Source organism: Diadema antillarum, unplaced genomic scaffold (genome assembly GCF_040938485.1).
Source record: "Diadema antillarum isolate AM-2024a unplaced genomic scaffold, OU_Dant_1.0 seq00001124_RagTag, whole genome shotgun sequence".
Lineage (NCBI taxonomy): Eukaryota > Metazoa > Echinodermata > Echinoidea > Diadematoida > Diadematidae > Diadema > Diadema antillarum.
This window is the reverse complement of record NW_027271938.1, coordinates 568208-640296: the sequence shown is the minus strand read 5'-3', so window position 1 is coordinate 640296 and position 72089 is coordinate 568208. Positions and strand designations below refer to the sequence as shown.

Genomic DNA, 72089 nt, shown 5'->3' with positions numbered 1-72089 from the left:
TCTGTCATGAAATGGTTTTTGAACTGGGATGATTGTCCGTCTGACCACAGTGAGACTTTGCTCACTTCAGCTTGGAGGTCTTCCAAGTACTTTGTGTATGTTATGAATTGCTGTCTCTTTGGTATGGTTCAGATTGTCTGAAACTATGACTCCAGAATACAGGTATCCTGAATGCCATGCTGCTGACGTGAATAGGCTGACTTGGCTTTGGTGCCAATTGCGCACTCTGAATCTCATCTTGATGTTGGCACGTGAAGTTATTCGGCAAAGCTAACTTGTATTAGTGCATGATTGGGGTCATACATGGATGGTGTTCCCAGATTCTTCATCTCTTTCCAAGCTAGTGACTGGCATCTGTGATGATTTCATTGTTATGCTCTATAAACTGAGGAATGAGGTCGATCATAATGTACCCGTCAACTTACAGGAAGTGCCTTCTTCTGTGCACTTGTTGAGCCTTCCATTCTCTTCTGCTTTCCATACGCTCCACTGGGTCATAACAGTATCGCACTGGGTAGTATAGCGATTTTTAAGCCAGTGTCACCTCTGCAGTGATCACATTCATTGAGCTTAACCTTCTTTGATTCAGATGAGAATATTATTATCTACAAACTCTTAGTAGTATTCTGGAACCAAAGCATCAACCGTGTCTAGTCCACTTACAGCCATGGAGAAATTGGAGTGGTGCAGACACAAGCAAACATAATGAGACAACTTTCTACTCAGCAGGACATGTGGCCGCAGTTATGTAAATATTTGATTTACGCGAGGGTATTCCTCGAACATGGCGTAGGTCTCTTTTACAGACAACATTAGATGCCCGATTTGTTTCTTTTCTTTACAACCATCATTTGTCAATGAGATAACATTCTCCCTGGTGCCTGTCTGCTTATGTGATCTCTCTCAAAATTCCATGGCAAGTTCCGTGTCTCATCTGAAAGTGTAGAACTTTGGGACTTTTTAGTTGATTTGTTTACACCTCTGGTAACTCTTCAGCCTCATCTGCTTACCTGATGTTAAACTGCAACAGCGAGCGAATAAGTACGTATCTTCTTCCGTTGAGGTGTACTTCATAAAGCTCTCGCAACTTTAGTCGTTGCTTTCAAGTTGAGGACTTGAACATGGCATTGGTGTCTTTTTACAGACAACATCAGATGCCTGATTTGCTTTTTTTCCCCTTACAACCATCACCATTCAGATCCTCACGGAGATAACATCCTCCCTGCCTGGTTCCTGTCTACTTATGCTAGCTCTCTCAAGTTCTATTATCTCATCTGAAAGTGTAGATTTTTTTTTGTGTTCTTGTTGATTTGGGGGACATCACATCTGCTGACTGTTTAACTTCGTCCGCTTTCCTGATGTTAAACTGTAACAGCGAGCATGTAAGTGTCTTCTTTCGGAGGGATGTACGTCGTAAAGCTCTCACAACTCTCGTCGTTGATTTTTTCAAGGCTTGAGCATGGTATAGGTCTCTTTCACAGACATCAAGGTGCCTGATTTGCTTCTTTTAATTTTCCTTAGAACCGTCATAGGTTTCTTTCACAGATATTAGATGCCTGGCTTGCTTCTTTCCCTTACAACCATCATTCCCTGCAGAGAAAACATCCTTCCTGCCTGGTTTCTGTCTGCTAATGCCATCTCTCTCATAAAATTTCATAAGTTCTATCAAGTTCTATTATCTCATTTGAAAGTAAAACTTGTTGGCTTTTTAGTTTATTTGGAGCACAAGTTTTACACCTCTGTTAGCTCTTCAACCTTCAACCTCATACATTTTCCTGAAGTTAGGCTGGTAGAGCATCTTCTTTCGGCGAGATGTACTTGGTAAAACTCTCACAACTCTTAAGTCGTTACTTTCTTCAAGGCTTGAACACGGCAAAGGTCTCTTTTACCGACAACATCAGATGCCTGATTTAATTGTTTTCTTTTACAACAGTCATCATTCCTCACTGAGATAACATCTTCCTGTTTGGTGCGTCTCTTCTTATATCATCTCTCGTAAAATTTCATGACAAGTTCTGTTATGCCATCTGAACGCGTATTTTTATTTTTTATAGTTGATTAAGGGGAAAAGTTTGACGCCTCTGGTACCTCTTTAAAAAATAAAAAAAACTCCCACCGCAACTCGAGCCGTTTCTTCAGCAGTCTGCGAAGGAATGGGCGCACACTCTACCCATTTCATAAACTGTTTCACCATCATCAGAATAAAGTACACACATGTAATTCCCCCATACCACCTTAGGCAGCGAGCCCAAGAAATCTAGGTGGACCCGTTCCATGGGTGCCCCATCGTGGCGATTTGTCGTTGGGGCTCGACCGTGACGCGAAGGTTTCTATTATTGTAGTTTAATTCAAAATCTGGACATTAATTGCAGCACAATTTTGCGGATGTCATCTGACATACTGTGCCAAACATAGCGCTGTTTGATCCGGGCAGTGGTCCTTTCCCTGCCCTAGAGCCCTGTTGAAGGTAAATCACGATGTCAGACTAGATGAATAACTTCCGCCTGGAATGCTTTGGAGCTAGACAACCACGTCCTGTAGGGTGTTTCATAAAGCTGTTCTTAAAGTTACGAAGGACTTAAGAACGACTGGTGATCAGTTCTTGTGCTGAATTATTGAATTCTGATAAGTATAGCACATCACAACTGATCACCAGTCGCTCTTAAGTCGTTCGTAACTTTAAGAACAGCTTTATGAAACACCCCCTGGCCTTCCTTCTGCTCGCAGATGGTGCCCTGAACGAGCTTGAAGGCCGTCCGATTCGTCCATAGGAACTTTTGGGCAGGGCTTCAGAGCATGATGATAGCTTCTGAGGGTTCCGCAACGGGATTTGTGTTGCACATTGTATTCCCGAAAAGGGGCCAGGGACTCGTCCCCTCCCTGCTCCTCTTTGAGTCTGTTTTCCTAAGTGGGAGGCAGGGTTTTGGGAGAATCTCATTGACAGTTGGTTCCTTTACTCCTGCGATCATAGGCAGACGCATTCCCAACGTGGTGCCTTCTTTTTCCAACTAGGTGGTATAAAGCAGGCACAGGGAACGTTCCTCCCCACTTGCGTCTATGTGGCTTTGCTATATACCGAACCTGAAGTGGAACCATATCGTCTACTCTCTCAGCGAAGGAAATCCAATCTGGTGCGCCTTTTTTTTTTTTTCTTTTTTTTTTTTGGCAATACCGGCAACCCCTGTAAGGCGAGTCCACGGGAATTATTCCCATGCTGTATTCTTCGCACAGGATGGATTGCTCTGGGATGCAGGAAAGTGTGTCTGCGTTGATGTGATGACGTCCAGCTCTATATTAATTCTACCTTCGTATCATATTGGCAGAGTTCTTCCGGTCGTCTGACTAACTACAGTTCCCCTGTGGATATTCAAACCCCAGGAGCCATCTCGAACTACTTTGATCTATACGCTCAATCAGAGACCAATAGGTTCCGAATAGGTCATGAATCAGAGCAGAATCGCTAAGAATTGACCCGAATCAATTTTGGGCGTCCCGATTACAGCCGAATAGAGCCGAATGACGACCCGAATGTCGACCCGAATAGGGACGAATATGGAGGTGGATGCGGATAAGTGGAAGTCTTCCTCTTGGTGGTCTTGGTTCTAGGCATGGCGAGAGAGATGTTATGACGTCGGGTGCTATACGCGGAATGAAGCAGAGGCCAGCAGTTGCCTCCAGCCCTCCTTGCACGCGTATAACCAATCTGGGTATCGCGAGGCTATTTGGGTCATTCTGGCCGCTCATTCGACTTATTCGGCTGATATTCGGCCGTATTCAGAAGTATATGGTCTGTGAATTGTACATTTAGTGCTGCGTTTACACCATGTTCCCTGCAACCACGGCAGCCACGTTTCAGGCTATCGTGGACAAACGGGATGGACGTGAAACAATGCGGTGAGACGGGATAGGCAAACGTGACAGGCCGTGATTGCCGTGTCAAATTCTTAAACTGTCAAAAAATTTGCCACGGCAACGCCGGTGCATGAGGAATCTTGTATGCCGTGATAAAACGGGTTGAACGCAACCAAACACAGCTGCACGTAATAGGCCGTAACAAAACTTGGAGGCGGTCCGTGGCGGGACGTGACGGAAAATATTGATAGTCTAGCCTGACCAGACGCCGTGATATCAGTGTCTGATAGCTATATAACATGTTCACCGCGCGACGAGGACTGGAACGAACAAGAATAGAATGTGAAAGAGATGGTGATAGGAGAATGTCTCATTCAACTGCGTTTTGGGCAGATGTGGCTACTGTGGCGGCCGGGAAGATGGTGTAAACGCAGTTTAAGGAATAATTGACCTGCTTTATACATTTACTGACCCTGCAGTGCTGAGTCAGTGAGCTAGACCCTGAAATAAACCCGCTTACAAGCAGGTGCTCCTTTTAAAGTGGTGATATCCCGATTTGCCATTTTCGTATTTGCATACATACATTCTCTGTTTTTAGTTCATTTTCATCGCTCAGCTCTTCCCACCTCCCTGTTTACATTGAGGTACTGGTTACAACGCATATTTGCGGTCCTGGCAACCTTGTTATAACGGGGTCTCCATTTATTTGTGTGATTTTCATTGCCTAATGTTTGGTATAATAGAGCAAAAGCAGGGAGAAGGGGCTCGCTGTGGGTTGGTATGAAAATCAGTGAATGGTTATGACCAAGTCATTAGTAATTAATGTTCTGGCTAGGCACTACAGTATGTAGTGTTGAATCATAATTTCTAAAACTAATTAAGATTTTGAGTAATTGGTACATACCTGTTAGCTTTATGTCTGATAATTTTCATGTCTGTTCCGTCGAGTGGGTTCCATACCACGTAATTTCTATGGACTGCTTAATAGGACATGCTTAATATCAAATATCTGAAGCGCAGTTCCACTCAAGTAGGCATTAAATACAGGAAAATCAGAATATGTTATACAGATTTCATCACAAAATCAAACAATGAAAAAGCTGTAGAACATTTAACGGAACACTCTAATTTGTAGTGATATTTTTACAACCTTACGTGCAAAGCAAGAGGAAATTATTATGTCATCACTGGACAACTCATTTTGTTTGCACAGAAAATATCAAAAAATCATACTTTTGGTTGATAAGTTAGCAACTATACCACCCCTTTCCCCATTTAATACGAGAAGTTAACATTATTGTCTCTATTTAAGGCTGCAGTAATTTTGAAGGTAAAGGATACAACTTATTCTTAGTACCGATTTCATGCCCCCCCCCCCCCCCCAAAAAAAAAGAAGAAGATATTTGGGAGCATTTTCACACAGTATATCAAGACTTATCAAGACGAGATCTCCTTTTTGTTTCAGAAAACATGAAACTTCAGAACTGAATTTTGTGTTTATCTAGGCCTAAGTGTAATTTTGATGTGTTGGTAAACCATGACTATTCTATTCATCTGATTATCATGAACTCTTAAGGCCAACTCGAAGGTGATGTGAAATGGAACTGTCACCCCACCCCACCCCACCCCGGCCCCCCCCCAACACACACACACACACACACACACACACACACACACACACACACACACACACACACACACACAAACAAACACACAAAGAAAACCCCCAATCCGTAATCGTGAAATTACTAAACTTGCTGGATGGACAAAGAAAACATTGAATGCTTTCGTAGGACTGATATGTCTTGTATCTTATTATTTTTGCCTATAGTTAACAATGGTATCATTACCAATAGGAAAATGTTCTAAGTGTTTCCTATAATCACAGTATGTGGACCTGCAGTTAAACAATCCGCATTGAGACAATGTGTACAATCTCATAGGGGTTTTCTATGCCAATCGACACTCAGCACACGGCTAAAAGTGAATGTTGTTTGTATTCTTGTGCATCCTATGAACATCTACATCATTATCATTACTTGTTTGAAAATGTGTACCATGTGAGAGACTATACTTGGTAAAAATAAAGATCCCTGAATGTAACTGGTAGCACAAAAGCATCAAATTATGAAGTTGAACAAAATTAATGGTATCATGAGAAAGCTCAGACTTTTGAATAGCATTTCATTCAAGCGTGTGGCACAGCCTGCCTGCATATAGGCCCTATACCGTTTGGTGACTATTGCTAGCCACTTGGGGCGAACCACGACACAAGGGGTCGGCATCAATACATTACAGGAAATTATCACTGGCCTCCTTTCATATGCTTTTTTAGATAATAATTTGTTGTAGGAAGCTGCCGTTCGACTCGGTTCATAAATGCCTCATCTGTACACAGAAAAATTCTGTGCCGGGTTCTGTGTTGTATGTATTGCTTGTATGTATGTACTAGGTGTTTCAAAAAACATTTTCCCACTTTTGATCATTAATAGTTAAAAAAAAAAAAAACTATTCATCCGATAAAACTGTCATTGATATGAGTGATAGCTGAATGGTGTACAATTTTGTTAGAGGTGATTTGAATGTGAAAGCACAAATCAGTTTCATTAAATCTAAGATTGATTTTGAAGTAAGGTTTCAGATTTCTGTCAAATTTTAACCCTCTGTACAAAAATTGAACTTTGCACAGGAACCAATGATGTGTATGTGAGTGTGTGCTACAATGGCCCTGAACAATGGACATGCCTGAACCACCTGTTGACTAGGCGTCAGTCTCGCGCTCCCAGGCACATGAATGCTTAATCAATAATTCATGTAGCCTTTTGACAAGGCCTCGTGGCTGAAGATTGAGACTAACTCGCCACACCGAACACTGCGAGAAACGGGTGAACGCGAGACCGAGTGGCGCAGCCACTACTAGTATACTGCCTCCCGACGAAGGCGAATATGAATCATTTATACAATGCGTATAAAAAAAAAACGCAACAAGATTTGATTTCAAATTTGTGAAGATTGTGTTAACTTTACACTAAAGTGAGTAGCATCATCTTAAAGCCACATATCTCCTCTTTTCAATGATATCTTATTTATTCTTACACGGTCATGGATGGCTGAGTAATCATTCTTTTTGTACAATGGGTCAAATTGGACTTGGGACCAAGTTTAGGCACTGCAAGAATCAATGCACCTTATTAGTAATTAACTAAACAAATAGAATAATGAAACTAATTTAAATGAAATTAATGATCGCTATTAATGAAATTGATGAAATTAATGATTACAACTTACTATTGTCTTCTTTCGGATACTAGTATTTCTTTTTAACATTACATTCCATGCCCCTCAACATGGCCATCATTCCTTTCCACACAGAGATTAGCTCTTTTCTCCATCTCACACACAGTCCTGCGAATCATTGGGGCTTGGTGGCGTAGAGCTTCAAACTCATCAGTGATTCTTTGTCTCAAAGTTGCAATGTCAGGTGGAGGGGTAATGAACACTTTGCTCTTGAGATAACCCCAAAGAAAAAAGTCACAAGATCCGGAGATCCACATCATGATACAAGGCAATCACCCAATTTCCAAATACCTCAGCCAATCTGTTTCTTACTGAAACTAGTCGATGGGCTGGTGCGCCATCCTGTGCCCACCATAGGCATCTGAACACACCGCTTTGTTGCACAGACAAATTTTCCATTAATTCAGGAATCACATTTTCATCTAAAATTTGTAAATAGGCCTATCCATTTCCGTTCATGTTGTTTTCAAAGAAGAAGGGCCCTAGGAGCGAACCGTTTCCACAAAGTCCAGCCCAGACATTCAGCTTTTCTCTACGAAAATCGACGTCATAGTTAAATGCAGAAACTGAAACTTGGCCCCAAGTCCAATTTGACTCATTGTCAAAAAACAATGATTACTCAGCCATCCATGACCGTGTAAGAATAAATAAGATATCATTGGAAAGAGGAGACATGTGGCTTTAAGATGTTGCTACTCACTTTGTGGTAAAGTTAACATAATCTTAACAAATTCGAAATCAAATCTTGTTGGTTTTTTTTTTTTTTTTTGATACGCACTCTATATTCATAAGTCAGATCGCAGTTGGTATGCTAATAGGACGTGTCAACACTGCGCTGGCAATGCAGGCAGCTACGGATGAGTGAGCCGCCGACATGCATACTTATGCGTATTCATTTAAATAGATGCGACGGCGTAGTGAGCAATGCGGTCGCTGATTGGCTGCTACCCTTTTTGGTAGCAGAATCGGCGAGAAACAAGGCTCAAGTTAAGGAATTCATGTCAGGTTTCAAAAGGCCTCGCGGCTACGCACCCCGCGAATATTTTATTTTTTCCGTGCATGGAAACGCTACAGTATATGAATTATTCATAAGTTCAGCTGAGATTTTGAAGTGCGCAAGCGCATGGACTAGGTCAACCTGTACACAATGAATGGACTCGACTAGTGAGCCGCTCGGTCTCGCATTCACCCGTTCTCTCGCAGTTAGTCTCCTTTTCAGCCACGAGGCCTTGCCAAAAGGCTATAATTCATGTGGATTGCCCGGGACACTGCTAGTCTGAATTCAAAATGCATGCACATGGAAAAAGTAAGCACATGTTTCCATGTGCTTGCAAACACCACATTTCTATCCAGCTGGCAATCATTTTCAAATTTCGCTTCACATATTATCACTAAATATGGGATATAAATAAGCATAAATGATCTAAAGTTCTTCATTTTAATACAATTGCCTACTAATAGTCTGACAAATTTGTCGCTCTTTCGATAAAAAGGAGATCATTTTTGGTAAAGAGTTGAGCAGCATTTTTCATTGGGGCGATTTGTTTCACAGTAGATTTTTTTAAGGCTCCATATACACAAGTGTATATTATATACTCTAATTGATTTTCTTTGCTTCCTGTCACCATGTTTACGACAGAACAGAAGGTATTCATTGTAATTTTGTTTTTCAGGAGCAGGGAGAGCACTGTCGCGACTCAACGACAGTATCGGCAGGCGTTTGACTTTACACAGATACTGCCAGAGGGTGAATAAAGACTAGGTGTGATAGTGGAATTTCTCATGAATAAATAATGAAGCATTCAAACCTTGGCCATTGTTCAGGACCATTGTCAGGGTGTTAACCACACACTCCCAGACACACCCATTGACCCCTGTGCAAAGTGAAAGTTTTGTACAGAGGGTTGAAAATAGAGCAAAATCTGGAACCCAACTGTGAAATTAATCAAAGATTTCATGAAACTAATTTATACTTCCATATACCACCTAAAAAAATAAATAAATTGTACACTATTTAGCTATCACTCATATCAATGACAGTGTTATCTGATATAATTATAGTTTTTGAATTATTAAGAATCAAAAGGGGGAAATGTTTTTGAAACACCTAGTACTAGGTGTTACAAAAAAACATTTCCCACTTTTGATGCTTAATAGCTCAAAAACTATATATCAGATAAAACTGTCATTGATATGAGTAATAGCTGAATAGTGTGCAATTTTGTTGGAGGTGATTTGAATATGAAAACTAATACCAGTTTCATGAAATCCATGATCAATTTCAAAGTTAGGTTCCAGATTTTGGTCAAATTTGAACCCTCTGTACAAAACCTGAACTTTACACAGGAACTAATGATGTGTATGTGAGTGTGTACTTACAATGACCCTGAACAATGGACCTGGATACCACCTGTTCAGAGCTCTGCTTCAAGGTACATGCATGCTTATTAATAATTATTATTCATGATGGATTGCCCTGGGCACTGCTAGTATGAATTCCTAGCAAAGGGTGAAATGCATGTACACGAAAAAAAGCAAGCACATGTTTCCATGTGCTTGCATACACCACATTTCAGAATGAATAGACTAGCTGTGCTAGTGGAATTCCTCATGAATAAATAATGGTGCATTCAAATCCTAGTCATTGTTCATGACCATTGTCTGGGTATCAACTACACACTCCCATAAAAACACACCAATTGACCTCTGTGCAAAGTTAAAGTTTTGTTCAGAGAGTTGAAAATAGAGCAAAATCTGAAACCTAACTAAGAAATTAATATTTAATTCATGAAACTGAATTATGCAGTCATTTTAAAATTGCCTTCAATAAAATTGTACACTATTCAGCTATTGCTCATATCAATGTCAGTGTTACCTGATGTATAGTTTGTGAACTATTCAGAATCAAAAGTGGGAAATAATTTTTTAACACCTAGTATGTATGTATGTTTGTGTGTATGGGGGGGGGGGAGTCTAGCTGAATGCATAATGTTTGTGGGTGGGTTGGTAAGTGTATAATGTGGTCTGTGTGTGTGTGTGTGTGTGTGTGTGTGTGTGTGTGTGTGTAGGCTACCCTATGTGTTGTCAAAGGGAGGGGCTGTTTGTCAATGATTATTGCCCACGGGACATTAATTATAGAATGACCAAATGAACTGTTTAGCTGTCAGCTGGAAGATGAACATGATGAAAGCCTTCTGAGATGGTCATTGGTATTTTGGTCATAGTAAATATCTGATTTCTCCTTGACATTTGCTACCGGTAAAGTTGTTTCTTTATCCCTTAATGATCACATCATATCACTTGATAGTAGTGCGGATGTATACCTTTACCCCATGCTCGGGCACGTAATATTTGAGGTGGAGGAAACCCAAATAACGGAAAATTAGGGAATGCAATATTTTTTTTTTCTTCAGTAGAACACATCCGTGAAAGCTTGAGGAAAGTCGGATAATCGGTGAAAAAAATGAAGGATTTTTGAAGTTTTCGTATACTGCCATCGCTTTGACGAGACGTCTACAACACTTGGTGACACCATGCGTTAAAAAAAAACCAATATAAACAAAATATTAAAAAAAAATAAACAAGCATTGTATTTTCACTTTTCTATATAAGACCGTGATGAAAGCGCATTTGACCTGCGAAGTTGTCTCTTTCAGATAAAATGATTTTACCCTTATGTCACCAAGTCGAGGGTATGTGTAGGCCTACTTTTCATTTTTTTCTGTTGAATTCTCTTTATGTTTTCTTTTTATCGTTTCCCGTTTATGACGTCACGCACGGTAAAAGTCTATTACCAATTAGTACATATCCAGCGATGGCTCTACTGAAATGTTAGAAATTCATAACTTTTCAACGGATTGTTCGATTTCCCTCGCTGATGTGCGATGTTCTAATATTGCTACATTCACTTTTATTTTAACATGCTTAAGCTGCATGAGATTGTATACTAGTATTTATAGGTTTCATTTCCCTTTAAAAACGTATGTGCCTATGAACAAAGATATCTATAATATGAACATTGTGTCATTTTTTGTTCTGCACCCAATAATGACCAAGGTATACCAATATGCTCCCTTTCCTTACAAAAATAAATGACACGTTATTGAAGTATAGTCAGCAGATCAAGCTCTGAAAAGATGGTATTCGTGGTATTCATGTCTATTGTTCAGGGTCATTGTAAGCTATTACCTTGTAAGCACACACTCACGTACACATCATTGGTGCTTGTGTAAAGTTAAATTTTGTACACAGGGTTCAAATTGGGGCAAAATCTGGAACTTAACTTTAAAATTAATCATGGATTTAACAAAACTGATTCTTGTTCTCATATTCAAATCGCCTCCAACTTAATTGTACACTATTCAGCTATTACTCATATCAATGACAGTGTCATGTGATGTATAGTTTTCGAATTATTAAGGATCAAAAGTGGGAAATGTGTTTTTTTTTGTAACACCTAGTACAATTATTCAACTTATGAATATATTCCTTGATATCATTTCCTTCATCATTATTATACACCAAACAATATCTTACCTACATATCCCAATTTATAATTACACTTCCAATATATAATTTTCATTAACCTCATAACTTTAACCTTATCCAACATCACCAAATAACAAAACTTATCTTACATCTTTTAATAAAACACCATATCATAATAAAATTTCATAATGATAATTCAACCCAATAAAAATAGTTAGATTATTCAATATACCAAATAACACTATAAATCCAGCATTCATCATCTTTCTCCAACTCCACCCCCCCCCGAAAAAACAACTACTACTAATATTGATATATACCAATGCAAATTCAAATTACAAAAACAAAAGACATAATGTGAATTATAATATAAATACGACAAAACTAATCATAAAAACTTATCTTTTTACTCTGGCATTATATGGAATGGAATCCAGGACAAAAATTAAAAGAACTTCTAAAACGAGCACGCTTTTTGCGAGGAGGGCACAGTCTGATACCTGATCTGTCGGAGATGGTGGAGTGTAGCGGAGTGGGGAAAACCACCGCCGGGAAAAACCCGGGGACAATCACTGCCCGGGGGAAAACCACAGTAAGGAAAATTACGCGTGGGTTTATTCAAGGAGTTTTCAGACTGATAACTCCTTGGTTTAGTTAACCTGCGTCACATACATATAGTTACCGCATGGAGGTAATCACTCCATGTTCCATCACATGCATTGTTTACTATCTAGTTTCCAGCTCAACAAATTTGATTTGATTGAATTGTATTGGGTAGTGTGATATCATTACATCCACCCACAGCACACCTTCTCTTGCTTCAGTAATTCTCCATAAACTCAGTTCTGATGAGAAATCCTACGTCGAAGGGTTTCTCAGAATTTGCGGATTAAAAAACAACAAAGGAATTGAAAGGTCAAATCTGCCCTGAAAACAGTCCGCCAGTGTGATGCCTTTGCGTACGATCGATAATTACTTAACAAGGTTTTATGGACGATAGTCAATATATTGTAATAATTAGTCTCTTAATCAGCATCCTATATGCATATGCCAAAAAGATATCTTTTAATGACGGTATACTAGCTCTCGTACGTGCTTTTCTCGTGCCTTATACATTATGTCCCCCAAAGAATTACAATCAGATTTTCGCATTGATAACACCCGATACGATTACAGTGTACAAATGCTCGTACTTGAAATAATAAAACATTGTAGATCTATTTTTGCAGAAAACCCCATTCAATTTGGTAGAAAAAATTGGATTATTATAAAGCATGTCATGAGTCCGATTCTTCCAAGTTTAGCACTTGAATGCTCTTGGAACTGCTCATTAATGTGTAAACACAATATTAGACAAAACTTGGAGGGAAGGGAATCCTGACATGCTCTACAAAATTCCTCATTTTTCTTTGACCATTGGATCAACTCTAGTGGAGTTTTCTGTAAGATGTAGGCAATGAGATAAAGTTTCATACTCTGAAATTGTATTTGTATTGATTCATTATTTCCAAAGTCATTGCGGATGGTCCCGTTGAAATACTAGTCTTTTTTGGGGACATACGGTATAGCATGTGTATGAGGTTATATTGAGGAGGGCGGCAAGGGATTTCCGGGCCCATACAGGCCCGTCTACTGCTCGTAGATTGGCAACTATTTCTGTTTTGGTTTTTATGGCTTTCAAGCTCATTTTATATGCACCTCAACCAAAATACAGAAGAAAAAAAAAGAATATCGCGAGCAAAATAAAACGCGTACAGGTATATAAAGGGCCTACTTTGTAGTACACGTGTCAGTCACAAGTCACTGCTCAGCTGTGTATACTGCGAGCGGCTGGCAATGAGGCTATGTGGGATTCCCCAGTAGCGATTGGCAGTCAGCGCACTTGTTCTGATAGTTTGACTTTCAGACCTATTGCAATTTCCAGAGAAATTAATGACATTAAAGAATGGTAAAAGAGACATGGTCATAGTTTCAGTAGTATTCAATTATACTCATTTAATCATAGAAATCAATACAATCATAAATCACGAGTGGATGTTGCTGTCATTATGAAGCATAGGCCCAAAGAGTTGTATCAGTGTCTTGAAGTACATCTACGTACTTGCGCAGTCCCGACCTTTGAAACGACAGGTCAATACAAGTAGTCCGCCGCAGTGTCAGATAAGTCAGATAACCGGGAAGTCAGGAGCAATTGTTTTCTTGCTGAACACTGATGATACATTGACTGATGTTACACTTCCATTTTCTCATCTGTAAGTTGAAGCATTGACGTAATATGCCTCAGAGAGAACGGGGAAAGGATCACCGCCAGTTTGTATCTGAAACATGACTTGTGTATTCTACCCAGTTTCCAATTAGGTAAGCTGTGTTTATTCAGCACTGGATTCTCGTCTTCAGATTTAATCGTTTTTATTATGTGTTTTATACTCACTGTTCTTCCATGCCCCGGGAGGGGCCGTTATAAGAAATAAGATTCATTGTCATTGTCATTGTCATTGTCATTGTCAGCATTCTTATACAATTCTCTGTTCGTTGCAACGACATTCATTGTCCCTCTGTCTTCAGGCAAGTAACTGGGAGGGAGGAGGAACATCCACTGAAATCTGAAAACTTGGATGCTAGACTTTCAAATAATTTGATTGGTAAATATGAGAAAATCAATTGCAGAATTCAGATGTCTTTTTTTTTAAATTTACATTTCCTCGTTGTCCTATTGTGAGAATAATTGTATGTAATTGTATGTCATCACTCAATTCACTGCCGTAAGTTTTGTCATTGCCAATGAGCGTGATCCACCTCCATAGACCTTGTTATTTGCGAGTGGTGTTTATTATATAGATGCATGATGACTGGCGGGGGAGGGAACATACCGAATGTTCCACCCGAAGGGTTTGAAATGCTATTGAGGGAGGTTATAAGTCCCGAGACGAAGTCGAGGGACTTATAGCCTCCCGGAATAGCATTTCAAACCCTGAGGGTGGAACGTTTGGTACATGTTCCCGACAACAAAAGTCATTATCTGTTATATTATATGGGTTGGTCAAATTCGTCAAATACGTCAACGACAACCACCAGCACAACGCACTCAATCGCCCCCTCGCGCATCCCAGAGCCAAATTCACTGTGCGCGCGCGGTCCTAGGCCTTATGTCGTTTTATGTGAAAATGTTTTCCCATGGGAGAACATTACAAGAATGTTCGCCCATGGGCGAACATAACGAATGTACTTCCATCATTGTGACTGTTTTCAGCCAATCACTAACCGGTATTTGACTAACCCATTAATATAGCATAATGTTGAAGCGATGCTAAGCCGAGGATATGAATATAGGTATAGGATTAGGGTTAGAGTTTACTCAGTGTATTACCCTCGGACGCCGAGATCAACGTTACACTAACTCTAACCCTAACCTAACCCTAAACTGAGTAAACGCTAACCGTAATCTTAAAGCATAATATAATTCCCGGGTGAGCATCGCTCCGACGTAATTATGCTACGTCTTTGCGAGCTTTAGATCTGCGACGCGAAGCTATCAGACAACGGGGGAAAAAATGGTGTTCTGCACAATGAGCGAGACAGATGCTTCCATTTTATAGATTATCGTTCACCCGGGAAGCTGCGTCATCTTAGCGTTCGCGTCGCAGATCTAAAGCGCGATGTAAAAGATATTAAAGTAGGCTTTTGCGCTTAACAACATGTGACAGATAACCATATACGATTTGGGTCTACCTATTCACATTTTCCATTAATATTTTTTTCTTTCATTTTTTGATTAAAGATTTCCAAAATATTCATTTTTTTTTTCATTTCATATATTTTCATTTTCAACAAAGAGTGTTAGTGTACAAAGCATAGCATGAAAAAATATATACATACTCTACAGACATCGAAATATAATATAAACGCAATAAATTGATATCTACATGAAATCTACTGAATAGTGTCGAAAACTAAAACGATAAAAATCCCTTTACAAGATTGCCTTTTTGCACCCAAAGTGTACACCAGAACGTTGAGTTTGAATTCCAGAAGTTAGAGAAATTAAACGCGGCCTCCATGTGATCGCTGTGCCATGCTCGGCATTGCGAGCGACTGGTCATGACCTAGGCCATAATGTGGGATTCCCCTGTCGCTACTGGAAGTCAGTGCACTTGTGTTATTGTAACGTATATTCAATATACTTCCTCGTAAGCTGTCGCCCATGTGGGTATACCTGGTTAAACTAATACATTTTTTAATGCTACATTATACTCGTCCATTATTTTCACAGTGAGATCGATCAATATGAATATGTTTGAATCTCCAGAACAATGTATTGGACTTGCCTGCCAAGTACAATAATTTTGATGAAAGGTCCATTGATCCCCAATGTTTGGGCCCATATATGTTTCACAAAAGTCTGCTCGTACTTGCAGCCCGCTTGCAACTCATTATTTTTTTCAAGCTCCATCGATGCTATGATGTAGAAACTACTGTTTTTTCCTTGAATCAAAGTTTCTGCAATATTCTGCAGCGTTCTTATGATATAGTTGAAATAGCAGTTACTGTAATGACTTCGTACAGAAGTTGATCACAGTGACAATACTATGCTGCAATTTACTGAAATACTGGTTCTTATTCATTTCAAGCTCAAGGCTACAATCGTGTACTTCCAATCCGTAATTTTTCCTTAAACCAAAGTTTCCAGTATATAAGTATTTTTACTTTGTTAGAATAATATCAAATATGACGGTAGTCATATGGTAGAGAAGTTAATCACTGTGACAATGCTATTCTGTAAACTAAAATACTGGTTTGCTTATAGCAAGCTCAAGGTCACAAATCTATGGCTTGTCTTTCCAGGTTTACTTGTTTAATTATTGACCGGCTAATGTTTGTGGTCGCAGCCATTTTGGCCACTATGTTAGATTTCAATTGCATATGTAATGATATAAATTTAATAATCTTGTTTATATTTTTCTAAGATGCTAATGTTTGTGGTCTAATGTTTGTGGTCTTTTCTAGGATGCTAATGTCTGTGGACGCAGCCATTTTGGCCACTGTGTTAGATTTTAATTGCATGTGTAATGATATAAATTTAATAATCTTGTTTATATTTTTCTAAGATTTACAATGTCTGTTTTATGCTAAGTGTTGTCTGGGACAAATTATTTGTATAGGGCCCCATTTTTCTCTCTCTTCTTTCTTTCTATAAAACAACAACAACAACAATGATATAAACTACGACGGGCGCAGAAATCATTACCACCAATAATCTTATGCTTATCCGTCTTGTTTTGATTTGGGTATCTTTTCTTCATCATGTGAGATACTTGACGGGACAGATGAGACACCTTTACAATTTAATCTAAATTTGTGAGGCAAACACTTTGGATAGTATACAAATATCGACTGCTGCAGAGGGAGATGGTAAAACTATTTGCACCGAGGTGATTTCTCAACAGTGCTATGTCCCGAGACGAAGTCGAGGGACATAGCACTGTTGAGAAATCACCGAGGTCAAATAGTTTTACCATGGCCCGAAAGAAAGCAGTCGATATTTGTTTTATATCCCTCTCGAGCATTTTACTAGAGTGATGACGGTTCCCTTTTGGAAAAATGTGCAGGTTTCCTGAACGATTTGTTGGCCGTAGCAGTGCAGCAGCAGTGCGTGCAGCGCGTAGCGAACGACACCGCTGCGCTGTACTGTATAGGCCACCGAGTATTACAACGTTGATTCCTACACACGAGCTACACTACAGCGTGCAAAACTCCGAAAGATCGAGGAGGTCCAGGACTACGTTAGAAGTAGGCCTAAAGCGGCTTCGTTACCCAGATCATCTCCAAAATCGGTTTTAGTTTATTCCTAATTCGTACCTGATATGGTGTCCTCCTGCGATCATTCCTCCGTTACTTGAAGCGGTCACTTTGTCAATTGAGCTGAATGCATTGATCACATTAACGTTACACACACACACACGCCATCGCACCACAGATTTCTGTAATGCTGTCGCGCACCGCGCTGCTCCTAGCGCTAGCTAGCTACAAGCCACAGGACTGTCGCTCAAAAGTATCGCTACTACGCGCACTGCGTACATTCTTAAGTGAGAAATGTAGATATCGATCACACGATCACGATGGGTGCAGATCGTGGATTCCGAAAAGTACTATATCCCGCTGGCTAGTAACCAATTGCACCGCATCCAGCTGCTCGTAGCTAGCTAGTAAAACTACACCATGTTCGTGCTCTGTGTAATCCTATGGCAAGAGACTTTACATGAGGGATATAATATCAAATAAACGGAAGGGATGTGGAGAGGCTTTATCTTATTTGTAGTAATACACAATAACGGGGATTTAGGATGTACCCTGACCTGACTGTGCTGTTTTTTGATAAAGTACTACAGTACATTGTTTACCATTTGCAGATGAAACAAAATCCGGCTTTACTGCTTCAATGAGTTAGGGGTAGAAACAACCAAATGCAAAGATGTTAATCAGTATAATCAATGTTAAGTGTTGTTAAATATACAAATCTGAGCAAGAGATATTATAAAGTTGTTTCTAGAATAAACCGTCTACAGTCATGTTTATTGAGAAAAAATGATAATAAACCGTCTACAGTGATAATAATTATCTCCTTGTATTTTAGCCTTTGATTACTGCAAAAATGTTTACATGGTATAGGATGTTTTATGATACAACTGACCTAAGCATCAAAGGTGATGAATCGAACCTTCTTTTTTTAAACACTGCTCCCAATGGTAAACAGTACCTTTAAGAGAGGGAGAGCGATAAAAGGATATCATAGGCAGTGAAAGGTTAGATCAAGAGTTTCGATTTTTTTTTTTTCCCTCGCATCTCTCTTTAATCGTTTGTAAAGGCCGTGTCACACCTTTCCGGGCAAGTTACGCGGGCTTGTCACGAGGAGGGATTTTCCAGCACGCAGAAGAATTTTCCCGGGCGGACAAGAATGTTTGCGAGTTTCGCACTTGTTTCTTACCTGCTAGACGCTTCCTACTTACCTTCTACTTGCGTGTATTCCGTGTGACTTGCGTGAGAGCTGTGAAACAGATTCGTCTCCTGTTACGAGCGACTTTCAGGTAGGGTACTGAGAAGTACCTGCGTTGGAGTTGCCTGCGAGGTGCTGCCGGCAAGGGTCTCCTAACTGGTGTTCTGCATGTACCTCTGCGAAGCCCACGTATAGCTTGCCCGGAAAGGTGTGACAGGGCCTGAACATGGTTGCGGGTGAAAAGATTTGCTTGCGCACCTCCGGGGGACTACGGATGAGATACGTGCTAGGTACTGTCATGTGAGGGTCATCTGCGGGGACCTCCGGGTAGTAAAAAATTGTTCCTCGCAAGTCGCACGCTAGGCTTGCCCGGTAAGGGGTGACACCGCCTTAAAGTGAAGGGTTGGCACATTGGGATTTTGCTTTTGTATTTTTGCGACCTCGCTCGCTTTCTCTCCCTCTTTCACTCTCTCCCTCTCTACCATGCTCTAACAAGCTATCTCATCTACGAAGAGTAGAGTTAAAGGAGACTTTTACATCTGAACAACTGTATGTACTCAGAGTTGAACAGAGTTTCAGAATGTATATAGTGATTGCATTGGGATGAGGAATAAGAATGTTTTCAAAATCTATAACAAATCCCAGTGAGCAAGGATGATGACATGGTAGCTTTGCCATAGAATGCGTGATCGAGTGGGGGCTCGAGGAAGCAGAACAAAAGAGAGCATGCCTAAAGTCTACACAGGTGGACTGTATTGTAAGTGCTGTACTGTAAGTGTAATGGAATAACATCGCTATACACTTCTGAAAGACCACAATAAATCCTGCAAATCCATACATGGCGTTGTCGATTTATGTTCTACATGATGTTAGATTATGGAAATCGTCTTAACTTTGATCGTGCGTTTAGTGACTACGATTCAAAGCACAAATAAGAGTGTAGTTCTCAGACCTCTGCCGCATCAGGCTGCAATCGAGAGCATGATGTGTGCATGTCAAAGAGCATGCATGATAGCACCATTTTACCAAGCACGCCGTACTGCATTTACACGTGTCCTCTTTTATTAAATAGAAAATACACTCAAATGCACACATGGATCGAATGAATGCTGCAATTTTTAGTTCAGCGCATGTGAAAGTTTGAGGAAAATCAGACAATCCCTTCAAAAGTTATGAATTTTAATAGAATCGGTGCGCCATCGCTGGATGAGAAGACACATGTTATGGAAAAGATACAATAGAAAAATTGAGAGAATTCCACAAAATTTCATTTTTATGGAAAAATACACATTCCCTGGACTTGTTACCAACATAAATTAAGGATAAACATGTTATCTAAATACTTAACTGAAGATTTTTATTGCCGCAAACTGTAAATGTGGAAATTTTTACGCAATTCGCGTCAAAAGCAGCGCGAAAATAAAAACACGCTATTTCATTTGCACGTCATAAAGTTCCACTGAATGTTTAATTGATATATAATAATGTATCCCTAATACCAGCCTTATACCTCCGTGGTCTGAGCTTGAGAGTGGAAACGAATTCCGCAAAATGTCTTTATTTTTATGAAAAATGCACATTCCCTTGATCTTTTATTACCAGTCGTGATCATATCGAGAGAAACATTACTTCCAGCTTTCTGAAATAGGTACGATCGACACTTTGCGGAATTCTCTTCATACATGTACTTGGGTATCGTTCTGCCGTGACATCGTGAACTGTTGTTTTGATTGTGACTATCTGTCTCTTTTGCAGACAGGACCTATCAACGCCTCTGAACATGGGGGGTCAAAGCACGAAGCCTGAGGTGACGACACAAACCAGTCGTGATGCAAGAAGCAACGCACGCGAAACCGTGTCGATTGCTGAGCTCGTTAACGCAAGAAGAACTGTACATGACTTGAGTCGAACTTCCAGGGTTCCGAGTGGGAGCCAAACGAAATCTGCAACTCCAGTCAGTCCTTTGCGACACGCTCCAGCCAAGCCAAACTGTACCTCGTCCTTGCATCCACTCAAGTCTGAGACGGCACAAACCAATGCTAAAACACGAAGCAGCGCATCCGAAACCGTTTTTTCGTATGGCAGTGCGTTTGGGAGCCAAGCGAAATCTGCAACAACTTCAAGTAGTCCTTTTCAGCCCTCTGCAATCGGTTCAGACATAGGCCTAGTACACAATTCTCAGACGGCACAAACCAATGCTAACAAACGAAGCGCACACAAAACCGATACATTATCTTCGTATGGGAGCCAAACGATATCTGCAGCATATTTAGGTGGTCATGCTGAGCACTATTTGTTCGAGAGAATTTCTGCCAACTTGTTCTATTCTGCACTGGATGCGGAAACCGAGACCCGACAGTATGGCGCGTCCCGCTACCCCACTGGACAGGACGACAGTGAGGACGACGGGCACATGTCCTTCAGCGACGTTGAGGATGTTATTGTTAGTGACGACGACTGCGCAAGTTTCTCCAGTGACGTCGATGAAGATGTCCTTTCCGACACCAAATCAACTTACAGACGTGCTGGCGATGGCCAGGAAAGTGCTGCTGCTGATGGCTATGGTGATGATGATGATGTCGTTGAGGAAAGCCCCAATGTCGAAGAGCGCATGGGTGGCGATGACGAAGAAGAAGTGGAATTCGATCTGCGGTATTTTTCTGACAAAAGGTAACGATATGCTACGTCACTGAACGTCCTGCTTGTATGTCACCCATAGAATTGTCTTTGCGGTGGTTCGCTCGGTTTTAAATTCTTACCATACAGGCGAGGATCGTATAGCATTTCTAAGGTGCTGTTTTTCTCGTGTTCTAAATCGTTGTAAATCAGGCGCAATTATGTGAGATGCCACTCACCTCACTGCTTTAATTGCAGAACCACTGAGTATGAAAAAAACAATCGATGCAAAATCAACTTGTACCCGAGCAATATAACCTAGAATGAAATTATGGAGGCAATGTGGCATAGTGGATAAGACTCCTGACTCCCAATCGGAGAACCCCGAGTTCGAATCCGGCCAGTAGTCCAATGTTTGCGTCCCTTTCAATGCTGTTACCCACAACGTCCCTCTCAACCCACGTGTATAAATGGGTACCTGACAACGCTTGGGTAACCGTTGACAGGGCCCTCTGGTAGAACAGTATCTAGACTGAAGAGGCTATTTTACCCTGGATACAGAAGACCATGTCATCATTATTTCATAAATCCATTCATAAATGTCTGCAGAAGAATCCCGCAATTGTTAATTCAATCTGTTCGCATGAATCGACTAACTTGTGAAAAGCACGAAGAGAACACAAGTCCAGTCTGGGTCTAGGGCAATTACCCCCTTGGGCAATTACCCTGGACCGTTCCCCTGGTCCTAATCCTAATCCTAATCCTGGACCTAATCCTATGCCTAACCCAAACTCCTAAACCTAACCCTATCCCTAATCTTAATCTTAACTCTTACCTTACCACTAACCAGTATTTAGGGGGGGGGGGTGGTAATTGCCCTCTGGGGGTAATTGCCCGGATACGGTCCAGGGTAACAGATTTGATTACGTGTTGGCATCTTACTAACTGCATGAATCCAAAGCATATCGATATACATTTCAGGGATAAGTTTTCTTTTTGTCGTTTCATTTTTCTTTATAGTGAATACTCATCTTGATTTCTTGATGACACGATCCAAACTATTTCGTTTCGAAGGATTTTGTTCTTGATATGATTGATACGTTAGTCATAATTAAGATTCCTTGTGAATTGATAAAACGCAAAAGTGTGTGACATAAGCATCATGCTATATCAGGTATATACTACGCAAACTTTACGGTCAAAATTTGCTAACGCAAACTGGATTATAAAGGAGAATGTATCTCAAATATATACATGTGGATTTAATGAAAGTAGAAATTTGGGAGAGCACGTGAATGAAGTCCAAGGAAAACTGGACAATCCGTCCAAAAGGTATTGTCCGACTTTCCTCAAACTTGGATAATGATGAGCTAATCTGTACTGTTGTCCTTCATCGTGTACAGCATAATCATAATGGCTTATGGAAGGATTAAAAAGATAATGTTTTAGCCTGACTTGCTCTTCGGGATTTCGGGCTTACCATGTTCTGCCGTCCGTCTTTGTCTGCCATGACTGTGTAGGCTTCAATGTAATTTCATTGCATCCCTTCTGTTTTTTTTTGTGTGTGTTTTTTTCTGTTTTAGGAGCGGAGATGCGTTCAAAAGTAGAAGAGACAGGAAAACTCACAGCCATATATATGATAGCATGGTGGATGGAACATTCTCGGAGCTCTTCGTGGGAAGTGAAATAGTAAGTAACAGAAATGTCATGGCATTTCCACATTTTCATTAAAGGTGAAATCCAGTCCAAATATAAATAAGTTAGTCTGATTACAAAAAAAAAAAAAATAGATTACTTACGAGTTCAACGGTAAAAAAAAATTGGCTAAAATCGGATGGAAATTAGGGCAGTTATGACATATTTTGAAGTTTTGCTAAAATCTGCAAAACAGTTTTTGTACAGTGGATATGAATATGCAAATGAGTGAGCTAACCATGTCATAACCTCACAATTTTCTATTAATTGCGTATAAAAAATGACGAATATTCAATCTTTCTGTCATTGAAATCTGAAACATGATGTTATTATTCCTAGTTGAATACCTTCAGAATAGTGATCAGTTAGATATACCAGTATTTAATCCTCTGGCATAATTACATTTAAATGAAAAACTGGCAATTTCAAAGTTTTATGTACAAACTTTATGGCAAGTTGTTAGGGGGTGACATGCTCACTTTGCCATTTGCATATATTCATATTGACCGTTCAAGAATCGTTTCCTGAAAAATTAGCGAAACTTCAAAATGTCATATTAACTTCCTTATTTTTCACGTGATTTCGATCAAAATTTTGACATTGAACTCGTAAGATCTTTCTCTTTCTTATCAGACTAACTTATATTTGGACTGGATTTTCCCTTTAAGAATATTGGATGCGATGATCTAGATTTGGGTCTATTACATAACTATTGCTACTCCTCTTGCTGCTATTGATGACTAAAGCGTCCATTTCTGGTGTACATTAATACAATATAGATCCATGTATAAATCTAACAACTAAAATACTTCTAATACCTCTCCTGTAACTGCTATACTCTTGCCGGTAGAATGTCAATCACACTTTCGGATCGTGCGCTACGTTTATTGCATGGATGAAAGAAGTTTGACTTTATAGAAGTTATCGTTACTGGTATCAACATTGACATGGACCAAAACTATCAAATGACTCACGACGACCCCTCCTTGTATTTCTCCGTGCATTGTTTCCTTTTCGAAGCGATGAGGGACTGATCGCGACATGTCCAGACCTTCTTTAACAAGTTCTAGATAAGCTGATGTTCGAAAACACGTACTGCTCCTTTTATTGCATCGATGTTAACATTTCCCTTGCCTGTCACTGAATGGCACCATGGCCATGGTAAGATGAATGATAACGATAACGACATTGGTGATCATCAAAATCCAGTGATTAATTAAGGTAACTTTATCACGAGGGGACGAATTGATCTTGTACTCTACTTATTCATTTAAACCTTGGATCGCCACGCCGAGTTGTTGTTGTTGTTGTTTTTTTTTACCCAATATGTAATCTTGGCTAATGCTGTTTTTAATAACAATGCAGAGATAAATTGAGAATATTTTTTTTCTCTTTTTTTTCTCTCTCTCTCTTTTAAAGAGAGACCGCCGTTTTATTAAAGGTTGTTTTAACTTTTGCATTGTGTAGATTAAACTGCCATCAGACTGCAGGCACCGAAACGAGCCTACCTACGAGGAGGTCGTTATTCCACCACCGAACTATACTACCACTGCGGCAGAACAGGAGTTGATGCCCATTGCGGAGTTGGATGAGGTAAAATACTATAGGATAACGAGGTGGTAAACTGAGCTTAATTATCAAACAATTGACTAAGTTATTATTTCGATTACAAAGCATTCTAAAACTAATTCTGTCCCTTGAATTTGTCGCCCAGTGAAGGTTTCTGTCTTTCAGAAATAAAGTGAAATGCTTACTTATAGTACTCGGCGGTACTTACTATTCTTTCACGAATCAGCACACAAAACAGCCACAAAATCTTTCGATTAGACAACCTCCTTTTGCTCAGACCTGAATTACGTGACACCGGCCTCTTTGAACTCTATTTGTATTCTTTCGGAATCTCTATTTGAAATATGCTTTTCATACTTTTTTGTTTTCCCTTTGCGATAAGTACAATATCACACCAAACTTTACGCTATACGTGAAAGCTAAGATATTTATGGAAGTTTGGTGTTTTAGGTGTTTTCACGAAACAGATATATCAATAAGAGTTGTGTTGAAATTTACCTTCATCTGTACATTGATTTCCACAAAGCTTCTTTTTCTATTCCCTATACATTCATTTATTATCGCCTGTGACAATGCCTAGGCATATGGGTCAAGGGGTAGACGCACGATTAATATTGCAATCTCTTCCGATTATATTCTTTCAACTTACCATCCTAACCTAAAGGTCAGTCGGAAAGCCTTCCGTGGTATGCAGACACTGAATCTCATTCAGACGATTGTGTTCGACGCGGCCTACAACACCGACGAGAATCTGCTGATCTGCGCCCCGACCGGAGCGGGGAAGACGAACATCGCCATGCTGGCGGTCCTGCACGAAGTCAGGAAGCACATCCAACAGGGTGTCGTCAAAATTGATGAATTCAAAGTGAGCTGGCTTTCATGAGCCATAGCTAATCATAAAGCATCGTCACAGATTTGTTTATGCTTGTTGGTCAATATTGATTGTCTTCATTTTTTTCCATCTACTTTCTAGCTAACGTTTAACCCCTATCACATGGGCCTACACCCTAAAAAATGAACCGAACGAAACAATTAAGAGGAGCAAGAACACATGGACAAAGAGCTGACATGAAAGATTATTTTTTCGCCTTGAAAAGCTGATAATAACCCAAACTATCAATATAGTAGAATATATACATCACCAAAACAAAACAATGTAATTTTTTTTTTTTTTTTGGGGGGGGGGGGACTTGATACGTTGATGAGGTATGACGTAACAGGGTGATTTGCCCAACTCTGCAGATTTGGCCTTAAACATTACAGTTTGTTACATTCTCCACCATAGAAACTAGTTTTTAAAGTTCAGAGGGAGTCACGTCTTGGAAACTTTCTCGATACATTCGTTATGACGTAACAGGGTGATTTGTCGTTCGTTACTTTCTCCACCATACGTTCGTTACATTCTCCGCTGTTGAAACTAGTCAGTTCAGATGGAGTCACGTCTTGAAGACTTTCTCGATAAAACCCAGTGACGACATAATGACTGGGTTTCATGAACCTATTTTGCCCTTACCACTCAGATCGTGTACGTGGCACCGATGAAAGCACTGGCAGCAGAGATGGTTGAGACATTTGGTTCCCGCCTCAAGCCGCTGGGCATCACCGTGAAAGAATTGACTGGGGACTCGAAGCTCACCAAGAAAGAGATCATGCAGTCACAGGTGGGTCTTGCTGAGTGGTGAAAAGTTTTGCTTGTTTGTTTGTTTGTTAAATCAAAGATCCTACACTACAGTAGTGTAGGATCTTTGGTTTAATTTCCATCTGAGAAGATGGCTGGATAATCTATAATATTACTCAGCTGCAATAGCTGGTCTTCCATCGTTATCCATCATGGGGTCCAGTTGGATGTAGAGGCGGGACCCACTTCACCGGGTTAAACACTACTCTTTGCGATGAATAAATTATATATATAGTTGTATTAAGCGAGATCTTTTACGTGCGTGAGTTGTGACTCTCTCATACACGGGACCTCCATTTTATGTCCTACCCGAGGGACAGAGTGTTTTCCCTCTTACTAGAGTAGACGGTAAGTGATTACACGCAATATTGCTCAGTGGGACGCGGGAATTGAACCCGGGTCCTTTGGATCGCGAGGTAGACGAGCTACCGACTGAGCTAACTCACAGCCCTAACAGTCTTGTAGCAGTCACAGGCTGGTCTTAAACCTTATATAGAACCTTAATAGCGTTCGTTACATTACCGCGACCATTCAACATTTACGGATTATCCACACCACACGCATAACACCCGAAACCAACTGGTTTGTTGCATTGCGTACGATTTCATAGTCAACTTACAATCTTTACAGATGCTCGTCGTCACTCCCGAGAAATGGGACGTCATCACTCGGAAGAGCACGGGCGACGCCACTCTCATCCAGCTGGTCAAACTCCTCATCATCGATGAGGTTCATCTCCTGCACGAAGACAGGGGAGCCGTCATCGAATGCCTGGTCGCACGAACGCTGAGACAGGTAGGCTAAGTAGATACTAATGATGACGATTTGGGATATAGACATCTGTCTTCCGTTTGATATGATAAACGCCTAGACTATGACTGGTGTTAGCATTGGGGTAATAATCTGAGTGACGTTCGTTTGAAAAATGACAACGGATAGGGATTAGGCCTAATACATTCAGGTAGCTTGCGTTGCAATCCACAGACGTCATTTTCCCGATACCTACGTTGAGCGCTATAACGTCCCAAAGGCCATGTCACACCTTTCCGGGCAATCCTTGCGTGCGACTTGGGAAGAACAATTTTTACTAACCGAAGGTCCCCGCAGATGACCCGCACATGACAGTACCTAGCACGTATCTCACCCGTAGTCGCCCGGAGGTGCGCACGCAAATCTTTTTATCCTCATCCATGTTTAGGCCCTGTCACACTTTTCTGGGCAAGCTATGTTGGCTTTTTAGCGTGTAGGGATTTTCCAGCGTACCGGACAATTTCTGAGGGCGGATTTGGGCGAGTCAGTGCTTGTGTCTTACTTCCCGGACGCGTTCTACTTAAATTCTACTTCCGGGTATACTGTGTGACCTGTGTACCAGTCGCGTGGGGGCTGACAACTCAGTGAAGGAATTCCTCTGAAGGAATGGCAGAGGTCCCACAGAATGTCATTAGGGAGCTTTAGATTTTAGACGCGCGGACGTTCAAAGGGGAAAAAAAAACATGGTCTGAGCGTGCGCAGTAGCGCACGTTAAGTTACTGCGCACGCTCAGACCATGTTTTTTTCCCTTTGAACTTCCGCGCGTCTAAAATCTAAAGCTCCCTATAATCTTTGCTGCGTACGGGGACTGCGAAGTACCTGCGTGGGAGTTGCCTGCGAGGTGCTGCCGCTAAGGGCGTCCTACTGGCGTTCTGCGTGGACCTCTCCGGGCATCCCCGCGACTCACCCGGAAAAACTTTTGATCATGCTCAAAATTTGGCTGCGGTTAAATCGGACTTGCGTGTGCACCTCCGGGCAACTACAGACGAGATACGCGCTAGGTACTGTCAGGTGAGGAACAACTGCGGAGAGCTCCGGGTAGCAAATTTGTTTCTCCGTAAGTCAAGTCGCAAAATTTCCCCAGATATACGGTATGACAATGCCTTGAGCATGCTCAAAACTTGTTCCGAGTGAGTCGCGGGGGTTCGCTCGCAGAGGTACAGGCAGAACACCAGTAGGTGACTCTTACCAGCAGCACCTCGCAGGCAACTCCAACCCAGGTACTTCTCAGCACACGTAAGTCTCTCGTAACAGAAAACGGATCGGTTTCAAAGCTCTCACGCAGGTCACACGGAATGCACGCAAGTAGAAGGTAAAAAGCACACGTCTAGTAGGTAAGAAACAAGTGCGAAACTCGCAAACATTCTTGTCCGCCCGCGGAAAATTCTGCGTGCTGGAAAATTCCTCCTCGCAACAAGCCCACGAAGCTTGCCCGGAAAGGTGTGACACGGCCTTCAGAGTGGAGTGCATCACGGAAGTTGTCGCCTCAGCTCTTGAATGGTCATTGATGCGAGGTGGATCCCCCCCCCCCCCATCTTTCAACCTGCGTAGATTCACCCTCAAATGATTAGAAATGGCCTACTAACTGTTGTTTTCAGATCACATTAAGATTTCACATCTTTACAGAGTACTGGTAGCATCTAAGCACTCCAAAAAAACCCGAGATGTATCAGCGCGTCAAGTCTATAAGTTTATATAATATGATATTATGTTTATTTATTTATAATGACTATCAGCGTCACTTCCATCGTTAAACAGAATACGATATCTACAGAAATGCGTGCACGTCATAATTTCATGCTCTTGGTGGCTATTGATTAATTGATTAATTTGTAGTAAATCCCTTAAAAGAAGGATAGGATTTCACCTAATGCAAATTAAACAATACATGCTTAAAAGTTGTGTAGTCCAACTTACCGCGCTCGCATTAGCAGTAGTGCTGTCTCCAGCCATGTATAATGTATGCACAAACATAGTTATCTATTACATTAATGTATTCATATATTTCATCATTTATTTCTATCGAGGTCGAGGCCTACGAAACCAATGTCCGCATCGTTGGACTGTCGGCTACCCTGCCAAACTATAAGGACGTCGCGAAGTTCCTCCACGTGAACCTTGACAAGGGGCTCTTTTTCTTTGATGCCCGATTTCGTCCCGTCCCGCTCCAGCAGTCCTTCATCGGCGTTAAGAACTTGCATTTCAAAAAGATTAAAGAGAAAGATCTGATGAATGACGTTTGCTACGAGAAGATGAAGGAGGTGTTAGAGAATGGTCATCAGGTTGGTCAACCATGTTTTAGTCTGTTTTGAGTGTATGTGTGTGTGTGGGGGGGGGGGGGTTAAAGCATTCGTCATTGACATTAGTAAATCATTGTACCCTACTCCTCGCGTGTTGGATGGCAGGCTAGGTTTGAAATCCTTCTGAAACCTTCGTTTCCACCAATCAAAATCTTGCGTTCGATGATATTCAAATTCAAATGAAATTTTATTTCCAATAGCATATTTAAGATCAAGGAGAAAAAGGTATAATGTAGGTAACAACGATGAACATAATTATAATTCATTCAAACTAATTGTGTTACTGGAAAAGAGAGGTCCACGTGAAAGACAAACTTGTAGAAATGTGGGCCACTCAAAAAGTCAATATGCTTGTGTTTGGTGAAATTTCTCATTAACCCCTCATGGTGATTATGCAAACTTTCAAATGTCATGTTAAGTAAGGCTGTATATCAAAAGTATCAAAATAAGGGAAATAGATTGAGTGATATTAGTGACGAAGGTGAGGTAAGGTTGAATATGAATAATTCATTTTTAGTCGGATTTACAGTGAATTAAACAAAAATGGATGTGCCTGTTTTCCCTATAAAGTTAATGACATATTAGGCGCGGTCAGAGAGGCAGAAGATCGCAAAGTTTAAGATTGCGATCTTTAAGATCTCGAAGTTTTGCTAGTGGGACCGCAAACTTCCCGCGAAACTTCCCGCGAAACTTCTCGATCTGTTTGCGGGCGGTGTCTTCCAAGCGCGAGGCCATTGTCATGTACAGGTGTGCTTTGTTACGTCACAATCACTAACCATCGGACGGCGCACTCTTTCTTGCGCGCGTACCAATGGCCCAAACTTCGCGATCTTAAACTTCTAGATCTTTTGCCAGTCTGACCGCACATTTTGAGAAAGTTTGCTCAAAATTTTCTTCATGGTTTGCCTGAGATCGAAGTCGAAACATTCAACATGAATGTTTAAAGATGTCACAGGTTTTTATCCTCGCTTAACAGTTTGTTTGTTTGTTTTGGTTTTCGACAGGTGTTGGTGTTCGTGTTCTCAAGAAATGGCACCCGTGAAACCGCGGATGAGCTGTTAAGAAGGCTTGCAAGGGAATCTACACCGCTCTTTTGCACAGAAAAGCACGAATTATTCGAGGATGCTGAAAAAGAGGTAGGCTTATGCATTACATAATAAAAAATTGTTATATTTCAGCGTAGGTTACCCCGTCAGTGTACGCAACATTTGCACACTGTTTTCAGAAGGGTATAAAGGGAGCCTGAAACATTAGTTTTTTTGTTGCTCCAGACATGATTCGAACTCGAACCCGAACTAGGATTACGAATCTAGCACCAGCATCAAACATAAATTTCAAAGGAGAGTAGATATCCACTTATAACATAATTATATATATATATATATATATATATATATATATATGTGTGTGTGTGTGTGTGTTTGTGTGTGTGTAAGCGTTTGTGTGATTTGATTAATGTACAATAAACATCTTGATGTATTAAAGACTAATAGCGCCAACAAGTAGTTGCCATTACACGCTTGATTTTAATTCAAGTTCAAGTTCAAGTTTATTTTTCATATTTCCACTTTCTCAGTAATGGGATTACAAAATGATTGACTGTAAAACAAGAGTAAAAAATATATACAACCATATCTTGTGTTTGGAAAAGAAAGAAAAAAACATATAAAAACACAAATGTAAATGGTCGTTATCTGAGGATATCACAAGTCAATGTCAGAAATATGGTGGGGCCTACATAAAAGCAATGATGCTTGTAGAAACTGTAGGCGTGAAATTATACGGAGAACGGACATGTTTATCTTGACCAACTTGAATTGTACCAGTGCAAAATCAATATCAAGAACGAACTATTGAACCACATGAGACTGTACACATTTCGCCGTGTTTACAAAAGAGTGATATAACGGTATAACTTGGAGCTGCGGACAAAGACAAAGTACTGGGAGTATTTTAAAAAAAAAGTTTCTAAAAGTCGGGTAGTGTGTCTCCACCAAGTAATAACCGTTTTAATTTGCGTTTAAAAGGTGAATAGGGATAAGGAAGAAGTAATATCTTGAGGGAGGTCATTCCAGTATCTGGGTCCAGTAAACATCATTGTTTTCTTTGCTAAAATAGTGCGAGTACGGGGAAGGTGATTTGTGATTTCATTGACAAGTTCACATCAAATTGAGTCAATATTCTTAAGATTTCACATTGGGGTGGACATTTCGGGTATGTCCACCCCGGGTATATCCGCCCCTAGCACGAATCAGTGCGCCTAGGCGCTGTGGCATGCTGTCCACCAGGTTGTCGATGACGTCGACAGGTATGGCTTCCCACTCTTCCCTCAACGCAGCTGCCAACTCCTGCAGATTTTGAGGAATGACCTCTCTGCCGTTGATGGCTCGGCCTAGGGCATCCCATTCATGTTCTATGGGATTCATATCTGGCGAACAATCTGGCCATGGCAACTGCTCAACCCCCTCTACCTCTAGGAATTCTCTAACTACAGCTGTCCTGTACGGCCTAGCGTTATCATTCTGCAGTCGGAAATTGAATCCACACACATGTCTTTCATATGGAAGACAGTGGAACTCCAATATCTCCCTGCAGACAGCGGCGTTCACCACATAAGTAAACGCCACTAGTGGTGCCAGCCGGTACCACTAGTGGCGTTTTTCCTCCGTAATGGATTCCGGCCCAGACCATCGCTGGGCCTCTTCCATCTTGGGTTGTCTCGTAGACACAGTAATCCCGAAGGCTTTCCCCAGCTAACCGACGAACTCGCTGTCTCTCATCTCTACGGTCAAGGATGAACTGGCTCTCGTCCATGAAGATAACGTACGTGTTGTCAATGTCCCAGTGGAAGCGTCCTGTGCTGCCTGACCCAAAGGAGACGAGCTACCCCTTGGTGAACCGCCAGGCGTGGACATCAAACCAATCATCGTGCTCGGGAGCCATGTTGTATCAATCTGAGATTGACTGTTGATCTTGAGACGTTGAGTCCATAATGTCTCCTCCACAAGTGTTGAAGACGACTCGAGGGTAACTTTCGGTTTTTACGGCTAAGATTCAACAGTTGGCGATCATCTCTACTTGTTATCAGTCTGGGACGTCCTGGTGATTTCCGTGGCAGTACATTTCCTCTCTCACAATGACGCTTAAGAATTTGGAGACTGTACCCTGTGAAATCCAAAGGATTTCTCCTATATGAGACTGCTTGTAGCCCTCATGCCTAAGCGCTATCACTCTCTCGCGCATTGCCGTCAGCATTGGACCAGGCCTAGTCTAGGGGGATTCTGAACCGATTTTTAATGCACACAGTACAGGGAACTTGGAAAAAATAAGCCTTCTCTACGCGGTGCAAAATCAGCAAAAAAAAAAAGCAATATTTCAACTGCACATGGCTTTATAGACTGCACAAGGTAACTTCGTCACGTAGTAACACATTCCTCATGTTCAAATATCACCTGAATAATGGGGGTGACATTACGTAATCAATAACATGCCAGATCGTCTACAGACAGCCTTTTCAATGCGAACAAAACGGTTGACTTTTATTCAAAACAAAATTATTCCACCTTTTTGACCAACAGTGTATATATATATATATATATACAACTTATGTATATCTCATTCGTGTAAAACAAAAAGTTAAATTACAGATATCCGAAAACGAAGATCTTTCTTACTATAGGATTGAAGACCGTACAATTACAACGAATTTTCGATATCAACTTTTTTAATTCTTTTCTGACCTGTTTATATTACTCGAGCGATATTTTTATTTTCATGAAAGGATATGAAAATTATAGGTATCATACGAGTCCTATATTAAGATGGAATGAAACTTTTCTATCCTGTGACTTTGATTAACCATACTCTTTCCTTGAAGTCAGCATGTATATGAAGCGGTTTGTCACTCTAAAGTGTCTAATATTGGTGCTGGTATGTGTATGTCGCTGCATGCTGTCAGTATGTTTTAAAAAAAGGTCACAAGCCTATGGGTTTAGTTTTGATATACAGCTGTACAGTCAAACCTGTCTATAGCGGCCATCGAAGGGAGACAATAAAAGTGGCCGTTATAGACAGGTGGCCGCTATAGAAAGGTTCTTTAAGATGCTTTTCATCTCAGAGGGAATTGATGTAGTTGCAGTACACGACAGGTGATCGCTATTAAGAAAGGTCACTGATGAATAGCGAACACGTCATATACAGCATGCAATGAGCGCAACTGAGCGCAGGTGATGACGGATCGTGTGTTTATTATTCAATGTCACCTAGCTGGAGCGGCTCCATGACAAGATTCTGGCGGACTTGGTGCCCCAGGGGTTCGCCGTCCATCACGCCGGTATCTCGAGGCCGGGTCGGAACTTCGTAGAGAAGTACTTCGCTGCTGGACTGATCCGAGTTCTGTGCTGCACTACCACCTTGGCCTGGGGTGTGAACCTCCCTGCCCATGCCGTCATTATCAAGGTACACGGAACTCGAAAGCTCGGCATGAAGAATAATTCGTGGATGGTAACGCGTTATTGTATGTAAGCCTGACTAATGAATGGCATACGGGGGAAAGTAGCCTGTACATGATCCATTTGAATGTCTATATTTAAAAAAAAGATGATCCTGGCGAAGTAAAAAGTTATCGCCCCATTTCGTTGCCTCCCGTTTTAGCTAAAATTCTTGAAAAATTAGTTTATGATCGTTTATATAAATTTCTTATTGATAACAATCTTCTTAACAGTCTTCTTGATCCGAATCAATTTGGTTTTAGGAAGGGCTACTCAACTGAGTACGCTTTAATATGATCACGTGATGAGATAATACTTTGTCTAACAAAGAACATATAATTGGATTATTTTTTATTTAAGCACAGCTTTTGATACAATTGATCATCAAATTTTGATTTACAATTTATCAAAATTAGGTATAAGAGTTATAGTTCTTTCATGGCTTAAAAGTTATCTTTTTAATCGTAACCAATTTGTTTTGTTTCAGTCTAAAACTTCTTCTTATTCCGATATTAACTGTGGCGTGCCCCAAGTTTCAATCCTCGGACCTATCTTTTTTAAATATATATATATATGTATATATATATATATATATATATATACCTGTATAAATAAATAAATATATATATATATATATATATATATATATATATATATATATATAAATGGTATTATTAATTCATCACATCTTCTTCATATGATATTATTTGCAGACGACACAAATATATTTTATTCAAACAAATGTATAAATACTCGTATTAATACTCTGAATACCGAATTGTCCAAGATATCTCTGTGTTTCAAGTGCAATGTCATGGAACGTTGATAAAACCTGTTTTATGCACTTTAAGAGTCCTCAATCCCGTACCAATCACAAAATAGATATTTTATGGACAGTGTACTTGTTAGTGAAAAGAAATCCACCAAGTTCTTAGGTGTTATTCTGGATTCAACTTTGACTTGGAATGAACATATTCATAAAATAATATAACTCTGTACTTTGATTTCGAAAGCAGTTGGTATACTTTGTAGGTTGAAACCAATATTGACAAAGAACGTTCTTCTAATCTTGTACAATGCTTTTGTTCTGCCATATATCAATTATTGTAATATCGTATGGGGCAATTGTAACAAATCCAAAATTGATTTGATATTTCATTTGCAGAAAAAAAGGCGTCCGAATCTGTACACATTCACCTTATTTAGCCTATACCGATCCTCTATTTAAACGACTGAAAATATGAAAAGTAAATGATTTTCATATTTATCAATCCGCCATTTTGTATTCAAATACATCAAGAATTTACTACCGTTCTTCCATGATACTTTCATCTGAAATAGGAGAGTACACTCCTATCCCACTCGTCATTGCAATGACATACATCTAAATAACCCGAAGCTACTTGTCGCTCATAGATCTATCCGAGACCATGGACCGGATAAATTGAATTCTCTTCCCGAACAAATTAAAGCATGCACATCTCGTTTTTCTTTTAAAGCAAACATGAAGAAGTACATTTTATCAAGTTACTGAAATTAGATGATATCTGACCTTTGTAACAAAACAAAAAAAAACCAACAAAACTAAATAGATTAATTTTCAATGCTTTGATACTACCCCCCCCCCCCAGTCTCCTTACATCAAAACTATTCAATAAACATATCAAGTTTTCCTATCTTAAAAAGGCACCTAGTATCGCGCGCCTGCTGGGCTCTTCCACTTGCACCAGCGCTCACCTCACTCACCTCATTCTCTGTATATAGTGTCTATACAATTTTTGTTGTTGCAATGTAATGCCAGAATGTCACTGTCTTTCTTTTTCTTGCTTTTTCTTTTCTTTTCGATAAATATACAAGATGTATGTTTTGCCCATTTTTTTTCTTCTCTTTCAAGGATGTCGTATTTTCAAGCTATATGCTTATTTGACGACAGTCTTCTGCATTTACACTCCTAATACATGTGCCATAATTCATTCTGATCATTTGATTCACTTTATCCCGAGTGGTTCCCAATTGACGTATTTTCCTATTATTTTCTTTAATCTGTACACGTGTTATTTCTCAGTTTTATATTCGGATGTACTCACTGTATGTTCTATTGTCTTGTAAACAAAGATAAATGACTGTATTTCATTTGTAATATATATTCGATGCAGAAAATTCCTGATAAATTCATTTGAATTTGGAAATTTGAAAAAAAAAATTGAAGGGTTTGAGATGTAATTTATAGACTCCTCAAAACTGCATTCAGAACCCGAGTTTAGAACTTTCCGTATATCCGTATATTCCGACAATAAATGTCATTTCAAAGCACTTTCAAAGAAACACATACATTCGATTTTCATTTTCCATGATAGAGTAGTCAATTTGGCAATAAACATTGTGCATGTATTACCAGCATTATTTTTTAATATTCCATAACATTCAAAATTATTACAAAAAAATAAGACAGTGAGCTTGTGAGTAACTATCTACCGAATCTACTGACCCACAGGACTTTGTGCGTCTTCCCCTTATTCCCATCACAGTTGCCTTTTTATGATATGATATCTTTCCCAAATGAAATAGTCAAACATTTACTTAGACTAAATTTCATAGATTATTTAAAGTCACTGGATATTTTCCCTGTGATCATGTTTTTACTTTCAGGGCACGAAGTTTTACAACCCGGACACATCCCGCTTTGAAGACGTCGGTATTTTGGACGTGCTTCAGATCTTCGGCAGAGCTGGTCGGCCTCAGTTTGATACTTTCGGAGAAGGGTACATCATCACATCTCACTCTAAGCTGCCGCATTACCTCAAGCTCCTCATGACCCAAAATCCGATCGAGAGCCAGTTTAAGGAGAAACTGGCAGATAATCTCAATGCCGAGGTAAGACCCCGAGGTGAATTGATCACCAATTGTATACAATACCTTCAAAATCAAATACGGATAGTTTAAAGAACAATGAAGACTCAAGGCCAACCCCTGTAATGTATCTATTCAGCTGCAATCAAACCTGTCTGTAGCGGCCGGCCACCCAAGGGGGACGGAAAAAAGTAGCCGTTATAAACAGGTGGCTGTTATAGACAGATGGCCGTTACAGACAGGTTCTTAAACATGCTTTTTATCTCGGAGGAAATTGTTTTTAGTGGCCATATACGGTAGGCGGCAGCCACCCGCATTAACAGGTGGTCGCTAAGACAGATTTGACTGTATCGCGAAGCGACACTATTTCCATGGACAACTTATATAGTGCTATAGTACAATGAACATTAACAGTTACCACTAATTCACAATGGGCGCACAAAATCAAGACTATGGCGGCTATGACAGAAATATCTGTAAGGCTTTGGTGTTTTTAGTTGCCGTTTTTTTCTTGATTTCACTTCCCTCTGTATCACTTGCTTACTAGTAATCAATCCTTCCCCCCCCCCCAAAAAAAAAGAGAATTGACCTTCCTTAATATATTGCATAGATGCAATGTCAAAATCACATTTTTTATACAGAGCACTTTTATACGATTATGTTTGTGCATTATAACTAGCAGCGTTGTGCTTAAAAATGTAACTCTTTAACAACATTCAAGAAAAGATGTTAAAGAACTAACATCCGTTGCCGTGGCGAGATTTCGTTTTAGCTGTGACATTTGTTATTGTTTCCCATGCTACAGATTGTGCTTGGTACAGTCAGCAACACGGAGGAGGCTCTGCGCTGGCTGAGATACACTTACCTCTACATTCGAATGAGACTCAACCCGAAGGCGTACGGTCTTAGACAAGCTGAAGTCATGGTAAACCATATGGGTTATAGTTTTATCATCAAAATTTGCAGATTGCAGCATAGGTAGTCGCCATTCTCACTTCATTAACTTAACTGAATTCACGTCTTCAAATAGGCCATGTTCGCCTGTTTAAGTACTAAAATGATAACGCCTTTAATCAAGATGTAGTGTTTTCTGTATACTGTCATTTAGAAATAGTGCACACTCGCACTTGGCAAATACATTCTCTTTTGTTGTTTTTCCCATATTGTAATCGTAATTATTCTTATGGCTATTACATCTTTCATAATACTATACCGTTTCGCCAAAATTCCATGCAAAATAGCAGGAGAGAGTGCGGGGTACAGACACAGACCGAAAACCCTTCTCCGGGTAGGTTTCCACAAAGGCGGTGTGTCCACAGATGCGACTACAATATACCCCGCCCACCGGCCGGCGCCACCTGTTGTTCTAGATTGTGCATCACATCTTGGGAGGCGGTCGTGTTGGTAAACATAGCGTGGTTACAATCACTCATCTCACCTGCATAAAGATCATTATGTGAAAAAACTATTGCACGTGATCGGCGCGTTGGCGGCGTGTCAATCATTCTCTGCAATATTGAGCATGCGTGTTGAGTGTATCAAAGGGATGTTACCGCCGTTGCGTTTTCATTGAAGGGATGTCGGGATAATGGCGCGGTAATGTCAGGATAATGTTGCGTTACGCTACCATTGCTGGGTAGGATAGAATTTGGCATAGAGACCCCGTTTACAGCGCGAGGCTCGGCCACGGCCGAGCCCGCCTTAATTTCAGTGTAAACGCGCAAAAGGCCAAATGCGGGGCCAAAATTGGCCGCGCATTTGGCCACGCTCTGGAGGTGGTCTCGGCCGAGCCTCGCACTGTAAACGGGGTCCTAGTTACCGCGACAGCATCTGAGCAACATTTTGCGGGGACCGTTTCAACAGACAGGGTTAAAACAAAAAATACTACCCGGACGCTACCTGCATGCAGTTGTCGCGCAACTCTAGTTTGAAAGGCTCTGTTTAAACGGGGCTTGAGTTTTGTATGGATGATTTCCTCTTATAAACGAGATAAATGATTTGAAAAAAAAAATGAGATGAGTAAATAAACTCCAGCATACCTGACTGAATAACAATCAACCACCAAGTGTATTAATCTTTGAAAACGGCGCGGAGCTTGAAGGCGCTTGATATTACTTAGAGCTGCTTCTTTCCCTTACGTTATTTACAGGATGATCGAAACTTCCAGAACGTTCTCGAAAAACTGGTGACCACATCTGCGCGCCTGCTCCAGAGGGCTAAGATGGTAAAGACTGACGTGAGTTCCAGATCCTTCGAGTACACTGAGATCGGACGTATCGCGAGCCACCTGTATGTCACGTGGCAGACCATCCAACACTTCAACGAAAAGATCCCCATTTGTCGAGACGAGGAGGAGATATTCCCCATGATAAGTGGGGCGCATGAGTTTAAACAAGTCAAGGTAGGACTTCGGTGGTCTTTTAACACCCGGCATTTTTTTCTCTTTTTTTTTTCCTCGTCTTGCTTCGATGTCAAATAAAGTCAAAACACGATAATTTCATTGAAAGTGAAACTGCTTTACGATAATGGTGAAACTATAAATACTTGACCACATCACGCCTGAAATTCACGTTAAAAGAAGTGAGAAAACAAACATTTCCCATTTCGTTTCCTTTGAATATCTATATTGTATAGATACATGTTCTTTTCCTGTGTATTGGGTAAAGAATGTTTTTTTTTTGAAAAAAATGTTTCGTCAATAATTGTTCCTTTGTTAGAAATTTGGTCTTGGAGAGGTTTGTTCTATTAGAATTGAAATACTTGTCCACAAGCAGATTGTTATTATTATTTTTTTTTTGGCATGAAAAACAACCACAAGGACATAATGAACGAATATGCATCAACTACGAATTGCCTTTATGAGACAGGTTCGCAAGGAGGAGAAAGACGAACTGGAAACCTTGGATGAACGATACTGTGAAGTATACGTGAGTTACGCCAAGCCAATCGAGTCGGGAACTGCAAAGGTCAACATCCTTTTGCAGGCGTACATCTCGCGCGTTAAACCGAAAGCTTTTTCATTGGTCTCCGATATGAACAACGTAGCACAGGTAAGAAAACTTATAAATAGCAGCCATTTATATCAAAGTTTATGCAGGTGCATATCTTGAAGGAATAATTTTGTTCTCCATTTCATATTATCTTCTCCATTAATTTGCTCTCTTGATGAGATTACATAATAGGAAGCAAACTTAGCATTACAGGCCAGTGTTGGTGTAGCCGTAAAAACAAAACAGCAAAGTCGGAGTTAATCTTACATAACGAATTCGAGAACATATAAAGCGTGCTTTGCCGGCAATATGGGAATCAGCAGCTGCTCTTTAACAGACTTTTGTTCAAAAAGTGTCACCTACCTACATGAAGACTTGGCACGTGATGTGCTTTTCTGTTCTGTAGAATGCAGCTCGCCTCATGCGGGCGCTCTTTGAAATGGCCCTGGATGCAGAACGCCCTCACATGGCTGATCAGGTTCTGAAGTATGCAAAGGCCGTGGATCAGCGAATATGGCCCAAGGAGAACCCGCTCAGCCAATTTCATTCCTGGGAGTGCCACCACGTTATAGCCTCTGCTCCGCACATTACCGCAGAAGACCTGAAGAAGATGGACCCACTTGCAATAGGTACATGGCATGCCTTTAGAATGTCAACAATAATTATCATCAGTATTATTTCATAATCACAGCGCAAGTTCAGCGCAGAACAACAGCCTGATGTAGGTTCATGGAATGGATGTAAAAAGAAATGGATATGATGCTTAAAAAATTATTGATAAGATACATTCGGTCAACTCACAGATGTGCTACATTGGTCTTTCTTTCAATTTGTCTTTTATCCTGATCTCTATTCATGCTATTAACTTTGATGAGTGTGTCACAGATTGATTTGAAGGTTTGTTTCTTTGTTTCTTTGATCATTTTTTTCAAGGGTTGATTTGGATCTATTTGAATTGCTTGCCAAGAAATTGATTAAGGACGTATCCAGGAAAACCTTCACCACTGCCTTCCAGGGAATATTTCTTTTCCTTTGACTTTGTAATTATGCACAGCGTGCTTTATCTCAGGTTGTCATGAATGAAAAAAAAAATGAATAACAAATTGTCACAGAATTTAAAATCTCACGTTTGGTGAGCGAAGGACACTTTTCGCTGTTTTTTTTCTCCCTCTATCAATGTCTATTGCCTGACATATAAGACACAATAAGTGATCAATTCTAGCGTGGGAGTGCTTTAAAAGTACATGTACCTGCTCTTTATGATTTAGTACCAAACGTGATTTTAAAATCGTACAAAAACTAAGGGAACGTTAATGCTCAATTCACTACACAGGTAAGCCCTCAATTATAAACTGATCATTAAATCCGGGACATTATCACTCTCCTTCATGCACGAACATATTCTTTAAGACACACGAACTCCTACGAACACTTCCAAACATTTTTTTTTTCTGACAAGACACTGAAGATAGAGATTAAAAAATGATTATTTGATTTTCCTTGTAGCTTGTCAGTTTATCGTGTCCATGTATCTCTTTAGGTGACATTGTGTACAACAACAATAAGAAGATAAGTAAGGATGAAAAACGCAGATGTGGTCTTCGGGTTCAGGACATAGCGCGCCAACTACCTTTCGTTAGCCTAGATGTCTCCCTCCAGCCGCTGGATCACTACACGCTGCGGATTTGTGTGAAGGTGACTCCAGATTTCATTTGGAAGGACTGGAATCACGTCTGTGGTTCGGAACACTGGTGGATTTGGGTGGAAGATAGCAGTATGGATGTACTCCACCACTACGAATACTTCAGTATCACAAAGAGACAGGTATGAAAGTATATTAGGTGTCCAACACATAGACACTGTACATTGAAACCGTCACTCCTCAATTTATAGCATTGCGCATAAAGAATGAACTTTCTAATGAGACTACGCGCAGTGGTTTTGCATTCTTCACTGGGGATTTGTTGATGTTCAAATATTACTTTAAAAAACCCACACCTGATAATAAACAGGATCAACAGCAAAACAATGATACCGTACACAATAAATGCACGTTGGAAAAGCATTACGTGCAATTAACACGTATTGTCAATAGAGGGTAGGGGTGTTGGTTTCAAAATTACGGCTCAACTGAGTGCGTCAAAATAACAACCCACGCATTCGAAGCAGTTATCTTGAGCGTGTGCCGCAAATCACATTTTTAATGCGCGCTTGTGAATTCAGAGTATTTTCTTTACGTGTGAGTAAAATTTCAGGCAAATTGTGAGATATTTTAAGCAGTGGTGGATTCAGAGGGGGCGTACCGGGCGCGCACCCCTCTTTATATTTTGTTAAAACAAAAGAAATACAAAGAAAACAAATGGAGGGGGGGGCGTGCACTTTCTTTAATTTTGTAAAGGCGCCTCCCCTTTATTGAATTCCTGGATAGAAAAAACATTGGTAGGCCTACAGAGTGTCGATGTGTTGGACACTCAACTATACATTGTGCTTGGAGCAATTCATGACTTCAGTTTGAATCGTCTTCATTTTCACATTTCCACTCTCAAATTACTTTCTGAGGCCTGTTGCATGAAAATTTTTACCCGAGAAAAACTCAGGTTGATTCTTCACAGAGTTTTTGTCCTATGTTAAAGTCAATGGCAGCATCATACGAACCTGAATTTTCAGTTCTTACCAGAGTTTTTCCCAGGTTAAACTTTTGATGAAACAAGCCCCTAATCTTTCTGCCTGTATTCTTAGGCCTATTCCTCTTCTGGTACTCCGACCATTCAGTAATTGAATGAATTCAAAGCAGAGAGAGAACAAAATACAGAGCAAAAAACTCAAGATTCACTCTGGAAGAAAAAAAAAAAGAAGATCTTAACATTTATCCTGACATTACCCTAGGTTCCAAAACATTTCTCTCAAATCTTCAAAGGTTGAAGCAAAGGAGCCGCAAGATTTGTTCTTCATTGTTCGTCTCCCATGTGATCGAGATGTTGTGTACACCGTGCGGGCGATATCCGAGGACTGGCTGGGAGTGGAAGCTGAGGTTTCAGTGCGTCTGGATGACTTTCTGTTGCCTTCCACAAATGAATTCTACTCAGGTACAGTGACGTTCTGCAATGACTGAATGTAGATTAACCTTTGGAGTTTACCTAACTCCGAAATATCATCTATAGTCGGAATGAAAAGCCCTTCGCAGGGACTTAGCACTCATTTTGTCTTAAACCTATAATCCAAATATGTCTAATTTCCCTGTACAGTCAAACCTGTCTCCCAATGGAGACAAAAAGGTGGCCGTTATAGACAGTTGGCCGCTAGAGACAGGTTCTTTAACATGCTTTTTATTTCGGAGGGAATTGTTTTCAGTGGTCGTATATAGGCAGGTGGCCGCTTCAGACGGGTAGTCGCTGAGACAGGTTTGACTGTATTTGGTAAATTTCGCAATCAAAATACAGTTACAGAAAGATCAAGAAATACAAAAGCGAAGATTCTATTTAACCGGAAAACGGTACTAATAACTGGAAGGAGATGGGGAGGCAAATTTACAACTGAACACATAATGTGGTCACTTCAATTAATATAACAGAAAAAGACAAAATAAACACCAACCAGCACTCTTCTGAAAGAGGGGGGGGGGGAGGAGGAGTAGGCCCTACATGTGCAAGAATTTATTTTCCGGCAAGTTACAAGAATGATGTTACATGTCCATCTGTTCGTATAGTGGAAGTCAAAGTTTTAAAAATGTTGACGTAAAAATATTATTTTAGAGATTTTTTATATATTTGTGATTTGATTGTTTATGTTGTCATTAATACTGACATTCAAATATTTATATTCAAATATAACTTTTTAGACATTTCATGCGCAGAACCTGCTAGAAATGCCATCACTGAACTCTTGGACTCTGAGTTAGAGAAGCTGTTTGACTTTCATCACTTCAACGCCATTCAGGTAAACTCATTGTTTATTTCGGTTAATCATCTGCGCTATAAAAATGGCAACGAGTTACGACTTGAAATACAGAGCCACTTTGATAGCAAGAAAGAGGAAAACGAATTCAAAATTACAATGGTCATTATACTGTAACACTAATATATATTGCTACCACAGCTACCTTTATACCTAGTGTTTTCATTGTGGTTCTTTGCAATCAGGTGGCCTCTTCAGTTCAACCTGAAACACTTTGCTTTGCTTGATGTTCTTATTATTATTTTATACAGATGGGTCAAGCGAGATGAAGTTGGTAATGCAGTAAAATATTTTGTCTATAATCTTCCGCTCGGATGGATTTGAACCGATATTTTTGTTATTGCTTTGTTTAAGATTTGACAGCGCTCAACACATTACTATACAACATTGCATTGATAATGTAATTGTTATGAAAGGGACCACTTGTTCCCCAGCCCCCCCCCCCCCAAAAAAAAAAAAGAAGAGAAAAATGACTAACAATTAGTTTCCGTTGGTCCACAGCAAAGTGTCTTTAACCAAGTCAACACCAATGGCAGTGACGGTAACGTTCTACTTGGCGCCCCGAGTTACTCCGGCAAAATCGTGGCGGCCGAACTCGCCATGCTTGCATTGTTCAAAACAGAACCATGGTCCAAGGTAGGATGTGCTATGCCTCTAATGTCACTACTCCAAACTGAGTAAAATACTCATCCAATAACGTCGAACCATAAACACGTTCAGTCTGTTTTTTTAGCATCGTTACATAAATGCTCATTCCATTTATTTCCATTTTGTAAAGTACCTCTCAGACAACGAAGGTATTTTCTCGTGGCACTTCCGGGTTTCATCATCAGGCACAATCGGTAGTGACAAGAATGGTTTCTTCAAAAAAGCACGCCCCTTTCATTGTGTTTTTTTTTTTTTGTGTGTATTTCTTTTATTCAAAAAAATTAATAAATAAAGGGAAGCACATGCCCGGTGCACCCCGGATCCGCCACTGCTATGCCAATAGCACTATCTTTGACATAATTGATTTAGAACAGCTCCACTATAACAACTTCTTTAGTGTGCTGTTGTATTATACCAAGTGTATTTCTCATTCAGAGTGGTCATGTACAGTGTCTTTGTTTGCCATGTCATTAACAATCAGGTAGCGTACATCGCTCCTGTACGAGCGTTGGCTGTCAGACGGTTCACCGACTGGAAGTCAAGATTTGGGGAGAAACTCGGCAAAAAGTAAGTCCTGTCACAGAGCACTGCCCTATCTCCTTCTACCACCCGAAACTATTGATGCTATTATAACCCGATCTTCAGGATCGTTTTTCGCCTGTCGTCCCTCGTCCCTAAACTTTCCACATTGTCAGCATCTTCTTTGAAAACCCTCCCCCCAGATTTAAAAAAAAAAAAATTACGTCATCATCATAGTCGTCCTCGTTGTCATCCTCTGTATTTCAGTCGTTGGGACTTTGTACAATCTAGACAAAGGCTAAAAAAGATTTAAAAATTCTAGGTACTGTTGCGGGGTTGTTTGTTCGTTTGTTTATTTGTTGTTTTTTGTTTGGCATTTCTCAACCAATCCACAATTGTCATAATTATAATTATGAGTATTAAATTTCATGAAATGTAGGTAAATGATATTGCTGTTATCTTTTCATACTTTTTAGTGACAATTTTACACTATTTAGAGTTTCCACTGTTCTATTGCCCAATATATGGTTGGCAATTTTAGGGTTAAGGTATCACCGTCTTCCTTTCAGCACATTATGCTCGCTCTGGAGACATCGGGTATATCATTGTTTCATCGATTTTCTTCACAGAGTACGTATTTTGAACGGGGACTGTATCTCAGACGAAAGGTCAATCCAATCTGCTGACGTCATAGTGACGACAGCGGCGAATTGGGAAGCAGTAAGCCGCACGTGGGAGACTGTCAGGGATGTGTCACTCCTAATCCTCGATGGCCTTCAGTTCCTCGGTATGACGCTTCATCTTTAGTATGTCACCATATCTGACTTTTTTTTTGTCTCAGCTTAATATTTACTTGTTGAAGCGAACTTTGGATACTTATTTAGGAGTTCGTATATCAATTTTATTTATTTGTTTATTTATCTACTTATAAAATCATGTGTCTATTTATCTTGTTTCAGTAGGGTAGTTTTGTCAGTTGATAAAAACATTATTATTCTTATAGGTCCTACAGATACATCACAATATAGACACATGAAAAAAAGAAATAAATGATATAATACATAATACAGTTACTGCAAACTTTATACATGTACAACAAGGCCACATTGTTCTTCATTTTTACCATTACAATTCACTGAGAAGTAATAATTCATTGGAATCTTAGAAAAATATTAGAAATTTTCAAAATACAATGCAATACATTTGTGGTTTCATGCGGCAGGTGATGAGTGCGGTCCTATGATGGAAACCATCGTTGCACGAGCCAAGCGAATGTCCCATCATACGGGGCGTGTCGTGCGTATGGTTGGTCTGTCGACGACAATGGCTAACGCCAAAGACGTTGCCCGATGGTTAGAAGTGGACGACGTAAGTGTGTGCTGCCGATTATGACGAGGATGCGAACATAATGTAGTAATCTAAAAATAGAAGTATTTGTTGTAATAGGAATTACATTGATACTGTTATTGAGATTGGTAACGAATGAAGTTATACTTTCCGTCGTCAAGGTTGATATTATTTTCATCATAACCCCGTTCCGCATATGCCGTGGAACCTGCTTGCATTTTACTCACTCAAAGGTGTCATTCAAACTTTCTCTAATTTGGCTATGATAAATCGCATTGACTGTCATTCATTTCAAAAAGTGAGGTAAAAGGTTTGACTCAACCAAACTTGATTCTTCTCAAACAGTAGTACTAGTTGTCAATCTCCCTCCGTAGACTTGGAAAAACTTTTTCATATCTGTCAAAGCACTATTTCCTATTCGAGAAAGTACTCCTGTACCTCTCAGGAGTTGTGGTGGCACAAATCTTGATTTGTCACATTACGCATAGATTTGTAGGGATAACCCTTACCAAAAAAAAAAAAAGTTGAATGGAATGCCATTGAAATTACCTTTCATTTACCCTTCAGTATCTACCATTTGAAATATTCTGGTTTTGAATGGTATACCATTCAGTCTACCATTCATTTACCTTTCAGAATTTAACCCTTCATTTACCATTCACCTTTATAACTTTTTTTATATAATTGGAACGTCTAATTTGCATACCTTTGATCATTCACGAAATATCATTCAGTATACCATTCAGTCTGCCATTCACTAACCCTTCATTTACCATTCAGATTATCATTGAAACTTTGGAACATGTAATATGCACATCATTCATTTACCCTTCATTTATCATTCAGAACTACCACTGAAACTTATTTAGATAATTGGAACATGTAATTTCCATACCATTGACCATTTACAAAATGCCATTCAGTATACCATTCATTTACCCTTCACTTACCATTCAGAAATACCATTCAGACTGATTTTCTCACCATTCATTTACCATATGCACCATTTGTTCACCATTCTCCGTTCAGAACTATCATTCAAGGTCGACCATTCACATACCATTGAATTTACCATTCAATTGGTGCAGATGAAAATTGGGCTTTAACTTTTTTTGCAAGATACACACACAAAAAAAACAACACTTAGGCCTATGCAATAGTACATGCCATTTTAAAATGAGGACTTCAAAGTTTATTTGACGAAAATCGAGTTTAGAATAGCTCAAACATCCAAAAACAAAGTAAAACAGAATGATCGTAATAAAGTGTGGGTTTCACACTTTATTATTATCACTCTGTTTTGGATATCTCAGCCATTTCAAAATCAATTTTTCATCAAATAAACGTTTAAATCCTCATGGAATTACACGCTCTTTCATATTTCATAAGAGGTTTCTCACTATCTCACCTAAAAAAAGTAAAACCTGGGCCCCATTTCATAAAGAGTTTATTCGATGACAACTCTTTGCTGGAATGACTATTGTCATGGTAACGACAAGAATACAGCTTCCTGATTAGCTGTTTGCTGTGGAGAGTGGTCATTCCAGCAAGAGTTGTCATCCTAACATCTTTTATGAAATGGGGTCCTGAAGTTAAGTCTCAACCAAAACTATACGATCCCTTTAATTTGATTTTACCCTTCAGTATTCACCATTGGTCCACCCTTCATTTTACTACTGGAGCTTACCATTCAACATTTACCTTTCATTCATCCTTCACCATTTGCAAACCATTGACTTGACTTACCATTCAGTTACAATTGACTTACCATTCAGCGTCAAAGACTCTGGCCGCTGGAAACCCACCGTTCAATTACCCTTCAACATTGACAGTTACCTTTCATTACCGTACAATTACCCTTCACCATTGCCAGTTACCTTTCATTACCATTCAATTACCATTGACGATTTTTCTAAGGGTATGCAATAAATGAGGTGCTTAACAACTAATAATTATTCATATCATTAGCAGTAATTTTGTGTACCAATATTACTATAATATCATTAGCTTGCAGGCAAAACCATGACAGTATATATATGACGAAAGTGATTTTCATTTCCAGTAGGGCAGGCGTATTGGAATCTTTACTTGCCCACCTCATAGCCAGTTCCCAGCTGATAGCAACATGGTAGGCAAGATTACCGTGTGAAGGGGGACATTATTGTCCATTATCGATGCATTGATTACATGTTACGGTTAATTTGCTTTGATTGCCTCAAAGGATCACCTCTTCAACTTCCAATCGGTTCACCGACCTGTGAAGCTGGAACTCAATGTGGCAGAGTTCTCGGGGAAATTCTACCACATCCGAACCGCAGCGATGAACAAACCCGTGTTCAATGGTAGGATGAGAAATAGAAATGACTAAGTTTACAAATGCACGTATATATACGTGCACAAACGCAGGCAAACAAGCACCCAAACACACTAAAACGGTCACAATATTTTCCCACATTACGAATTTCTTGATGAAGCGACTTAATTGCCCTTTTTCACTGAATTTGTATTTTTATCTCGACCCTTGGTGGTTTCTCTGGCGAATTTTTCCTTAAACAGTTGTACATAGCCGTTCAAGTCTGAAGGAATGATCACATTGTCGTTCTAAAGTATTTCCCCCCTAAAATGACACGTGTACACCTGATTACTAGAAGACTTGTCTTTTGTGATGGGTAAAGAAGACATATGCCAATAAGATAAGTGTATCTTAATTGACAATTAAGGGTAACTTCATGAATTGTACAATAGATTAGGATGAGTTTATTTCCACACGTGGCAAGTTCGTTTATCTCTATTCCCATGTTACTATCATGCATTTAACCCCTGTATCATAATGCTCGTGTGCGTCATATCAAATAAATGCAAATTATACGTAAGACTACACTTGTATATTTGCAGATTACACTGCAGACAAAACAAAAATCAAGAGCATAAAGGTTGCAGTCAGTATCGGCAAAAACACAAATTAGTAATACTGACAAGAGTAGGGACTGCGGAACGTTTTTCAGGGTGTGTGTGGGTGAAGGGAGCTGTGGGACCGGGGAGGGGGTCAAGGTCAAGGTCAATGCTGGGTTGGGAAGAGAACGGAACCCTTGGAAATAAATAGGTGTTGCATTTTTTCAATTGTTTTTCCTATTCTTCTGTTTTTAGCCAAAGTGTGTGTGTGTGGGGGAGTTGGGAAGAGAACGGAACCCTTGGAAATAAATACGTGTTGCATTTTTTCAATTGTTTTTCCTATTCTTCTGTTTTTAGCCAAAGTGTGTGTGTGTGTGGGGGGGGGGGGGGGGGTCCCGGCCCCTGAGAGGGAAATACGAAGACTCCAATATCAAGGCCTGTGTAACTGGAGGTATCAATGCATTAAGTGGTTTATTTATCATGGGGGCAAAATTGAAGCATATTATCATAACGATTGAGTTCCACCTTCCACGCAGCGATCAAGACCACGAAGAAGCGGGTACTGGTGTTTGTATTATCCAGGAAACAGGCAACAGCGACCGCCTTCGAGCTGGTCGCATTTCTCCGCCACGAGGAGAATCCACAAATGTGGTGCCGCTTGAAGAAAGAAAAGGTAATAATATTTTGGTATAATAGATAGGCCTCCTCAGTATACACATATCTGAAGCAAAAACAAAGTGTAAATACAGAAATACGTTCAGATGTTTGAAGTTCGCCTGTTACAACTACATAATGTATCTTTGAAGTTGGAGTTGAATGATGTACATTAAGGAAAAATTTTGTAATTATTCGACATGTTGTTGATAATCTACGCGTAAGTTAGATGTGGCTTGATCTAAAGGGTTTAGCCGTATTCACATATTTTCCTAATTTACCTAGGGGATATGTTATCATTATGATGTTGACTGGCCTTGAGGGAGATACCAGAAAAAATACTAGTTGCCCGCACTGAAAGAATATTACCCTCGTCTTCGACTCGGGCAATATCGATTTAGTTTGGGCAATATTTTCTGGTATCTCCCTCAATGCCAGTCAATATTATATAGTCATTTTGATTGTGTTTGTGACAACACAGTTATTTAGTATGATTTGTCGATTTTTCAGTGTACATCGGTCAGCGTATTATATATATATATATATATATATATATATATATATATGGAGATGTGTCGATCATTCCCTACAGGTTGATGACATGGCAGCCAGTGTGTTCAATCAAAACCTTCAACTGGCGCTGTCCTATGGTATAGGCGTGCACCATCCGGGCCTTTCGTGGAGCGACAGACGGACTGTAGAGAAGCTGTATCGTGACAAATACCTCAAGGTATAGATTCCATAATCATTTCGTCCTATTCTTTAAAACAATTTGATAAGTTTTAAAACAGAATTTTACATAGCCGACTTTATACGTTCATGATTTTTATGCCGGGGGGGGGGGGGGGGGGTTGCATTGTGCAGTTTGCAGAATCAATGGTATTGCATTAAATGCACAGCCAAAATCTTCTCCGTGGCATTTCGCTAGCACTTGAGATGCGTCCGAGATCTCGCCTATACTGTGTATTCTCCCTATGCACCATTTCATTGTGAATAGGTGCTAGTGGCAACCAAGAGACTGGCGTGGTCTACAGATCTTCGAGCTCGTCTCGTCATCGTCAAGGGGACCGAGCAATACGATGTGAGGACCCGGAGATACGTGGACATGCCTGTCACTGGTAAGCAGGGCCATAAGCCGAGCGGTATTAATCAATGGCATCAGATGAAATGAATACAGCCAAACCTGTCTATAGCGGCCACCCAACGGAGATTAAAAAAGCGGACAGTTGGCCGCCATAGACAGGGTTGTTAACGTGGCTTTTCCTGTCGGAGGGAATTGTTTTGAGTGGTCGTATACGGCAGGTGGCCGCTAAGGCAGGTTTGGCTGTAATTATAATGATATACAACTATATTAAGAGAGAGAACGCACCTTGATTCTTCAGAATGTTTCTAAACGCCGCCGAACACCGACTGTGTAAATTGTAGTCGCCTTGTGCTCGATTTGTGAAATTATAAATCATAGTGCATCTTTGTCGAAGAACAATGGACGCTCTACAGAAATCTTTTCGTCAATAGTCGCAGAGATACTCGGTATATGGCTTTTTGTGTATTTGCTATCTATCCTTTATGCTCTTAACCGCACTATACATTCGCATCCCTTGTCAATAATGCATCATCCAACTTTTCATGGCGCAATTTAGTCAAGTACATGCGACATTTTATTTCAATTCTGTTTTTTTTTTTTTGTCTTTATTGGCCCATCCCCACTCCTTGCGCAGAAGGCTTTTCGCTGAAGATGTTGATTATGAACTTGTTTTAACAGTGCAATCACGTTACAGGGCTTTATCAATAGTCGAATAGTGATGTATAAATGCACTGCACCATGCACATTGCAACTCATAAAGTGATAGGCCTGCTATATTAAAGGGTGACATTTTATTCGCAGACCTTCTGCAAATGATTGGCCGTGCTGGACGCAACAAGGACAGTCGTGGTACAGCTCTGGTCATGGTCCAGAACACTAAGAGAGACTTCTACAAAACGGCTCTGCGGGATCCAGTTTCCCTAGAGTCCCGGTATGTGGTTAGCTAGACCTCCAGGGGGCATTTCATGAAGCATTTTGTCTGACAAGTTTGTTGGAAAAATTTGCTGTCAGCCAATCAGATGCAAGGATGTATGTAGCTTTTAACAGTTTGTCAGACAAAATATCTGGCAAAACACTTCTTTTTCAAATGTGAAAGATTAAAAAATAAGAGTTAATGACGATGATGAGATCAAAAAAAAAAAAAACGGGGAAAAATGTTCAACTGACACAAAAATTAATGAAGTTACTTGTACGCTCTTTCATTTGAGCCGATTATTCTTCAATAGCATCATCAGGCGATTAGTGATGAATTGCCTGGTATCGGATGTTTGTATGTGTGTGTGTGTGTGTGTGTATGTACGTGTACAGTCGTATGTGCTACATGTTGTACTTTTATAATACAAATGTATTCCTCATATCCTACTGTCAAGGGGGAGAATAAGTATAAGAGTGAGACCAAATATCTGTTTGTATTTTTCTCTACTATAAAATGTGGCGTGCATCCAGAAACTGTAGAAAATGAAGTAGCTGTTGTTGTTGTTGTTATTGTTTATTTTCCTCCTATTCGAATCGTACGTCTTGCTGATGTTAAATCATCTTTCCTCCCTCCTATACTCTCTGATGTATTGCAGGCCGAATAAGGCATTGCCCGAGTACGTGAACGCGGAGGTTGCGTCTGGAAATATCAAGGTCGAGCAAGATTTCGAGGACTATATGAAGACGACTTTCTTCTACACGAAACTGACAGCAAACCCAAGGTAATAGTTTACAAAACAGTCCGATTTTTGCTACAAAATCCTATATTTTGTTGCTCCTTATCCTATTTTTGTTTGTTTGGTTAGTTTTATTTTTGCCTTTTTTGTTCAAATCACACATACAAGAGAATATATTATATACATTTTGAAAATAACAATTCACGACTTCCAAATTGATTAAAAATACATTATGAGCATAATATTATTCGATGTAAGACGTGTAACATAATATCACAAAGAAGTTTAGAAGGAAATCGTGAAAATAACAATTATTATGAATCACCTAGGTGATGATTTATTATTAACTCAGAACATGTTACAATAACCAAAATTTAGTAAAAAAAAAAAAGAAAAATAGAGAAATAGGGGATTTGAATTAATTGATTTGGGATTGTGTATCTTTAGATATTGTAATAACAAAAAAGCAGGAGACCACGATCACTTTGAAGCAGCAGCTTGACATGGATTGAGGCCTTGGGGTAAACTTCGAACTAAAATTTGAATATTATCATTTTTCTTGCAACGATTATAGTATCTAGTACAGAATAATCAGAAAACTCGGTCTTCAAAATCGGTTTGTTCGGAGTACTGTATGAATTTCGCAGAGGCAAGTCCTGGACGCAGTGAATCTGTATGCTCATTTGGAATGTTATTATTGTATGGTAATATGATACTTCGTTATTTACGATACGACCTTTCTGTGGTTTAAGGTAAGCTACTGATTCTGTCTGCTCTCATTCAAACTGTTTTACGTCCTCAACTTCAAATCAATATCCCATTATCCGCAGTGAAAATTGCATTTTCAAACATTTTAAAAACGAGCTGCCTCATTGTACATCGCTGTTGTATTATACTTTGTATACTGAGTATTTTCCCAAGTGAAGCTACACTACGGAATTTTGTTTACTGATAATTCAATGCTCTCATCTCACTTCTAAAATAGACAGCGAAGACGGGCATATAATTCTTTTTAAATGAAACAAATAGATGAAAGAGAAGTAATCAAATGCAAAAAAAGATGCATGTCTTCAGGCAGAAGAGATGAAATAGTTTACATATCCCTTCAAAATGTTTAATCGAATAAAGATTTCATAACATGTGGGCCTATGTGTGCCGGGGTTTTTTTTTTGTTGTTGTAAAGTTGTTAGCTTCAATGTGATTTTAGTATCCTAACAATAGGTCCATATACTGTTAGCCTTAATAAAAAAAGAACGAACTATCTGAATGATTCTCCAAGGATTTCTTTGCTTCAAACAAATGCCCCTCCAACCTTTTTTTCTCCTCCACGTACGTAAAGAAAAACTTTTCATGATGTTCTGGAGTCTGCTCCTCCATGTATACAGTGGTTATTGTTTTCAAGATTTGGGTCTGCGACGCGAACGCTAAGACGACGCAGCCTCCCGGGTTGGACAATGGTAACAGCCGTCTCGCGCATGTGCAGGACGCCAATTTTTGCCCAATTAGCGTTGTCTTAATAAACGCCCGCGTCGCAGATCTAACTCGCTATGAACTCCCGCTATGTCCATTTCATGTCATTTCTTTTCAGCTACTATGGCTTGCCCGGTACAAGTGAGAGAGAAATGACGAAATTCATGGCTGAAGTGATAGAATCCACGCTGGTGGATTTATCCGACAGTGAGTGCATCAGAAGGCACAAGGTAACTTGTGAATATTATTGTCAGCATCTTCCCAAGTAAGACTTAAAGGTAACTAGATTACCATCTGACCATTGGGAGTAGTGATTTAAAAAAATGTTCGGGATATCACATTTGATGCATATGTGTAGGTCAGTTTTATCACAAAACATCCAACCATATCAACATTTCGCAATGAAGCCTAAAATTTAAGGAGATATACGAGTAACTGTTTTTCTCAATAAACCATAACTGTAGACAATTAAGTCTGGCAACATTTTTATTTTAACTATTTTTCGTATTTTGTATATTTACCAATACTTAACATTAATTGTACTTATTCAAATTCTACATTTGTTTTTTCTATCCCTAACTCACAGTTAAGATTTGTTTTGAAGCATTTAAGCTGGGTTTTTGTTTCATCTAAATTATGGCTTTAAAATTCAGGAGAAAAAAATTAAAAACGTAAAATACTGACAAATAAAAATCATGAAAGCACAAAGAGAAATCCTCCTTGAACAGAATGACCAACACTTTTTATTTCGAATTTTATAAACGTTATGATAGTGTTTCAAGTAACAATCACGACAATGCAAGATCTAATAGCTGATTATAATTTTATTTTGCCCTACACGAGTCATCCCAATATGCATATAAGTTGGCATCCCAGAAACTTAGTTCTTTCATTTTACTCAACTGAATAATCTGCTCTGCAAAGCCACCTCAACGATTATTACAACATCTTTTTTTTTTCTTTCGAAATTTGTCAGGATGAGGATTGTTCTGTCTCTGCGCTGCCCCTCGGCCGGATAGCGTCTCAGAATCACATACATCATGACACCGTCAAGATGATCAAAGATCGCCTCAAACCAGACAGTTCCATCGGCGACATTCTTACCATCATATCGGTAAATATTGAATTTGGTTGTTGCTCTCTCCCTCTCTCTCTCTCTCTCTCTCTCTCTCATTCTCTCTTAAAGGGACTGTACAGTACTGGTTGAAGTGGGGATTCATGTTTTGAACATTCCCAAGTGAGATAATGAGAATCCTCTTGTGAAATACTATTATGAAAGAGCATGTAATTTTAAGAAGAATTAAACATTTAGTTGATGAAAATTGGTTTTCAAAAGGCTGAGATATCCAAAATAGTAATAATAATAAAACGCGACAGGCCACGTCTTTTATTAGGATCTCTTTGTTTCACCTTGTTTTTGGATATCTCAGCCATTTCAAAACCAATTTTCATCAAATAAACTTTTGATACCCCTTAGAATTTCATGGTCTTTGACATCTCATAGAGTGGTTTCTGAATATCTCGCAAAATGTTAAAAACTAAATCCTCACCTCGACCAGAACTGTACACACCCTTTAAAATTCTGGTTTATCAGGAAGAGAAAGTTGAAAATCCAATAAATGTACAACATAATTCATCATCCTAATGAGCACTACCAAAAGTCAACATGCACACAGCTGCAGTGCTTTGCGTTTAATAACATACGGTCATCTATGTTGAACCCGTGTTGTTAAGACATCTATACAAATCTTATTATAGAACACAAACTTGAATAATTCGGAGGATGAGTTTTCATTTGCGTGTAGGCCTAATTAATTTGTCGATTTTTGTTGTTGGAGTTGTTCAAGAGGAATTTTCTATCCCAAACAGGTACACGTTTTCGTGTTGTAGAGCCCATGCTACAGTCCTACAACAGAAAGCTGTAATTTCTGGCATAGCTGTAGCCTATACTACCCCGTGAGATAATGCTTTTGGTGGTATGCATTTATATTGTCATTAGTTAAAATGATTTTCTTCACGTGCCCTCTGCAGAATGCAGTCGAGTTCGCGTCGATGTTGGTGCGTTTTGGCGAGGACAACATGAACAGGTACACAAACTTACCTAGACTATTTAATTTATTGTGGTTTTTGATCAGAGAAACAATACTTTGAAAAACCTTAAACAAATTACACTGAACAAGGATGATGACATAGAGGTTCACATATTTCAGAAATGTAGCAGTGTAATTCTATTACAATACCGCTTGCTTGCAGGTTCACCTGTGTATAATCTATGCATGCCTTCTTCTTTTGTTCTGCTTCCTTGAGCCCCAACTCATGCATACTTATGGTGACTCTGCCATGTCATCATCGTTGTTCACTGCAATTTAATTTTGTTCTAAATTTTGAAAATATTCTTATTCTTCATCCCAGTCATCATAAAATCTGAAACTCTGTTATCACTATAACTAATTTATAGTTATTCAAATGCAAAAATCTGAACATCATCCGGAGGTCTCCTTTAGACATCAGCTCATTAGACCCTGGTCACACGATGCCAAGGCTGGTAGCCGATCTCCAGCCACTTGAGATCACTGGCGACCAAAACCCCGAGATTCTTCAAAATCTTGATCGGTCGGCAACTAGCTGTTCGGCGATTTTGTACGGTTGCCTTTACTCTGTTGAGCGTGTACAATACAGGGAAGATGTACAGGGAAGATGTATAGGTCGGGTCCTACTGTACAAAGGATTTTACGTGACTACAACATCCCGAAATAGGACATTCAGAAGATGTGGTTACATTATTCTGGGAATATAACAAAAGTTATCTGTTTCATTAATATGTAGGCCTAAGTAGAAGCACTCTGAGACAGTTTTAATTTTCAGGCTTTCTCGGTCGATTCACTAAGATATTATTCTTCATGTTAACCAACTTAGAGTGTATGTCAAGATGTCATTGTTGTCTTTATCCATCAATGGATTTTTTCCTATTTGCTTCAATGTACGATATCAGGACGTTGTCGATGAAAGTGCGTTACCCTCTCAGCGGGCCCAGTGCGGACTTCACAAGTCCCCACACCAAGACTAATCTGCTTCTTCAGGCGCACATTGCGCGGCTCACCCTGCCGTGCACCGAATACGACGGGGACACGAAAAGTGTGCTGGGGCATACCGATAGGATTCTAAAGGTAATAAAGACCACACTCTTTCACCTGTTTCAGCTTGTTTCAGTCAGTAGGGCATCTCCTTGATCAGTATAGGGACCTATCTTTGTTTGAGAGGGAATGGCGTGATGGTTAGAAGGAAGGGGGATTAGTGGGTGTAGCTCTGATATGTTATATGGCGTGATGGTGAGGGGAAAGGGGGCGGGGCGAGAGTAGAATTTGTCGGTGTAGCTCTTGGAATACAATATTGTGAGATCTGCCTTTGCCGAAAGCAGTTTACAAGTGTTTTCGTACAATTCAAAGCCAATCACAAACGCCAGAGCAGGCAGAATATTTCTGACAGGGACTAAGAGTCTGATCGTACCCTTTTCATTAAAATGAAGTGATGTCAAGAAAATGTTGACATACACTTCAACCAGAAACATCGCCTAAAATGGACATCGCATCCTCCAACCTGAATCACCTTCAACTTGGAGGTTTTTTAAAAAGAACACAAATTGGTATGGATTGCTGCCACGTCATGAGCCTGACCGAACCTTCAGCTTAGTGGTTAGTGGGACGCACGTAATTACCTTCACATCGCTGCCTCTGCTTTATCATGTATTTTCATGCCTCCGCCACGAAGTGTCGCCGGAGGCATTATAGGGCTTTATACACTTGTACATTTTTGCTTAGTCCCGTACCAACGGTGGGGCTAAGGGGGGGGGGGGGGGGGGGGGGGCTTAGCCCCACCGTTGGTACGGGACTATCCTTGGCCCACTTTCTGTTTACACTCGTTTTTGCCAAAGTGGGCTAGCCCCACCGATAGTCCGGTACTATCTGGCCCTGCAAAATAGCAGGGTTAGCACCGCAATTGCGGTGCCAAGCAAGTGAGTGTAAACAGAACGAAAAAATAATCCTGGGCTAAGCGACGGAGACGAAGTCCGACCCTCACTGACCAATCAGAAACGAGGTAATCAAGGGCTGCCGGTGCGTGCGTGTACGTGTACAGTACACAGCGTAATCATGAATATTCATGTGGTTTGGAAAGTCCGGGGCTAAGAAATACGAGTGTAAAAAGGTCAGTTTTCTCCTTAGCCCCGGACAAGAGATAGTACGGGACTAATTGGCCAGTGTAAAAAGCTGAAAAAAATTGGTACGGGACTAACGATAGTCCTGGGTCAGAGAAAGTCCGGGGTTAAGAAACACAAGTGTAAAAAGGGCTTATGTTTTCGGGTTTTCCGTCCGTCCGTCCATCCATCCTTCCGTCCGTAATCAATTTTTAATCAAACTAAAAAACCGTTGAGGAATCCTCATGAAACTTGGCATGTACATGTATGAGTAGGTGAAGTTGTGCTTATCAACTTTTGGGTGCCCAAGCTCAAGGTCAAAGGTCAAAAGGTCCAGGTCAAATGCTCAAAATCTCACTATATCCCCCATACAGTATTTATGCAATGCCTGAAGGTACTTTCTTGAAATGTGTGTATACATGTACTACCGCATAAAGATTCCCCAGAGATAGTTTTCGGTCATGAGGTCAAAGGTCAAAGGTCAAAGGTCACATGAAAATGTTAAAATTTCACTTTATCTGTATATCTATCCAGTCATGGAACTTGGTACATATATGCATGTACTGATTGGCAGTGATTATCTAGGGAATATGGGGGTCAGGGTCAAAGGTCAAGGTCAACCCCTCAAAATTTCACTATTTCCCTTATATTTATACAATGCCAGCAGGATTTATCTTCAAACTTGATGTATACATGTATTACCCAATAGAGATTATCTGGGAAGTTTCTTGCCAAAAGGTCAAAGGTGAAAAGGTCACAGCTCAAGTGGAAGAGCTAAATTTCACTCTTTCATATCTCGAAAGTGACTCAAGGTATCATCATGAAAATTAGTACATAGGAACTATTAATGTGTGTTCTAATTGACAGTGATTCTGCTGGGAATGTAAGGGTCATAGGGTCAAAGACCAGGCTAAAATGCAAATAATTTACTACTTAATATTGAAATTAAATTTTTTCTCCATGCCTTGAAAATTATTCAATGCATAAACTTACAGAAATGTCAAAAGTCAAGTAAAAATCCTCAAATTCCAAAATACACGTATCTGCACGCTAAGACAATATAGCAAACCTAGTTGGATGAACCAGCTGGATGAAAATCAAATTGACACTTGTACCACCTTTTACCATGTTTTTTTTTTTTTGATTTGATGGAAATAAATAGACTATTGTATTGAATTGGATTGAACAGAATTGAACTGTTGTTTTTCACATATTGGGAGATTTACCACATTCCTCATAATTTCTATTTAGTGCAATTCCTCGTCAATAAAAAAAAAAGAAATATGCAAAACTTGCACATGATCGTACATAAATATGCAATCCGAATAAATGTCTAATATTTTTACTTCTCGCTTACCTACAGGCACTGGTGGAAATCGCAGACCTGTGGAAGTGGTATCAGACGGCCATGAATGTTATGTACCTTACCCAATCTGTCGTCCAGGCCCAGTGGAGTAGCGAGAATTCTCTTCTCACCTTACCTCATGTCAAGCCAACTTTGCTTTCCTCTTTCATAAACCCATGGTGCGAATGACCTCTATGGTTTTTCCCTTTCTTGACACATCTTGGGCCCATTTCATAAAGATTGATCGTAAGATTGATCTTACAATTGATGTAATTCAAAAACAGTTACGCTCGATATGCTATTGAACTTGTGCTTTGAATCAAGAGTAATTCTTTTTTAGTATTGGTAATCATTATCGATTAGTATTGGTCTTACGCTTGATTCACCGAGTTAAGCTCAATAGACGGGTCCCTGCTGGTTTCCTAACTTTATTTCTACATAGGCCTACATGATAAACAGCTCCACCCCCCCCCCCTCACCTTTACCACAGTCGAACTTCAGTTATTAGATGACATGTAATAGCATTTCTGTGTATCAGCATTTTTTCATCTGTCGATCGCATATATAGGGGCCTATTGTTGAGAAGAAAGTTTGTAATAACAAAATACTCGATTGATTTGGATCAACTGGGTCATTTGCAAGGAGACTTTCTTTCTTGCGTGTCTGTAAATGCGATTTGTTTTACTACGACTTGTACACATGACCATTGCCTGAATTTGTCACATCTTAAGTTGCCGATTTGACAAAATATACTCCTATTCGTTGGCCTATACTTCGGCGGGTCGAATTGTAGTCTACCATGCAGGCAAGCTCATGATCAAGGTCACGTGATATTCTGAGTTGCAATGATCCTTGTGTCATGAAATCTGAATTGATTCCCTTGGTCAGCATCTCTGTCACCTTTTAACCCGTTTAATTGATAGCGGCAAAAGAGAGATCAAGAACGTACAAGAACTGATTTCGGTCTGCAATGGTGACAAGAGCGCCCTCCACGCCATGCTTAAGGGAAAGCTGCACCAAAGCCAGATTGAAGAGGTAAACCAGTTGAAATCCAACTTTGTGTGTTTTGTTCAAGTAATCGCAGAATTGTCAGTCAGATTTTTTTTTCAGTATTTTGCACTGTTTTGACAAAAATACTTCAGGTTTCTTGGAAAAAAATGTTTTTGCCTTTGACCCAAAATGTGTTTAAACATAGATGAAAATACTTTTTTTTTTCCATCAGAAATATTTTGAGATAAAAGAGAAAGTTTTTCGAGATTTTCAAGCACCTTTTGATGGAGACCCCAACCCATGAATGGCAAAGGATGCGTTTTTACCATGACTCAAATCAGACGACATATTTAATTCATGCCAAAGGTGCCAAAGTCAGGGGCCTGCTCTGCCATTGTTTCTGCGATTTTAGCACCCTCCTGGCGCTCGGTAAATTTTGAATCTTTGATCGTCGGGTCTGGGGCAATTACCCTAGACCCTTTTCCTGTCCCTAACACTAATCCTAATACTGAACCTAATCTTTACTCTTTACCTTATCACTAACTAGCATTTAACTGGGGGGGGGGGGGGGTAATTGCCCTGATACGTTGGAGTATGAGAAATTAATACATGCTACATGTACATGTAAAAGCTGGCCAACACAGACATACATATACAAACAGCATGTCTTGTATTTCTAAATTGCCCTTGGTAAAGGAAGAACATCGTAGGGCCTTGATAAAGCAATTAATTTATACGGAAGCTGAGCTGTGAAGTGAAACGTCTCATGATTTATAAAGCATCATATCTATTTAGAAAAAAAAAGTCTTAAAACAATAGATTCAAAATGGGATACACTTCATTAAAATATTTACATTCGATAAAATAATTGTGGTTGTTTTGATATGATAACAATGATTATTTTATGCACTTTGAATGAATGATTATTGTGGTTCCTTTTCTCTGAAAAATTTTCAAAGGGAAAGGTTTTTTTTCAGTTTGTAATCATTTTTATCATTAGGTATATAACAATGTGTATTTCAAGTCATATTCGAACTCGTGTTGAAAACAAACACCGTACAATAAACACAGATGTGGAACGTCATCGAGAAGCTACCTGTAGTACAGGTTGACCTGGAGCTACGGCCACGCCCACATGATGGTTCTCTAACCGGATTCCCGGGGATATGTAATCTACGTAAGTACATAATGTTTAGCATGTATACATGATATGGGAGAATGACGTCTTAAGAGCTTTATTCATTCAGGTGTTTAAAACAAGGCCGTTTCGTATTTTTCCTATTATTCGTATAATCATAACCTTTAAAGCCAATACATCGTCTCTATTCCAGGATAGTAGTATCTTTTTTAAATGCCTATCAATATAATCGTCCCCCAATTGTCCCTACATATTAATCGGGTGTAGGAGCAGAGCAAAAGCTCTGTCAAAATACAGTATGTGGGCAGTTGTACAACACAGAACAAGTTGAATAGAAAAAAAATGATTATGTACCATATTCGATCACAGTATTGGTATAAACTCATTTGCATGTAGAAGTCTGTGCATTAGCCTTTAGAAACCTTCCATATCATATGATGAATCCCTGACCGTGGTTCATATGATTGGCCTGTTCTGTTCTTGGTTACTTTGTACACAAGTATTCAATTCAATTAAAATTCAAATGATCTAATTTTCACATAAAGTAATACCAGGGAGGTGAGAGGAAGTAAAATACATAACGGTTACGTGAGAACATGATATTCTAAATCACGTAGGTTTCAACAAAAACATGGATACAATATCAACTTTGTTTTTCGATAAATAAACACTATAATAAGCAATACAATTATTTTATTTTGTAAGAGGAATTCACAAGAGAAGCATAGCCTGTAAATTTTGTGAATTACTCTATTAAAGAAACCAATAAATCAATGAAATCAAATGCTAGCTGTGGAGATACGATTGAAAGAAGTGAATGACGTGTGTTACAAGGCACAAGAAAATTTGGCCAAGATTTAGAGTTCATTACTTACTTGCACCAGGCCGGTCAGTTCGAAGCATCCGTCAACCCTGTACATGCATAGCAGTGAGTCTTGGTGAAGAATAATAAAAAGAAGTGATATTAGCAATTCCCGGTGGGACTATGATAAACAAATCATGGAAGAAAAGAAAAGAAGAAGGATAAGACGAAGAGAAAGAAGAAAAAGAGCGAGAGAACAAGCAGCTTTAAAGTCAGCAGACATGGCGTGAGAAGCAAAATTGGAAATACCTATTTGTCAGTGTACAATTTGTAAAGCTTGTTCAGCAAGATAACATACTTTAAAAAACACGATTTTGAAACTTTCTCTCTAAAGATATTATTTTATGCTCACTACAACTGTACTCATCTGCGAGAGGATTTTATTGGAGGTACATATTCCACTCGATTTACTCTGTTTTCCCCGTATTTCTTTCAAACCCAAAGCGAAGCAGTATTTTGGCAATGTATCGCCCAATCGTGAGTACTGGCTGGATGTGACCCTCACTAAAGACCACCAGATGGGAAATGTGAGTTGAGATGCTTGAAAATTTGTCTTGAAATGTTTGAAAAGTTGAAGTCGATGTTAGGTAATCTGTCAATAAGTTGCCATAAAAACAACTCGACCCAAGAATTTGATTAATTTGAATAAAATAAATGCTAAGTTCCCGCTCGCATGTCGTAACATTTATAACCAAACGTGGTTGTCGGGCAGAAGCTTCTAGAGAATTGGTAAGACGCCTGTTTGGTGTTCAGGAGGTCGTAGGTTTGAATCCTGCCCGAGTATGTATAAATGCCCATGACTTTAATCATGGCTACGACAACACACTGATTATTTCGATGCGTATTTTCGTCGATGTAGGGCAATTTGTCAAACAGTTGTAATTAGAGTTGTCTTGTTCATGTAGATACTTAAACATGTTAAATAGTTTGAATTTGGCCGCTAGCTCTCTAACTGTTTGATTTTTACATTCTTTTTAAAACAAAGTGATAGAATTGAAAAACGCAAACTTCTTCGATTAGACGAAGTATAATGCGGCAACAAAACAAATAACAACGCCCCGTGTGTGTTTGCACGTCATTACTGGCACAGTAGAGCGTTTTACCTGAACATAAACCGGCAAAGTGGCAACTTTGAAGTTGTTCCAAGTAAAAAGGTGTCCTTATTACGTCATTAAAACGCTGCACAATAATAAGTCTTCTGCTTAGAAAATTCAGACATTTGTGCTCAAGTACCTCCAAATTAAATGAATATAATTATTTTTTTGTTACTATGGCACAGTGATTTATTTTGTACATAATGTATTCATGTATTGTAATTGCCAATCGTTGCCCCATCACTGACTGTAAATTAAAATCGACGAATTCCACATATGGGACCTATCTTTTCAATTTGTAATTTTTGGAATGCTGAATTCGTATACATGTACAGTTGTAGTCTGTTTCTTTAATTCCGTGTAAATGATGTACTTTTATGTTGCTGTCTTTCTTAACTCTGTCACTGTACAGAACATAGTTCATGCTCCCAACTACCCAAAAAAGAGAAATGTCGGTTGGTGGGTGATGATGAGAGACATAATCAACGGTCAACTCCTTGCTTCGGAGAAAGTCAGCATGTCCAGCGGCAAGAAAACGATTAGCCTCAGTTTCAAGACCCCGGCTAATGCAGGTTTGTTTGTTTTGTTTTATCTAGTCCTCCGTCGTATTTTGACTATCAACTTTTTGTGGTGCAGTCGAATCTCAATAAAGAAGAAAAAAAGATAGACAAAGAGAGGGTGATTGAGCCCCCCCCCCCCCCCCCCCCCCTCGACATTTTCCATGATAAAGCCGTAAAGTAAAGATTTCGGGCTGCGGCGTTTCATGACTTTTTCCTTTTAAGTCTCGCGCAACGTTTGAGACCAAAATCGCGACGCCCAGGTACGCGGTTCCGAAGTTGTGCAATATCTTGTAAGTGCATGGCAGACCCGAAATTGCTCAAAAACGTGATTTCATGTACAAATCCCATGCAAAGACTGTTTCCAGCAGAAACTCATAAATGTATAATCATTTTTCTTTTACTGATAATTCATATCAATAAATTTTATGTTGTTTATGATCGAAATAGTGTTGCCGACAATTTCCATCAAAAAAGAAAATGAAATAGGCTACAAAAGAAATCTCAGAAACAATAAGATAATACATCAGAAAAAATTTCGATACCGCGACTTTTTGGATGTAGGCCCTACATTCAATAATTAAGAATCCTAAAAAGAGTATCTATGCCAAGACTTAGCATTTTTTACCTTTATCTACAGATTTACAGCCATTCTTTTATTTCCGAAATAAATAAGCATAATCAATTAATCAAAATAAATTTGAATAATTGCGGAATAAGTTTTTGTAGATTACGTTGTTGGTTACTCACGTGCCAATCTTTCGTCGCGATCGCGCGATCAGCGGCCGAAATCTTGGGGGGGGGGGGGGGGAGCTGAATCAGCCCCCCGCCCAGTCTTGCTACAGACGTCTTTTTAGTGTTAGAAATGCAGGTAATGAAGGTTTTCGTTTGATGGACCCTCCGCAACAAGACGTATGTGTAGAAGCAGAGCGACTTACATGCCGAAACATTACATCCACGTCCCCTTATAGCTTTAAACTGTAAAATGTGATCGATTTTATCCATGCGACTTTCATGACTTGATTTATTGTCCTACGTTAAGATGCCAAAATGAGTTGTGACATCAATATTAATTGCAACCGTTATGAAGACAACAACTGTTATTTCTTAGTAGTCACGCGGTCACTTCAAATTGACTAAAGTGTTGAAGATCAGAAAAACTCCAGGGACTGGACTCATCATAGATGTCCGATGTGTTGGGTTCTGATTCCCTACGAGAGCAAAGAGCTTACTCGCAGGTATAAGCACTGCTGTGTGTCCCCTCTCATTCCTCAATATTATAATACATTTTCAAAGTTGTTTTGTATCAAAAGCATCAATTCCAAGAACGAAAATACTGCAGGATTCAGTTTTGATTTTCGTTTGAAAGTCAGTAGACTTAGCCACTTGCGGATGTACAATATATATCATCTTAATGAGCCAATTACTGTCCGTTCTAATTGTTAGATCGCATGCTCACCTCAGTTCATCTAGTGAGCGATTGCTACCTTGGATTGGACCAAGAGCTCTCCATCTCTCTGACTGTGCAGAGTTCCACTGGGGGTCACCCAAACAGGGACGCCTCCCGTAAGACGATCAGCCCAGAACACAGCAAGATAGAACCAATCCCAAGACCTGAATATTATGATGAAGGACGTAATCATGACCAACACAAGGCCACGGGACAGGCAAACCATAATAAACCACCTGGGGCGAAAGGTAAGCGGCCAAGAACCTCACCAAGCAAAACCAACGCGCAAAGGCGAGGATCATCGCAGTCAAGGGATTTCCCCGAGGGCCCATGGCTCGGTAAGGAGGTGCAAACACCAACAGAGACGAAGCCAAGAACTTATCAGAGGAAAGAAAGCAACAACTGCCGAGGACAGCGCCGTCAAAGTGGAGAACCTTGGGAGGAATCTCAAGGAATTCGTGGTAAGCCAGAGGAAGACGCATTGGATGGGGTTGCAACAGTGAGTTCCTCCAGAGGTCCAGATGTACAGGACGAAAAGACACATACTACAGAGGGAAGTTCAGAACGCAGAGGAAATGGTATTAAAGAAAAATGTGCCTCATAATCGAGATCAAACACAACAGTCACAGAAATCTCAAACTGCGAGACCAATCGCATGCAAGTTTTATGGAGAAGAGCCGATCAACGCTAATCAACCTAGAACTACCGCCCCGAAACGCAGACCGAACAGAAGGAAACAAAATCAACGCGACTCTGTGAAAGGATTACATCCGAATGTGCAGGATCCTACTGGGGATCAACTTCACACGGACGTCTCCTCCAAGACGATGGGCGGTGAACGTGCTAAGGTACAGCCAATCCCAATACGTAAGTGTGACGACGGACGTGGCAATGGCCAACACAAGACCATGGGAAAGGAAAACCATCAAAGACCATCTGGGACGAAAGGAAGGCGACGGCGGACAACATGTTCAAGATCCTCACCAGCAGAACCAACAAGCAAAGGCGAGGATCATCACAGTCAAGGACCATTGGACCCTTGATATGGGAAAGAGGTACAAACACCTGAACACAAGACAAGCGAGAGACTCATGCGGGAAAAGGAAACAAGAACCGCCAAGGACCACACGTACCTTAAAAGTGGAGGTGGAAGGTTGGAATCTTAGGGTATTCGAGGAGTACAAAAGTAGGGAGTGGTAGCGCTAGAGATCGAACTGACATGACAGAAATATCATAATGTGCAAGGCGGAAAACACAAGACTGCATGGGAAAAACAATGCCAGGAGGAAATGGTGATGACAATTCTTTCCACATTGTTATCAAAGCCAATTAAAGAGTCGTCAGTATGTGTTACTATCTCATGTTACACTGTGTACAAATAATGTTCATCTTAGTCTCATCAGTCTCAGAGATTTTCTTCATCTCTTGTCAGAGGGACCCGCATCTTACAAACGTTGTCTCTTCAGTGGGTTCGCGGGTTCCATTTCGTACGTTACATCCCTACTGGAAAGAACACAGTGTCCTACAGTGTGTTCACGGAATGGTCACATAGCCGACTATGTGAAAACGCTCGAATTTAACAGTAAGAAGATGGTTTCACACTGTGGTGTGGTTTTCACACAGTGTTCACGTAGTAATACTTTGTTTCACACTGTGAATTGATGAATCACATTGTGTTCATACTATTAAAACGCTCGAATTTAACAGTGTGAAGAGATTTCACACTGTGTTCACTCTGTGACTCTCACACTGTTGGACACTGTGGGACTGTGGTCTCTCCAGCAGGGATATCAGCATGTTGGTCATCTTGCAATGATCCTATGAATGTTGCATAATCTTACCAATATTTGTCCGATATTTTCCGAAAGATTGCTGGACTATGAATTTTACTTCGTTTGAACCAAATTAAAATTTCCGGAAGCCAAATTCCAATCGATGAATAAGGAGTTTCTTCTTCAGGGAATCCATTTATATCCTTTACTCATCCACTTTCAAATCCTCAAACTTTTGTCAATTACATGTATTACCTAGTTTGAGCAAAATTTGGTCGGAAGACATAATCTAACTAGAATGGATGCACAATGAGGCGTTTAATGTAGTATTGATGTTGACTCTGTGTCTTTGCATCTTTGCATTTTCCCTGTTCATTATACTCGCTTTGATTACACATTTTCTTGGTTGTATATTTGTGGTATCATTAAACACACATAATTATATTATATTATATCATAATATATTGTATATTTTGTAATATTTAACAAATAAAGACAGAATAAACTGACCAGAAGGAATATAAATTATCAGTGGAAAAATGAGCAAAGAAAAAGGAAAATCTCGATGGAATCCCATTTTCTTTGCTCATTTTTCCACTATCGCAATATTTGTAAATAAGTACCCTATGGGAGAACAACAGTAATTTGTCTGCGCAACGAAATGGCAATCCTCCGTGTCTGTCACTGAGATATATTGCATTGAACAGTGTAATATTGCATTACATGATTCCTAAATATTAACAATGTTTCAACGTTGTATTAGAGCATAAACAAATGGAAAATATATTGCATAGAATAAACATTCTCTGACATCTAATATAGACTGCGTATATATTGCTGGTATACAGGTGCATGTAGGTGCAATACCTTAGTCACTGTATTCTGATGTGCAAAGCTTTTAATATTGTGCGTGTGCTATATCTGTGTTTAATAGCAAATTGACATCAATTCCAAAAGTTTTTTTTTTCCCTCCAACGCTTCTTTGCACAATTTGTGATGTCAATTTAAGCATTACAAAGCTGTGTACTAGTATCTGTCGTGACTTGCGTTGGTCACGTGCCAGTTTAAATTACTAGTAAGTATATCGTTAAGCCACACTGGTTGTTTAGCAATTTGTTTCAACAAATAATGATCTAGTAATTGTGTTTAATGTTTGCACCGAGTAGCGTGTCGTGCAAATCTGTAATCCTCACATGATTGTGGAAAGCATGCTGACATTTATGAATATGAGTGTAGAAACACGTCGCTATCAATGTGGTCATCCCACGAGACCGACATAAAAAATAGGTCCATAAATCATACAGCCCATGAGTTATACGGCTCACGAGTCATACAGCCCATGAGTTCGACACTACGCACAAAAGGCTCACGAGACCGACACTTTTAAAGCAAAGAAAGCCCACGAGACCGACACAATAAAGGCTCACGAGACCGACAGTACGCAAAGAGGCTCACGAGACCGACACGAGGCAAAGAAAGCCCACAAGACCGACACTAGGCAAAGAAGTCTCACGAGACCGACACTAGGCAAAGAAAGCCCACGAGACCGACACTAGGCATAGAAAGCTCACGAGACCGACAGGATGAACAGCGCCATCTACATGTCAATTACAAATATGTTCCTGTACAGGGTGTACCATTTAAAGGAGAAAATTACATACTGGCGTGTGAAATTTCGTCACGCTTCGTCAATTGAACAACAACATCTACATATCAACGACATTGAGTATGCATTTCTACACGTGTGGCTTTTAGGGGACAGTTCTGTCACGCTACGGGGAGCGACATTGTTACCCATTTTTTAATATATATAAAATTGTCCTCTTCATGGGACCTCCTCCCCCCCCCCCCCCAAAAAAAAAATGTATGAAAAAATAAAAGAGGACAACAACGATGTATGGTGTAATTTTAGATGCCATCATGCTATTTCAATAGGCTTTCCTAATTTCTAACTAAACAGTGGACAGGATCTAAGTTGTTTTTTTTTTTGGGCCCTTTTCTTCTTCCCTCCACAAGTTAAGTAGACCTTACTAAATATCCTTTTAGGGGACAGTTCTGTCACGCTACGGGGAGCGACATTGTTATTCATTTTTTAATATATATAAAATTGTCCTCTTTATGGGACCTCCCCCCCCCCAAAAAAAAAATGTATGAAAAAATAAAAAAGGACAACAACGATGTATGCTGTAATTTTAGATGCCATCATGCTATTTCAATAGGCTTTCCTAATTTCTAACAAGACAGTGGACAGGATCTAAGTTGTTTTTTTTTTTGGCCCTTTTCTTCTTCCCTCCACAAGTTAAGTAGACCTTACTAGATATCCTAATCGCCTGCTTAGAGTTCAATTTGTAAATTTCTCTGATAATGTGTGAAATTCGACGCATGAAACGTTTTATATCGCAGTGATTCACCTGGATTTGTGGCTTGTGTTTGTAAAATTACTCTTCTCCAAACTGTACATTTTTCATGAAATAGAATAGTTTTCATGGATACATCTTCTTTTTCCGAATCCTTAAATTCTTGCTTTGATAGACGATTTCATAATTTTTCTGTGAATTTATGCTATATGACTACCCCCCCCCCCCCATCATGTAGGTTAAAGCAGGTGTGCACTGCAACATTGACAATTTGGTGAATAACTTTCTTGTCCTGTGAACTCCATTTCATACCTGGGTATTTTTATAGTTGGTTGATCTGAATGTCCACATATTTTTTTCTTCTAATTTTACATAGGTGTTTACCGATATGGGCTTTGCGGAAAGGGCAAGGAGAGTGTTTTGGCATTTTCGAAATTAATGTTGAAACATGTCATGCACTTTTACTGAATTTTGTTTTATTTTTCCACAAACACTAACATACGCTAACACAATTAAAGATCTTGAACCGTTCAGGGAGTGAGGGAGGGCAATTGACGGGTAAAACCCTAGCAACTCTCCTTTTCCATCTCTTATATCTTCCTTATGCCATTATCTGGACACCCTATACAATTAATTGGTCTAAAGGTGACGCTGTTCATCCTGTCGGTCTCGTGAGCCTCTTTTGCCTAGTGTCGGTCTCGTGAGCCTCTTTTGCCTAGTGTCGGTCTCGTGAGCTTTGTTTGCCTAGTGTCGGTCTCGTGAGCCTCTTTTGCCTAGTGTCGGTCTCGTGAGCTTTGTTTGCCTAGTGTCGGTCTCGTGAGCCTCTTTTGCCTAGTGTCGGTCTCGTGAGTCGGTCTCGTGGGCTTTGTTTGCATTATGTCGGTCTCGTGACCCTTTTTGTGCTTAGTGTCGAACTCATGGGCTTTATTTACTCATTGTCGAACTCGTGGGCTGTGGGCTGTATGACTTGTGAGCTGTATGACTCGTGGGCTGTATGACTTGTGAGCTGTATGACTTGTGGGCTGTACAGTGTATGACTCATGGGTGTCGATCTCGTGACGTGCACCCCTATCAATAACAGGTCGGTATGTGCTGCTGTCGTAGCGGTATATTAAAATAAATTGCGAAATTCATTTCAGTAACTGGTAATCAATTGTTGCACATGCCGCAATATCTATAATCTGAAAATTAGACAAAAGCATGTAATCATCCAGTAGGCTGCCTAGCAACCTACATCTGATTCATTGTACAGAGACCATCAGGGCGGCCGCACAGATGTTAGCTAAAAAGGACTTATAGTAAGTGCGACTGGTGATCAGTTCTTGTTTGCTATACTTATCAGAATCTCAATAATTCAGCACAAGAACTGATCACCAATCGCACTTAAGTCCTTCTTAACTTTAAGAGCAGCTTTGTGAAACACCACCCTGATAGCGACGATTTGGCCGCACAGAAGCGTGCTGTTAGTCAATTTCACGAACAGCGTTGTCCATTGTTGGTCTTGCTCTGGAAAGAACACTACGGTGAGTGAGTACTTACCCGTGCCGCTTTTACTGTATCATACCCTAAATACAATCAATGCAACTTAAAGGATGATACCATCTTCATAGACATGCGGATTGAGTGAATGAAGCAGGATGATACATCAGTGAAAGTTTGAAGAAAAATCGAACAATCCGTTCAAAAGTTATGATTTTTTTAAAAGTTTCTACTTAGTCACTGCTGGATGAGAAGACTTCTACAGCTTGTGATGGTGTTTAACCTGGTGAAGTGGTCCCACCTCACATCCAACTGGACCCATGGAAGACCAGCTTAACGTCGCTGAATATGGGCTATCCAGCCATCTTCCCACATGGAAATGAACAAACAAACATATGTAGAACGATATAAAGAAAATATAGAAATATATATATATATATATATAATATATAAAGAAAATTCAACATATTTTCACTTTTCTCGCAAAATATAAGAACACTTGACTTGTCTCTTTCACAAGGCAGGGGATTTGTTTGTTTATTTTTTTTTATTTTTTTTTTATTAGTTAAGCATTATACCCTGAACATACGTCAGTGACAAGTCGAGAAAATGTGCACTTCTTTTTTTTTAATACATTTCGTGAAATTCTCTTTACATTTTCCCTATATCGCATATCATACACTGGTAGTCTTCTCATCCAGCAGTGACTTCAAAAAATTCAAAAATTCATAACTTTCAAACCAATTTTCTGATTTTCAACAAAACGTTCACTGATGTGTTCTACTATTTTGCTGCATTTACTCAATCCACATTTGTAGGTGGACTTGTCCTTTAATAGTGAAATAGGTTACATACCCTTTGAAGCCAATGATGATGAACTTCATTTTTACAATTAGTGTATTGTGTACATAATAGTATGTATAAGTAACTAGAAATGCCGCTATGGCGACTGGTTGCCTCCGCCATTATGCATGGTTCTCCCAATATAGGTGAGGAGCCCGTTGCAT

General features: G+C 39.7%; 2 protein-coding genes across 2 annotated transcripts; both read left to right on the top strand.

The window, feature by feature from the left end:
- Positions 1-20944: 20944 nt before the first annotated feature.
- Positions 20945-61743, top strand: LOC139743947 (activating signal cointegrator 1 complex subunit 3-like). Its single transcript, XM_071654414.1, has 35 exons — positions 20945-21298; positions 22828-22933; positions 24407-24532; positions 25173-25373; positions 26029-26169; positions 26817-26981; positions 29024-29278; positions 30301-30432; positions 33563-33754; positions 36436-36660; positions 37442-37614; positions 37956-38040; positions 38786-39037; positions 39504-39686; positions 40033-40255; positions 41167-41450; positions 42544-42712; positions 43480-43562; positions 44082-44216; positions 44710-44795; positions 45377-45534; positions 45970-46115; positions 48316-48436; positions 49523-49659; positions 50233-50370; positions 50638-50758; positions 51526-51655; positions 52296-52421; positions 53965-54076; positions 54823-54960; positions 55878-55933; positions 56839-57013; positions 59402-59562; positions 60307-60418; positions 61445-61743. Exons 1-35 carry the CDS (start codon positions 21042-21044, stop codon positions 61580-61582), a joined length of 5442 nt encoding a protein of 1813 aa, XP_071510515.1. The 5' UTR covers positions 20945-21041; the 3' UTR covers positions 61583-61743.
- A 686-nt stretch (positions 61744-62429) lies between these two features.
- LOC139743946 (uncharacterized) lies at positions 62430-66874 on the top strand. Its single transcript, XM_071654413.1, has 4 exons — positions 62430-62439; positions 62818-62900; positions 63880-64039; positions 65471-66874. Exons 1-4 carry the CDS (start codon positions 62430-62432, stop codon positions 66076-66078), a joined length of 861 nt encoding a protein of 286 aa, XP_071510514.1. The 3' UTR covers positions 66079-66874.
- The last annotated feature ends 5215 nt before the right edge of the window (positions 66875-72089 follow it).

Bases quoted from the DNA above. Each gene is read 5' to 3' on its own strand.
- LOC139743947 (XM_071654414.1), top strand. From the start codon at position 21,042: ATGTCCTTCAGCGACGTTGAGGATGTTATTGTTAGTGACGACGACTGC. The intron at 44,217-44,709 runs GTAGGATGTGCT...ATTAACAATCAG, and splicing joins AAACAGAACCATGGTCCAAG to GTAGCGTACATCGCTCCTGT. The intron at 49,660-50,232 runs GTAATAATATTT...CATTCCCTACAG, and splicing joins GCCGCTTGAAGAAAGAAAAG to GTTGATGACATGGCAGCCAG.
- LOC139743946 (XM_071654413.1), top strand. The intron at 62,901-63,879 runs GTGAGTTGAGAT...GTCACTGTACAG, and splicing joins AAGACCACCAGATGGGAAAT to AACATAGTTCATGCTCCCAA. The intron at 64,040-65,470 runs GTTTGTTTGTTT...TCTAATTGTTAG, and splicing joins CAAGACCCCGGCTAATGCAG to ATCGCATGCTCACCTCAGTT.